At 42.6% G+C, this 64,237-nt stretch overlaps 3 protein-coding genes, 1 long non-coding RNA gene and 1 other non-coding gene across 8 annotated transcripts; 2 read left to right on the top strand and 3 right to left on the bottom strand.

The window, feature by feature from the left end:
- The first annotated feature begins 6,107 nt into the window (after positions 1 to 6,107).
- Positions 6,108 to 8,462, top strand: LOC120110682. Its single transcript, XM_039126272.1, has 3 exons — positions 6,108 to 6,446; positions 6,564 to 7,702; positions 8,018 to 8,462. Exons 1-3 carry the CDS (start codon positions 6,108 to 6,110, stop codon positions 8,460 to 8,462), a joined length of 1,923 nt encoding a protein of 640 aa, XP_038982200.1.
- Positions 8,463 to 17,938: 9,476 nt separating this feature from the next.
- On the bottom strand, positions 17,939 to 19,255 carry LOC120110681 (vasodilator-stimulated phosphoprotein-like). The gene is made up of 3 exons (XM_039126271.1): positions 19,072 to 19,255; positions 18,444 to 18,985; positions 17,939 to 18,298 (listed from the first exon to the last, which is right to left on the bottom strand). Exons 1-3 carry the CDS (start codon positions 19,253 to 19,255, stop codon positions 17,939 to 17,941), a joined length of 1,086 nt encoding a protein of 361 aa, XP_038982199.1.
- A 13,552-nt stretch (positions 19,256 to 32,807) lies between these two features.
- On the top strand, positions 32,808 to 38,199 carry LOC103711354 (type IV inositol polyphosphate 5-phosphatase 7-like). 4 transcript variants are annotated; one of them, XM_008797466.4, is made up of 14 exons: positions 32,808 to 33,550; positions 33,663 to 33,747; positions 34,146 to 34,214; positions 34,376 to 34,463; positions 34,578 to 34,682; positions 34,768 to 35,268; positions 35,499 to 35,634; positions 35,818 to 36,011; positions 36,087 to 36,195; positions 36,471 to 36,619; positions 36,712 to 36,967; positions 37,226 to 37,299; positions 37,534 to 37,572; positions 37,670 to 38,199. In XM_008797466.4, the coding sequence occupies exons 1-11, from the start codon at positions 33,521 to 33,523 to the stop codon at positions 36,935 to 36,937; spliced, it is 1,692 nt and encodes a 563-aa protein (XP_008795688.1). In that variant the 5' UTR covers positions 32,808 to 33,520; the 3' UTR covers positions 36,938 to 36,967; positions 37,226 to 37,299; positions 37,534 to 37,572; positions 37,670 to 38,199. The 4 variants fall into 4 exon arrangements, with proteins under 4 accessions (XP_008795688.1, XP_038981980.1, XP_008795687.1 ...); XM_039126052.1 differs by having other exon boundaries at positions 37,531 to 37,572; XM_008797465.4 differs by having other exon boundaries at positions 36,712 to 37,067.
- Positions 38,200 to 44,315: 6,116 nt separating this feature from the next.
- On the bottom strand, positions 44,316 to 44,388 carry TRNAF-GAA. The gene has a single exon. It is a non-coding gene; the product is annotated as a tRNA-Phe (tRNA).
- A 4,745-nt stretch (positions 44,389 to 49,133) lies between these two features.
- Positions 49,134 to 60,469, bottom strand: LOC103711355. Its single transcript, XR_604753.4, has 2 exons — positions 60,234 to 60,469; positions 49,134 to 49,557 (listed from the first exon to the last, which is right to left on the bottom strand). It is a non-coding gene; the product is annotated as an uncharacterized LOC103711355 (long non-coding RNA).
- Between the last annotated feature and the right edge of the window lie 3,768 nt (positions 60,470 to 64,237).

The raw sequence follows: 64,237 nt of genomic DNA, 5'->3' as shown, positions 1-64,237 counted from the left end.
AAAGTAAGATGTGTTCATGGTTTTATTGAAACAACTAATCAATTATTTCACAAAGTTATTGCCAAGCATTGATGTCCCTGCAAGCATTCATGCTAGCGATCTACAAACCTTGCCTCAATTGCTCATGCATACTTTTGTCTTGTTTAATGAATGTTATTAGCTGGTTGATATATAATATCTATTACTGGTTTTCATTTTCCATCTTTTCATCACAAAAAAATAAAAAACAAAACAAACTACAACCAGCTAGAACCATTGCTCAAACAAGCCCAGTTGGAATATATTATTTGGGTTTCTAGGTCATATATAAGCATTCAAAATCTATATAGTATATGGTCGATATGAGACTAGATATATATTATTAAGTCATAGGTTGTCTACTCTGATATAATTTATGACCATTCAGTAAAAAATATTATTTAGATTTTTTGATTTTATATAAGTATCTAAAATTTATTTAGTGCATAAAATGGCACAAACAAACTATATCTTTTGGCATACAAAAATTGGAACCTCAAAGGCTGGCCTAGCAATATCATTTATGTTGGATTTGGTATCTCCCTTTCTATATTCAGGAAAATAAAATACAAACATTAAATGGAACGCTCTTGCTTCATGTTATTTAGGAATTAGGAGCACTAGCCTGAGGCCAAGAGAGGGAGTGCGTCCGTTCGTGGGATATGATGCAATATGTTACAACTTTAGTTTCCATTCTCTTGCATGATCCATGTCCATGTTGAAGTACGCAAATTTGAAAGGCTTAAACCTGTTGTTTTTTCTATTTATTTTTTTTTTTGAATATATTAGCTGCTCACACTAATCATATGCGAGTACAACTAGCCGTGTCAGAGAAAAGAAGAAAACTCGGTGGAGGCGGGACAATAATACTTTGAGTCTAAAAAAATTCACCGAAATGGTGTGCAGTATAGAAAACGACATAGTTAGTAGTTTTATTCGCCTCGTGGTAAATATGCATAGTTTGAAAGGCATCATGTTCTTCCATCGGTCACCATATATTGACACCTGTTTCAATCGGAGGTCTTGGACCACACTAGGCTCAACTTTTAACCAGAAAAGCTAGTCCTCACCAAGCCATATATTGGAGCAAGGCCGTGAGGAGACAAGACCTTACGTGATAGGTGCCAAACCCACTATGGCAAGAACCTCACGGTCCCAACGCTCCAGTTTTGCCACTGCAGCCATCAGAATGGAAAAAAAAAACTCTCTTGTTGTTCACTAGGAACTACCAAAACACTGTCCAGGTCATTTTTCACATAATTATTTCAGCTAAACTTCTCTGAGGCATATCCTAATTTATGGACAAATTTCTTAGACAACTTCTTGAAGTTTCAGCAACCACTAAAGACTTATTTGGTTCATGAAAAAAACTTTTTTTTACCAAAATATTTTTTTAATGTCCGAGAAAATAGTTTTTGTATATTTGGCCGACCATGAACAAGTGACAATTTAGAGTGGCTTATATTTGGTTGAGTATGTACTTTTCTAATAAAGTTGTATAAAATATATGTATATTTTTAATTAAAAAAAATCTTAACCTATTCTATTTAAAAGTTTTAAGGGCGCTTTGGGCAAAAAAAATATTACAATTTTTGGCCATTAAAAATTGGACTTTTTTTATATTCCACATAAATTTTTGTTTCTAATAAAATATAAAATTTTATTAAAAAAGCTACTTTCCCATCTTCCTCCTTTAAAAATTCCAACTAAATATGACTTAATTTTTAATTTTCTATTGATGATACTTTTCTCTTCCTACCAACCAAATGAATCTAAAAAATAATGGGTTAGTTTTTCTCTACCTGAAGTGACCGCGTGAACCCTGGCTATTCACATGATACATGACTTGTTCCTGAGTTTTGGGCTCGAACAGTCCAGCTCTCTACGTTGATGAGAAGTCGCAAGACATCATCACCCCATGGGGGAATCAAAGTTGTATAGAGCGCATCCTTCGATTGCAGAAAAATCCAAATGAGCAAACTATGGGTGTTGGGAAAAAATCCAAATCATCCGGAAGATGCTGTTTCAAGGGGCGCCCGATGCAAGGCAGCCACCTCGGCCAAGCGCCCGAACAGAGGGTGCCAACCAAGCAATACCCGGGCCATAGGCGCTGTAGGCGCCCGACTTAAGGCAGCCAGCTCGGCCAGGCGCCCGACCAGAAGGCGCCGACCAGGCAACGTCCGGGCCGCTAGCGCCCGACTTGGGGCAGCCAGCCCCGCTCAGTGCCCGGCAGGATGCCAGGTTCCGAAGCATCCCACCCTAGTACTCGGCCTCGGCCTGACACCTTTCGGGAGTCTAACTCCAGACACTCAAATCTCGCCATATCAGGCTACCGCCAGACCATTAATGCGCATGGCCTCTGTAGGCCTCTAGTGCACTCAACCATTAATGAGCACGACTTAAGATGATCTCCGGATCACTCGACCATCAAAGCATATGACCTTCCCCGATCACCGGTTCGCTCAACAATCAATGCACTCGTTATCTACGGACCCCAGGCCCTCCACAGCGGGCAGTTGAACCACTCCACCAGGTCCGATCAACCACGACAGTTCACTGAATCCGGTCTGATCCGGTCTCATCTCCCACGACACCATTAATGCACATGATCGTGCTCAATTATCACAAAGAGGACAACCTGCCCCGTCACCTCCCAGGTAATATAATATCCCTCTATAAAGGGGAACCCCTCCATCGGGGGAGGGTTGGACACAAAAACCCAAAAAAGAAACATCCTCCTCCTTTTCTCCCTCTTACTTTTCCCCCTCTGACTTAAGCATCGGAGGGCCGGCGCCGGGAACCCCGGCCACCGGCTTCTTGCAGGTCCTCCGGAGGACGCCACCCGCCGACGTACTGCTGCCCGCCATTCCAACAGCGGAGCTCCTCCTCCCTCAGCCGACGGTCGTCCTCGGGTCCAATTTCCAGCAACAGTTGGCGCTAGAGGAAGGGCCCGAGTCGCGGTCATGAAGTTGAGGAGTAAAGGAGCCTCCAATGCCTCCCGGCGTCCCCCATAAAGTCTCGGACACTCTGTCCAGAATTTACCACCTCCGGCTGATCCAATTTTCCAAGTTCAGCCGGAACAGTTCAATGTCCTGGTACAGCAAGTCCAGGCATTAGCTGCTGCCGTCCAAGGCCTGCGGCGCGAGGAAGCCCTACCTACGCTCGCCCCGCAGGCCTAGGTCCCGCCGGTGCTTCCTCCAAACGGCCCGATTCTCCAAGGCCAGAACCTTCACGGCTCTTCCAAGGCCAACAACGAGGAGCGAGTGTCTTCCCGGAGAGAACTGCTTGGGGGATCTTTAGACAGAAGGCCCCAGCTCTCCGAAGCAGAGTCGGCACCGGACCACCGCGAGCCGGAGCAAACTACGGCGACAATTCCCCGGGCTGGGGAGCTCGACAGGAAAGTCGAGAACCTGGAGCGCCAGATCGAAGCACTCCGCAGCAGAAAGGCAAGGCATGAGGGGGACTTTGAATTCACCACCAAGTCCTCCTTTTTCCGCCAGATTGAGGACGAGCCGATCCTCTCGAGGTTCAAGATGCCTCAAGTGGAGCCTTACAGCGAAACCACCGACCCCCTCGACCAACTGGAAAGCTACCGGGCTCTCATGGCACTACAAGGTTCCTCGGAGGCTGTGCTCTGCAAAGCCTTCCCAGCGACCCTCCGAGGGACAGCTCAACTCTAGTTTTCCGGGCTGAAGCCAAGTACGATATCCTCTTTCGAGCAGCTCGGCAGATAGTTCGCCACCAACTTTGCTGCCAGCCGATGCCAGCGGCGGACATCGGATTCTCTCCTAGATATCAAGCAGAAGGAGGGGGAATCTCTCAAAGAGTACCTCGACCGCTTCACCGTCGCGACCTGGGAAGTTCGCGAGCTCGACCAGTCGATAGCCATGTCGACGTTAAAGACTGGAGCTCGCTCCTATAGATTCCTCTTCTCCATCGAGAAGAGCTTCCCAGCTGACTTCACCGAAATGCTGGCCCGGGCCCGAAAATATGCGAAGGCCGAGGAGACTATCGCCTCCAGGCGGGGCGCGACCGAACAGGCTTCGAAGAAGCAGAAGAAACGCCGCGAGGAGCGCGGCCGCCGGCGAAGCCCATCTCCCCGTCGAAATAAAATTTTGCCATGACTAAGGAGTCCACCTCGGCAACAGAGGCGGCGCAGAACAAGGTCCCCGCCCCGACTGAGGTCTCCAACACGGCCGCGGGTTCAGCCGGGGAAGTACGAGAATTATACTCCCCTCAACGCTCCTCGGACGGAGATTCTGATGGAGATCGAGGGCCGAGATTATTTTCGGCCTCCACCACCGATCAGGGGTCCTGGAGCCCACCGCAACCCTAGAAAGTATTGCCGCTTCCACCGAGATCACGGTCACACCACAGAGGACTGCTTTCAGCTCCGGGACGAGATCGAGGCACTTATCCGTCGCGGAGTATTGAACCGGTTTGTACAAAACCGGCTCGAGGAACGAAGGCCAGCAGAAAAATGCCGAGCAGCCCGGAGTCTCAAATGTCAATAGGCCCATCGCAGGCACTATTGACACCATCGGAAGAACCTTGGTCGGAGGGCCGGCCGAGGAAAGGGACCCCCCAAAGCGCCTGCGCACCTCCGAAGCCATCTCATTCTCAGACGAGGACTTGAAAGGGGTTGAAGTTCCCCACGATGACGCGGTGGTGATCTCAATGATTGTAAATAAGTTTGATGTAAAACGTGTCCTTGTTGATAATGGAAGCTCGGCAAACATTTTGTATTATGCTGCTTATCAAAAGATGGGGATGGCAGAAGACCAACTTCAGAGAATGAATGCTCTGCTGGTTGGATTTACCGGGGATTCGGTCTCGGTTGAGGGCGAAGTCGGCCTCCTGGTCACGGTCGGGCTTGCCCCTCGAGAAAGCACCGTAGAGATAGATTTTCTTGTGGTCTGCCTGCCCTCAGCCTATAATGCCATTCTTGGACGACCAGGGCTGAACGCCCTCCGAGCCGTGATCTCGACCTATCACTTGCTCATGTGATTCCCTACTGACCAAGGAGTCGGCGAAGTTCGCGGGGACCAATTGATAGCCAGACGATGTTATATGGCGGCTTACAAAGTAAAACGGCCAAGCAAAGTATCTGGCCAGCAGGAGTTATCGGCTAAGGTGTCCACTCAAGCAATGGACCGCACGTTGCCCATCGAAACCTTGGAGGTGCGGGACCACCCTTGGGAAAAGCGGGTGGAACCTGGTGAGCTTCTTACTCAAGTTCCCATACAAGAAGATTGTCCGAGCTAACCGTGGAAGTCGGCTCCGGCCTGAGTTCCCTGAAGAAGGAACAGCTGATCGGATTCCTCCAGGCCAACAAGGACATCTTCGCCTGGACACCCACCGATATGCCGAGAGTCGACCCCGAGGTCATGGTTCACCGGCTCCAGGTGAGACCAACTTGCAGACCCGTAAAGCAAAAGAAGCGGAGATCCGCCTCGGAACGACAACAAGCTGCGGCCGAGGAAGTGGACAGACTCCTCGAGGCCGGCTTCATCCGGGAGGTCTCCTATCCGGATTGGCTCGCCAACGTGGTCCTTGTGAAGAAAACCAATGGGAAATGGCGTATGTGCGTGGACTACACCGACCTGAACAAGGCCTGCCCAAAGGATAGCTTCCCCCTTCCGAGTATTGACCAGCTCGTGGATTCCACTTCGGGGCACCAACTCTTGACCTTCATGGACGCCTTTTCGGGATACAACCAAATCCGAATGGCGCCAGAAGACGAGGAGAAGACAGCTTTCATCACCGACACGGGCACTTATTGCTACAAAGTGATGCCGTTCGGGCTAAAGAATGCAGGAGCTACATACCAGAGGTTGGTCAACCAAATCTTCAAGGACCAAATAGGCCGAAACATGGAGGTCTGTGTGGACGACATGCTGGTAAAAAGCTGGACAGCCGAGTACCATGTGGCCGACCTCGATGAAATATTCTCCAAGCTCAGGAAGTACCAAATGAAGCTTAACCCGGCCAAGTGTGCGTTCGGAGTCACCTCGGGCAAATTTCTGGGTTTTATAGTAACCCAACGCGGAGTCGAAGCTAACCCCGAGAAGATTCGGGCGCTGCAGGAGATGGTACCACCAAAGACGGTTAAGGAGGTACAGCGACTCACCGGGCAGATCGCGGCCCTGGGAAGATTTGTCTCCAGGTCGGCTGAGCGGTGCCTCCCATTTTTCAGAATTCTCAAGCGACCAAAGGACTTCTTGTGGTCGGAAGAGTGCCAACAAGCTTTCGAAGAACTTAGATGCCTTCTCGCCTCTCCACCGCTGCTTACCAAGCCTCAACAGGGCGAGCTTCTCTACCTGTACTTAGCTGTCTTTCCGGTCGTAGTGAGCTCGGTCCTAGTCCGGGAAGAGGACAAGCTTCAAAAGCCTGTCTACTACACCAGCCGGGTCCTCAGAGATGCTGAGGCCTGATATTCTAAGCTGGAAAAGACAATCTTCGCCCTAATCATCTCAGCCCGAAGACTCCGACCCTACTTCCAAGCTCACACAGTAGCTATACTGACCGACCAGCCAATAAAGCAGATCTTACAACGATCGGACCGGGCCGGGAGAATTGCCAAATGGGCAGTCGAGCTCGAGAAGTTTGATCTCGAATACCGCCCAAGACCGACAATTAAAGCTCAGGCGCTCGCTGATTTTATCGTAGAATGCACCCTGCCAGACGACCCCGAGCACCTACACATACCAACGGAGGAAACCCCAAGGCCACCCTGGGTCCTGTACGTGGACGGCTCCTCGAGCTCGGGGGGTAGCGGAGCAGGACTCATCCTCACCAGCCCGAATGGGGTAGTTGCAGAGCAAGCCTTACGCCTCGAATTTCCTGCCTCGAACAATGAGGCGGAATATGAGGCACTCATCGCTGGGCTCAAATTGGCAAGAGAGCTGAAGGTCGAAGACCTAAAAGTCTATAGCAACTCCCAGCTGGTCGTAAGCCAAGTTCTAGGAGATTTTGAAGCAAAAGAGCCCTCAATGCAGAAATATCTTCATAAAGTACGGGAACTCATCTCCGCCCTGGGCGCCTTCAATATTCAGCATATTCCTAGAACGGAGAACCTCAGGGCCGACCTGTTGTCAAAGTTGGCGACCTCTCGCATGAGCGAGCTCCCCAAGGCGATGGCGCTCGAATATCTTCAAACACCCAGCACAGAAGAGCCTGACCCGGCCATGTGCATAGACACCGAGCTGAGCTGGATAGATGAGCTCGTCGACTATCTACAAAGTGAGGTCCTCCCCGAGGATGAGCTCGAATCTCGCCGGATCAGGCGCCAAGCTTCCCGATTCATATTATATGAAGGCAAGCTCTACCGGAAGTCGTTTACCTCTCCTCTCCTCAGATGCCTCCGCCCGTCGAAAGCAGACTATGCTATGCGAGAGGTCCATGAAGGGATAGGCGGGAACCATTTGGGAGGCCGAGCACTGGCTCATAAAATCTTGCGCCAAGGATATTTTTGGCCTACACTCCAGAAGGACACACTAGACTTTGTCTGGAAGTGCGACCAATGCCAGCAAAATGTCAATGTCCAGCGCCGGCCTTCGGTCCCGCTGACTTCAATTGGTGTACCTTGGCCGTTCGCCCAGTGGGGCATCGACATCCTGGGGCCATTCCCCCTGGCAACCGGGCAGAGAAAATTTCTAGTCGTCTCCATCGACTACTTCACCAAGTGGGTCGAAGCCGAGCCGGTGGCCCGGATCACCGAGCAGAAAATAAGGGACTTCGTCTGGAAGTCAATCATTTGTAGGTTTGGGCTCCCCCGCATCCTTATATCTGATAACGGTCGTCAGTTTGACAACATCTGTTTCAGAGAATTCTGCTCCGAGCTCGGCATCGACCACCGCTTCACCTCGGTAGCTCACCCCCAAACAAATGGAGAAACTGAAGTGACGAATCGCACCATACTCCAAGGACTCAAAGCCAGGCTGGACCGATCCAAGGGGCAATGGGCTGAAGACCTCTACAACATCCTGTGGGCCTACAGAACAATATTTCGGCTCCCCACTGGCAAGACCCCCTTTAACTTGGCATACAGAATGGAAGCCGTCATTCCTCTGGAAATCGGGCTCCCCTCCCTAAGGGTCGAGCACTACAACGCGGCCTCCAACTCCTCCCAACTCAGAGAGAACCTGGACCTCATCGAGGAGACCAGGGAGGCAGCCCGAGTTCGTATGGCAAGGTACCAACGGAAAACAGCACAATACTTCAACTTCAGAGTAAAAGCCAAGCTCTTCAAGGTAGGAGATCTCGTCCTTAGGAGGGCCGAGGCTTCTCAGCCCGCCGAGCAGGGGAAGCTAGCCCCGAACTGGGAAGGACCATACCGAGTCACGCGAGTTCAGCGACCCGGAGCTTACAAGTTGGAAACCCTCGAGGGGGCTCCTATCCCTCAAAGCTGGAACTCCGAGAACCTTCGGATGTACTACCAATGAGCCCTTTAGGAGTCATCAACAAACAGGAATGCAATTCTCTCTCCATTTGTGATAATTTGTTTATGGTTCTTCATTAATTACCTCATACTCCTGACGCTGGGACACATAAATCCCAGAAAATCCCGACAAAGCTCGGATGCCCGAAAGTTCGAATGCTCGACGGAGCTCGAGCGCCCATCTGCTCGACGAAGTTCGAGATGCCCCGTAGGTCGACCGTAAAGTCTCAAACTCTCTCGACCTCGGAAAGTGTCGCAGGTCGACAGTGCGTTCCCAGACCCCTCGACCTTGCGCACGATACCTCGACAAAGTTTGGGATGCCTCGTAGGTCGACCGTAGAGTCTCAAACTCCCTCGACCTCGGAAAGCGTCGCAGGTCGACAGTGCGTTCCCAGACCCCTCGACCCTACGCACAATACCTCGACAAAGTTTGGGATGCCCCGTAGGTCGACCGTAGAGTCTCAAACTTCCTCGACCTTAGAAAGCGTCTCAGGTCGACAGTGCGTTCCCAGATCCCTCGACCTTGCGCACGATACCTCGACAAAGTTTGGGATGCCCCGTAGGTCGACCGCAGAGTCTCAAACTCCCTCAACCTCGGAAAGTGTCGCAGGTCGACAGTGCATTCCCAGACCCCTCGATCCTGCGCACGATACCTCGACAAAGTTCGGGATGCTCCGTAGGTCGACCGTAGAGTCTCAAACTCTCTCGACCTCGGAAAGCGTCGCAGGTCGACAGTGCGTTCCCAGACCCCTCGACCTTGCGCATGATACCTCGACAAAGTTCGGGATGCCCCGTAGGTCGATCGTAGAGTCTCAAACTTCCTCGACCTTGGGAAGCATCGCAGGTTGACGGTGCGTTCCCAAATCCCTCGACCTTACGCACGACATCTCGATAGAGTTCGGGATGCCCCGTGAGTCGACCGTAGAGTCTCAAACTCCCTCGACCTCGGGATGTGCCACCGGATCAACTGCAAGCCCGAGTTCCAGGTGTTGAGCTCAATTCTCCAACTGAAGTCGGAATGCCCCAAGAACCGGTTCCAAACTCCCTCGACCTTGGGTAGTATCGTGGGTCGACTGCAAGCCCGAGCATCTTCGGCCTTGCATCTATCGGCAAAAACCAGGATTTTTCGTGATGACTTTCCCCGACCGCGAAAAGATTGGCAAAAACGGGGACCTTTACAGACCCCCCGATCTGCAGAAGACCACCTTTAAAGAATGCCCCTTGGAGACGATCGCAGAGCGGACTCGGCCGTCAACCTGAAATGCTCGGCCCCGATGGTGCAAAAGGTATTACTTACCTAGCACCTACATTTATCGCATTTACTTTATGCACCAGGATGGTCGACGAAGTCTCGGTCAAGCTCAAGATCTCAAGGGTGAGATGCCTAGCCGAGCCAAATACAAGCCAAAGAACGAGGGAACAGGCTACGCCTTGGCGCAGGGCTTTGACCAAACCGCCGCCTCGTTCTCCTGCGGACGACACTGCATACGGATACGTGTCCCCGAAGCCAAAGAACGCTTCAAAGAGCTGACCGCAGAGTAGACCCGACAGTGAGAAAGGTATTCCTCACTCAACACTTATGCTATCGCGTTCGTTTGCTTACGCTATAATATTCAACAGTCCCGACTAAGCTCGAAAGCTCCCCCGACCAGGGTTGAGATCCGTCTAATGTCTGTCCGAACCTTGGTTCATAACCCCATCGGGGATAGGCTTTAGAACCTCTACGAGTTTATACCCGTAAAGCCGAGTCTAAAGACCCGGCCAAAGCCTCTTGGAAGGTTAACCCCGCCAAGGCCAAAGAATCGAGCTCGATGCTCCGAAAATTCGGATCCAAGAATCCGGCAGAATTCGGTTCCGAGCTCAAGGGCTCGGCAAGTCCGAGCTCCGACCAGAGTGCGAAATCGATTAAAGTTCGAAACGAGTTCCTATCAGATCTAAGTTCGGAGCATTTCCTAATGGGCCTATGCTTATCGAGCCCGAAACTTGTTAAAAGGAACTAGATCTAACCGGTTGAGAAGAAAAAGGCAAAATAGGAGTAAATTTAGAATGAACTTAGAAAAGAGATCTTCATTAATAAAAGCCCGAAGGCTAAGTACAAGACTCGGGCTCGGCCATACACTTTTAGGGGCCGACCTTACTTACAAAAAAAAAAAAAACAAAGGTAAATCCCGAAGAGGCGGGCGCTGCTCGTTAGTTATCCGCAGTCATCGCCTCGGCCCGAGCCACGTCAGCAGCTTGAGGGGCAGCATCAGAAGCTCCTTCGACCGTCGAAATTTCACCCTCCTCGGTCGTCGGGGGTTCGGCCCTATCCGAGTCTTCGGACGCGTTGAGCCTCTCGACCCCTGCTCCGGGTCGGAGTAGATCAAGGTCGAACTCGGGGCAGAGCCACCTCAGTTGATTTCGGAAGTCATTGAAGCCGCGAACGAAACCATCCACGGCCTCCTCCTCCATCAGTTCCTGAAACTCTTCCGATTCCCAGAAGAGTTGGATCGCCCTCTTCGCCTCCTCTTCGACCTTGAGGTGAACCTCCTTCACCTCCTGCTCGCGGATAACGAGCACCGAAGTGGCCTCGGCCAGACGCGCCTCTGAAGCATGCAGCTCTGACCTGGCCAGGGCGTGTGCGCCCTTCTCCTCCTCGAGCTCGGTGTTCAGAGCCCGAATCTCGTCCTCGGCCGCCTCCACCTTCGCTTAGCGCTTTTTGCTCGGCCTCGGGTGCGAGGCGCCTCTCCTCGGCTTCCTCCTGCCCCCGCTGATACTTTTGGGGCTCGTTCCCGATAGTCTGCGACTATATGCATTAGCGTCTTGATCTCGTGGAGGTGCTATAAAAGAAAGAGATAAGAAACAAAGTCCGAGCTAATTCGAAACGAACTTACACAAATGCAAAGGCAAACTTATCCGGATGGCAGAACAGATGGTCGTATCCATGAAGGCGCCATAACTCATGGACCGGACCTTGGCTTGGTCGGCCGGGAGCAGCGCGACCCAAAGAACTTCGCGCGCCGTTTGGGGATTATCCAGGACCGAATCGCCCTTGAAGACTGCCCAACCAGGAGCATAAGGTACTCTCTCCTGGTGGCCTTGATCCCCCGACGGGCCCGGAGAACTGGGCCTTGCTGGGCTCGGTGGATGCGGCTCCGCAGCCCCCTGATTGCTACTCGGCTCGGGACCGGGGAGTTGGGGTTGGGCAGGTGCCCAACCCAACCGCTGTGAGATGGGGGCGGGACACGCAAGCGTAAAAGCCCCCGTAGAGCCCCTACCCTCTTGACCGTGGTTCGGAGCCTCCATCTGAACAGGTCTAGCCGCCCTCGCCCCGTCCGAACAGGTCTAGCCGGCCGAGAAAAGGGACCCCCCAAAGCGCCTGCGCACCTCCGAAGCCATCTCATTCTCAGATGAGGACTTGAAAGGGGTTGAAGTTCCCCACGATGATGCGGTGGTGATCTCAATGATTGTAAATAAGTTTGATGTAAAACGTGTCCTTATTGATAATGGAAGCTCGGCAAACATTTTGTATTATGCTGGTTATCAAAAGATGGGGATGGCAGAAGACTAACTTCGGAGAATGAATGCTCTGCTAGTTGGATTTATCGAGGATTCGGTCTCGGTTGAGGGCGAAGTCGGCCTCCTGGTCATGGTCGGGCTTGTCCCTCGAGAAAGCACCGTAGAGACAGATTTCCTTGTGGTCTGCCTGCCCTCAGCCTATAATGCCATTCTTGGACGACCAGGGCTGAACGCCCTCCGAGCCGTGATCTCGACCTATCACTTGCTCATGTGATTCCCTACTGACCAAGGAGTCGGCGAAGTTCGCGGGGACCAATTGATAGCCAGACGATGTTATATGGCGGCTTACAAAGTAAAACGGCCAAGCAAAGTATCTGGCCAGCAGGAGTTATCGGCTAAGGTGTCCACTCAAGCAATGGACCGCACGTTGCCCATCGAAACCTTGGAGGTGCGGGACCACCCTTGGGAAAAGCGGGTGGAACCTGGTGAGCTTCTTACTCAAGTTCCCATACAAGAAGATTGTCCGAGCTAACCGTGGAAGTCGGCTCCGGCCTGAGTTCCCTGGAGAAGGAACAGCTGATCGGATTCCTTCGGGCCAACAAGGACATCTTCGCCTGGATGCCCGCCGATATGCCGAGAGTCGACCCCGAGGTCATGGTTCACCGGCTCCAGGTGAGACCAACTTGCAGACCCGTAAAGCAAAAGAAGCGGAGATCCGCCCCGGAACGACAACAAGCTGCGGCCGAGGAAGTGGACAGACTCCTCGAGGCCAGCTTCATCCGGGAGGTCTCCTATCCGGATTGGCTCGCCAACGTGGTCCTTGTGAAGAAAACCAATGGAAAATGGCGTATGTGCGTGGACTACACCGACCTGAACAAGGCCTGCCCAAAGGATAACTTCCCCCTTCCGAGCATTGACCAGCTCGTGGATTCCACTTCGGGGCACCAACTCTTGACCTTCATGAACGCCTTTTCGGGATACAACCAAATCTGAATGGCGCCAGAAGACGAGGAGAAGACAGCTTTCATCACCGACACGGGCACTTATTGCTACAAAGTGATGCCGTTCGGGCTAAAGAATGCAGGAGCTACATACCAGAGGTTGGTCAACCAAATCTTCAAGGACCAAATAGGCCGAAACATGGAGTTCTATGTGGACGAGATGCTGGTAAAAAGCCGGACAGCCGAGTACCATGTGGCCGACCTCGATGAAACATTCTCCAAGCTCAGGAAGTACCAAATGAAGCTTAACCCGGCCAAGTGTGCGTTCGGAGTCACCTCGGACAAATTTTTGGGTTTTATAGTAACCCAACGCGGAGTCGAAGCCAACCTCGAGAAGATTCGGGCGCTGCAGGAGATGGTACCACCAAAGACGGTTAAGGAGGTACAGCGACTCACCGGGCGGATCGCGGCCCTGGGAAGATTTGTCTCCAGGTCGGCCGAGCGGTGCCTCCCATTTTCCAGAATTCTCAAGCGACCAAAGGACTTTTTGTGGTCGGAAGAGTGCCAACAAGCTTTCGAAGAACTTAGATGCCTTCTCGTCTCTCCGCCGCTGCTCACCAAGCCTCAACAGGGCGAGCTTCTCTACCTGTACTTAGCTGTCTCCCCGGTCGCAATGAGCTCAGTCCTAGTCCGGAAAGAGGACAAGCTTCAAAAGCCTATCTACTACACTAGCCGGGTCCTTAGAGATGCTGAGACCCGATATTCTAAGCTGGAAAAGACAATCTTCGCCCTAATCATCTCAGCCCGAAGACTCCGACCCTACTTCCAAGCTCACACAGTAGCCATACTGACCGACTAGCCAATAAAGCAGATCTTACAACGATCGGACCGGGCCGGGAGAATTGCCAAATGGGCAGTCGAGCTCGAAAGTTTGATCTCGAATACCGTCCAAGATCGGCAATTAAAGCTCAGGCGCTCGCTGATTTTATCGTAGAATGCACCCTGCCAGACGACCCCGAGCACCTACACATACCAACGGAGGAAACCCTGAGGCCGCCCTAGGTCCTGTACGTGGACGGCTCCTCGAGCTCGGGGGGTAGCGGAGCAGGACTCATCCTCACCAGCCCGAATGGGGTAGTTGCAGAGCAAGCCTTACGCCTCAAATTTCCTGCCTCGAACAATGAGGCGGAATATGAGGCACTCATCGCTGGGCTCAAATTGGCAAGAGAGCTGAAGGTCGAAGACCTAAAAGTCTATAGCAACTCCCAGCTGGTCGTAAGCCAAGTTCTAGGAAATTTTGAAGCAAAAGAGCCCTCAATGCAGAAATATCTTCATAAAGTATGGAAACTCATCTCCGCCCTGGGCGCCTTCAATATTCAGCATATTCCCAGAACAGAGAACCTCAGGGCCGACCTGTTGTCAAAGTTGGCGACCTCTCGCATGAGCGAGCTCCCCAAGGCGACCACGCTCGAATATCTCCAAACACCCAGCACAGAAGAGCCTGAACCGGCCATGTGCATAGACACCGAGCCGAGCTGGATAGATGAGCTCGTCGACTATCTACAAAGTGAGGTCCTCCCCGAGGATGAGCTCGAATCTCGCCGGATCAGGCGCCAAGCTTCTCGATTCATATTATATGAAGGCAAGCTCTACCGAAAGTCGTTTACCTCTCCTCTCCTCAGATGCCTCCGCCCGTCGGAAGCAGGCTATGCTATGCGAGAGGTCCATGAAGGGATATGCGGGAACCATTTGGGAGGCCGAGCACTGGCTCATAAAATCTTGCGCCAAGGATATTTTTAGCCTACACTCCAGAAGGACACACTAGACTTTGTCTGGAAGTGCGACCGATGCCAGCAAAATGCCAATGTCCAGCGCCGGCCTTCGGTCCCACTGACTTCAATCGGTGCACCTTGGCCGTTCGCCAAGTGGGGCATCGACATCCTGGGGCCATTCCTCCTAGCGACCGGGCAGAGAAAATTTCTAGTCATCTCCATCGACTACTTCACCAAGTGGGTCGAAGCCGAGCCGGTGGCCCGGATCACCGAGCAGAAAATGAGGAACTTCATCTGGAAGTCAATCATTTGTAGGTTTGGGCTCCCCCGCATCCTTATATCTGATAATGGCCGTCAGTTTGACAACATCCGTTTCAGAGAATTCTGCTCCGAGCTCGGCATCGACCACCGCTTCACCTCGGTAGCTCACCCCCAAACAAATGAAGAAACTGAAGTGACGAATCACACCATACTCCAAGGACTCAAAGCCAGGCTGGACCGATCCAAGGGGCAATGGGCTGAAGAACTCTACAACGTCCTGTGGGCCTACAGAATAATATTTCGGCTCCCCACTGGCGAGACCCCCTTTAACTTGGCATACGGAATGGAAGCCGTCATTCCTCTGGAAATCGGGCTCCCCTCCCTAAGGGTCGAGCACTACAACGCGGCCTCCAACTCCTCCCAACTTAGAGAGAACCTGGACCTCATCGAGGAGACCAGGGAGGCAGCCCGAGTTCGTATGGCAAGGTACCAACGGAAAACAGCACAATACTTCAACTTCAGAGTAAAAGCCAAGCTCTTCAAGGTAGGAGATCTCGTCCTTAGGAGGGCCGAGGCTTCTCAGCCCGCCGAGCAGGGGAAGCTAGCTCCGAACTGGGAAGGACCATACCGAGTCACGCGAGTTCAGCGACCCGGAGCTTACAAGTTGGAAACTTTCGAGGGGGCTCCTATCCCTCAAAGCTGGAACTCCGAGAACCTTCGGATGTACTACCAATGAGCCCTTTAGGAGTCATCAACAAACAGGAATGTAATTCTCTCCCCATTTGTGATAATTTATTTACGGTTCTTCATTAATTACCTCATACTCCTGACGCTGGGACACATAAATCCCAGGAAATCCCGACAAAGCTCAGATGCTCGAAAGTTTGAATGCTCGACGGAGCTCGGGCGCCCATCTGCTCGACGAAGTTCAGGATGCCCCGTAGGTCGACCGTAGAGTCTCAAACTCCCTCGACCTCGGAAAGCGTCGCAGGTCGACAGTGCGTTCCCAGACCCCTCGACCCTGCGCACGACACCTCGACAAAGTTCGAGATGCCCCGTAGGTCGACCGTAGAGTCTCAAAACTCCCTCGACCTCGGAAAGTGTCGCAGGTCGACAGTGCGTTCCCAGACCCCTCGACCTTGCGCATGATACCTTGACAAAGTTCGAGATGCCCCGTAGGTCGACCACAGAGTCTCAAACTCCCTCGACCTCGGGAAGCGTCGCAGGTCGACAGTGCGTTCCCAGACCCCTCGACCCTGCGCACGATACCTCGATAAAGTTCGGAATGCCCCGTAGGTCGACCGTAGAGTCTCAAACTCCCTCGACCTCGAAAAGCGTCGCAGGTCGACAGTGCGTTCCCAGACCCCTCGACCTTGCGCACGATACCTCGACAAAGTTCGGGATGCCCCGTAAGTCGACCGTAAAGTCTCAAACTCCCTCAACCTCGGGAAGCGTCGCAGGTTGACGGTGCGTTCCCAAACCCCTCGACCTTGCGCACGACACCTCGACAGAGTTCGGGATGCTCCATGAGTCGACCGTAGAGTCTCAAACTCCCTCGACCTCGGGATGTGCCACCGGATCAACTGCAAGCCCGAGTTCCAAGTGTTGAGCTCGATTCTCCAACTGAAGTCGGAATGCCCCGAGAACCGGTTCCAAACTCCCTCGACCTCGGGTAGTATCGTGGGTCGACTGCAGGCCCGAGCATCTTCGGCCTTGCATCCATCGGCAAAAACCAGGATTTTCCGTGATGACTTTCCCCGACCGCGAAAAGATTGGCAAAAACGGGGACCTTTACAGACCCCCCAATCTGCAGAAGACCACCTTTAAAGAATGCCCCTTGGAGACGATCGCGGAGTGGACTCGGCCGTCAACCTGAAGTGCTCGGCCCCAATGGTGCAAAAGGTATTACTTACCTAGCACCTACATTTATCGCATTTATTTTATGCACCAGGATGGTCGACGAAGTCTCGGTCGAGCTCAAGATCTCAAGGGTGAGATGCCTAGCCGAGCCAAATACAAGCCAAAGAACGAGGGAGCAGGCTACGCCTTGGCGCAGGGCTTTGACCAAACCGCCGCCTCGTTCTCCTGCGGACGACACTGCATACGGATACGTGTCCCCGAAGCCAAAGAACGCTTCAAAGAGCTGACCGCAGAGTAGACCCGACAGTGAGAAAGGTATTCCTCACTCAACACTTATGCTATCGCGTTCGTTTGCTTACGCTATAATATTCAACAGTCCCGACTAAGCTCGGAAGCTCCCCCAACTAGGGTTGAGATCCGTCTAATGTCTGTCCGAACCTTGGTTCATAACCCCGTCGGGGATAGGCTTTAGAACCTCTACGAGTTTATACCCGTAAAGCCGAGTCTAAAGACCCGGCCAAAGCCTCTTGGAAGGTTAACCCCGCCAAGGCCAAAGAATCGAGCTCGATGCTCCAGAAATTCGGATCCAAGAACCCGGCAGAATTCGGTTCCGAGCTCAAGGGCTCGGCAAGTCCGAGCTCCGACCAGAGCGCGAAATCGATTAAAGTTCGAAACGAGTTCCTATCAGATCTAAGTTCGGAGCATTTCCTAATGGGCCTATGCTTATCGAGCCCGAAAACTTGTTAAAAGCAACTAGATCTAACCGGTTGAGAAGGAAAAGGCAAAACAGGAGTAAATTTAGAATGAACTTAGAAAAGAGATCTTCATTAATAAAAGCCCGAAGGCTAAGTACAAGACTCGGGCTCGGCCATACACTTTTAGGGGCCGACCTTACCTACAAAAAAAAAAAACAACAAAGGTAAATCCTGAAGAGGCGGGCGCTGCTCGTTAGTTATCCGCAGTCATCGCCTCGGCCCGGGCCACGTCAGCAGCTTGAGGGGCAGCATCAGAAGCTCCTTCGACCGTCGAAATTTCACTCTCCTCGGCCGTCGGGGGTTCGGCCCTATCCGAGTCTTCGGACGTGTTGAGCCCCTCGACCCCTGCTTCGGGTCGGAGTAGATCAAGGTCGAACTCGGGGTAGAGCCGCCTCAGTTGATTTCGGAAGTCATTGAACCGCGAACGAGCCCATCCACGGCCTCCTCCTCCATCAGTTCCTGAAACTCTTCCGATTTCCGGAAGAGTTGGATCGCCCTCTTCGCCTCCTCTTCGACCTTGAGGTGAACCTCCTTCACCTCCTGCTCGCGGATAGCGAGCACCGAAGTGGCCTCGGCCAGACGCGCCTCTGAAGCACGCAGCTCTGACCTGGCCAGGGCATGTGCGCCCTTCTCCTCCTCGAGCTCGGCGTTCAGAGCCCGAATCTCGTCCTCGGCCGCCTCCACCTTCGCTTGGAGCGCTTTTTGCTCGGCCTCGGACGCGAGGCGCCTCGCCTCGGCTTCCTCCTGCCCCCGCTGATACTTTCGGGCTCATTTCCGATAGTCTGCGACTATATGCATCAGCGTCTCGATCTCGTGGAGGTGCTGTAAAAGAAAGAGATAAGAAACAAAGTCCGAGCCAATTCGAAACGAACTTACACAAATGCAAAGGCAAACTTACCCGGATGGCAGAACAGATGGTCGTATCCATGAAGGCGCCATAACTCATGGACCGAACCTTGGCCTGGTCGGCCGGGAGCAGCGCGACCCGAAGAACTTCGCGCGCCGTTTGAGGTTTATACAGGGCCGAATCGCCCTCGAAGACTTCCCAACCAGGAGCATAAGGTACTCTCTCCTGGTGGCCTTGATCCCCCGACGGGCCCGGAGAACTGGGCCTTGCTGGGCTCGGTGGATGCGGCTCCGCAGCCCCCCGACTGCTACTCGGCTCGGGACCGGGGAGTTGGGGTTGGGCAGGTGCCCAACCCGACCGCTGTGAGATGGGGGCGGGACACGCAAGCGTAAAAGCCCCCGTAGGGCCCCTACCCTCTTGACCGTGGTTCGGAGCCTCCATCCGAACAGGTCTAGCCGCCCTCGCCCCGGCAACTGCGCCAGATGAAGACCTGGCTTTCTTCCTAGGCTCGAGAGGGGCCCCACCAGCTTCGGCCGCCCTCTTCTGGAACCGAGCATACAAGGCCGAATCCTTCGTTACCATTTTTGGAATGTCTGAGAGCAAAGAAATAAAGAAAAAGGGTAAATATCAGGAAATAAGAGCAAGCAAAAAACAAAACACGAATAGAAACTATCCTTACCCTGAGGGTGCGCCGAGCTCAGGCCGACGTTAACTAGAGCGTCCTCGCTCACAAGGTCGTTTAGCAGAATGTCCTCCTCGAGGCCGCTAAGGGCATCGAGGATCTTCTGCTCGCCCTTGACAGGATGGGGAGCTTGTTGACGGCCTTGAGCCGGGCCTGCTCCCACCGAGGATTGAACCCCCATGTTCGCTCGGAAGACAAAAAGAAAAATTTCTTTTTCCATCCATGGATGGATGGAGCCCCCCAGAAAAGCGGCCGACCACCCCGAAGGGCAAGATAAAGCCACTCTCCGTCACCCGGGTTGGACTTCAATAAGAAGTACCACCGAAAAACGTTGACGGATGTTGGCATCCCATGCAAAAGGCATAAGGATAAAAAACCGACTATAGTTCTCCACGCGTTCGGAACGAGTTGCGCCGGGACGATCTGATATGTCGCCAGCAACTCGTTCACAAACCCGTGAAGAGGGAACCGCAGGCCGGCCCAGAGTGATTCTGTGTACACTCCGATCCGGTCCGGAGGGGGCCTGGTCACCCGATCCCTCGACCCCTCGGGTTCCAAGCGGAACCCGTACTGAGGGAAGAACCACTCCTCGACCATTTCCATCTCCTTGATACTAATGGCGGACCCAACCTCATCGGGACCACGACCGATCCTAACAAAAAAAAGGGGGAAGGGGGAAAGAAACGAACGAGAACAAGGGCCTCCCGAGCAGACGAAAGAGAGCACCTATCAAGATCACCGCCAGAAATGAAGAGAAACTGGAGTGAAGGTCCCGGGAGGCCGCCGGAGGAACGGGGAAGGGGATAGTTGGAGGATAAGCAGCAAAGGTCGCCAAATAGAAACCCTCAGGGCTAAGTTGAGGGCTTGTATAAACCTTTTCAATAGCCCAGATCGGCGAAACAGGATCCCACGTCCCGTTTAGATCGTGCCACGTGCCGATCCCGGGAGCCATACGGGCATATCCAGTTCGAATCGACGCCTTGAATGTCGAATCAAGGCGGCGTCACATCGGATCGCGGAGCCACATCATGAGCCCACGACACGAGGCCGTTTCGAAGGGCGAAAAGGCGTCGCCCCATATCCCCTTATTAATATCACCTTGAAACGTGCAAAATGTCACCAAAATTCGAAAACTCAGTCCCTACCAACGCAGCATTAAATGAACTACTTCCCGCGTCCGAGCCCGCAAGCGGCTCGAACTAGGAAGTCGGAGGGTAGTGTTGGGGAAAAACCCAAATCATCCGGAAGATGCTATTTCAAGGGGCGCCCAATGCAAGGCAGCCACCTCGGCCAGGCGCCCGACCAGAGGGTGCCGACCAAGCAATACCCGGGCCAAAGGCGCCGTAGGCGCCCGACTTAAGGCAGCCAGCTCGACCAAGCGCCCGATTAGAAGGCGTCGACCAGGCAACGCCCGGGCCGCAAGCGCCCGACTTGGGGCAGCCAGCCCCGCTCAGCGCCCGGCCGGATGCCAGGTTCCGAAGCATCCCACCCTAGTACTCGGCCTCGGCCCAACACCTTTCGGGAGCCTAACTCCAAACACTCAAATCTCGCCATATCAGGCTACCGCCAGACCATTAATGTGCATGGCCTCTGTAGGCCTCCAGTGCACTCAACCATTAATGAGCACGACTCAAGATGATCTCCGGATCACTCGACCATCAAAGCATATGACCTTCCCCGATCACCGGTTCGCTCAACAATCAATGCACTCGTTATCTACGGGCCCCAGGCCCTCCACAGCGGGCGGTTGAACCACTCCACCAGGTCCGATCAACCACGACAGTTCACTGACTCCGGTCTGATCCGGTCTCATCCCCCACGACGCCATTAATGCACATGATCGTGCTCAATTATCACAAAGAGGACAACCTGCCCCGTCACCTCCCAGGTAATACAATATCCCTCTATAAAGGAGAACCCCTCCATCGGGGGAGGGTTGGACACAAAAACCCAAAAAAGAAACATCCTCCTCCTTTTCTCCCTCTTACTTTTTCCCCTCTGACTTAAGCATCGGAGGGCCGGCGCCGGAAACCCCGGCCACCGGCTTCTTGCAGGTCCTCCGGAGGACGCCACCCGCCGACGTACCGCCACCCGCCATTCCAACAGCGGAGCTCCTCCCCCCTCAGCCGACGGTCGCCCCGGGTCCAATTTCCAGCAACAATGGGAAAATTGTGCTTGGTGAATCAACCACCCGAGCATAGAGGAGATGAGAGCTGTGTAGGTTGGCCTCAGCTGTGCCTGCTATCTTTTGAAAGCCAAGGTCATTCAGTTTGAAGGAGTGTGCGAAGGAGGCCCGAATCCATCCCCTGCTTCGGAGTAAGGAGGTTGTGTTTCATTTGGGATCAAACACATCTGCAGAGAGGTGAATGTTACTACTGACTGAAAAATATTCTTTATGGCTGATCACACAAGTGAGGTACTCTAGACAAGTGAGGCTCGACTGCTAAGAGTCTTGCGGGATATTTTATTTTCTGATTTTTTTGAATGTATCCATACTAAAGTGATGTGAGTCTCAAATAACAACAACAACAACAACAAAAAAGAAAAAAAAACCGACCACCTACCGTACAAGAAAAAGAAAAATCCACGGTGATGAGTATTACTTAAAGGATCATTGTGGTTTCCATAGGGGAACCTTCCAAGTTGCATGCCGTCATCATTTTTCTTCAAAAATTAAATTCTATACACCCAACAAGGACCAGGATTTGTTCTTGAATCCATCATTGTCATATATAGCGCTTGGTTTTAGACCGACTTTCCTTTCCACAGCCTTTCGGCCAGGGTTGCATAACATGAACGTAAGAATCCCTTTTTTGAATATATATATATATATTCGGGTGTCTGACTCAAAAAAAAAAATAGGGACACAAACATACATAAAAATAATTTTTATTTTTTAATTAAATTGTATATTTAGTCTTAAATATTTTATAAAATAAAGTATTATAATATATATTATTTGTCTAGGTCTTCTAGTTTTGTTGCGCAAATCACAGGATCCAATGATGCAGAACAATGCGAAGAATTGAGAGAAAAAGAGAAAGAAAATCAACACATAAATTTTATGTGGTTTGACAATATGCTTATATTCACGGAAGCGAAACGGCTGTAATTTTTCTATCTCTCAAAATAACAAGGGTTACAAAATATTTATAGTTAAACCCTGCCCCAGAGTCCCAAACCCTATCAATGTCACTAATAAAATAAAACACTAGATAAGTGCCCCAAGGATAAGCAGATGCAGTTGTTTCACTCCATTCCATTAGAATGCCAGTGTACCACTCAAATAAGAATACCTTAATATGGTCACTTACTCTAACAAGTTTTATGTTTTTTCAATTTTCTAATTTATTGAGAGATACAAGAAGAATATGTTGCAAAAGATATCTCAATATCTACTTCATTGACCAATGTATGATAAAGAAAAAAAAAAATTGGAGTCACTTCCAACACTATTATGATAGGTTAAAGTCATTATTATTAGTTGAGCCAAGCTATCCATCTACGTATAAAGCTGGAAAAAAGAAGCTAGGTATTGAGGTATATGACATGTTTGTAATTTAGATACGTATCCGATATGTTTTCTTGAAGGAGATTACTATTGTTTACTTCACACAGCTTATTAATTCTGCACTAAATCTGCTTGTAAAAATAAGATGTGGGGAAAAAAAATCTTCAAAAAAGAAGCACCATCTACTGGCTATGAAAACAAGTCATTTGCACTAAAAAAAAAAAGTGCGCAGAATAAACAATGAAACAAAAGGATGTAGTCTAAGGATAGACCGTGATGTAACTTAAATATGGATTGCTTATAAAGAAAAAAGAAACATGGCTAAGCAGATTCAACACATATAAAGTTCAATCTACATGCATGGGCTGTTACAATACTAAAACCTATTTGTCCACCCAAATTCTTCATGATGCTCAAATTAAGACAATCAATAAACTACAAAGTAGCGAATGCATTGTAAAGAAGAGAGACATTAATTTTCATTGAGATCGTAATAGTTTTCAGAAAAGAACAGCAAACTTGGCCTTTGTGGTTCGTCTTGAGTCTGTTACCACTACTACCATGAGACTGCAACATGCGTAACGTGTCTACACCAATCTAGCATGTCGAATTTGGATCCATTAAACGGGGTCATTTTATAGTCAAATTAAGGATTGGACACACAGAGAATTGCTTGAGTCTAAACCCTCTATCCTGCTTGCTTGCATCAGAAAGCTATTCAAGTGGGGCAACATGAGTTCAATAGCCTGGCCTCTATCCTCCTTGTCTGGACAAGTCTGAATTGTAGACTCCAGACCTTTGTAAATGGCCTGGGCTAGGGTTGGATCAGTTTCAGGCTTTTCTTGACTCAAACTTGGACTTGGGCCTGAACTGAGACACAAGGTTTAGATGCCAAGTTGGGTTTCTTGCTGACTCTGGTCCCTGGTGAAACCTGAAGTGAGAAATCACATTTGCAGTTTGAAGACACTAAATAAGAAGAAAAATTAAGCTTTATGTTGATTTTACTCTTCATTTTTAGTATTAATAAAGCATGACAGATTAAGTGTTTAGTATCTGCAAATTCTAGGCTTACCTAATAATTTTACCTGCCTTCTTTCTCTCCAGGATATTTTTAAGTTGTTCAGCATAAGGTTACTAAGCACATTGATAAAGAAGAGGGAGAGGCTTCTGGCTTGGAAGAAAGGAGTGGAAGTTGTAATAATTAATAGACACATTACTTTAATGTGAAATTTACTTTAGAACTATTAATCTTTTTGATCATAACGGGCCTTCCACCCGGGGGATGTTCTGAGTCAAAAATTTTGGAATGTAGATCCATCATGAAAGAACAATTCTTACAAAAATATTTGATTCTTGAGTGCTTAAATGCAGTAGGTTTCTTTGGAAGGAAAACTTCGACACGAACAAATATCTTACTCTTCCAAGGGAATCTTAGTAGAAAATTGGTTCTTTTGAAACATGTTCTGCTGATTTCTTTTCAGCATAGAAGTCTTCATTCTGTTATTCATATGTCTGTTAATTATTGTTTCTGGAGGTAATGCTATATGCTATTTCATCATTGCAGGAGGCTTGCTGCATGACGACTGAAGCAAGATGTCTTGGTGTTCTGGCACCAGCATTATATGCCATTGACTCACTGCTTCATACTCTTAACTTACAAGTATGTGGATGACTTGGAGGTGAAAGTACTCTTAGAAATTGAATCACATGGTATTGTTGAGGAGCTGATTGGTGATATAACCTACAAATAAGCAATGCAGTAGGAGAACTACATGATAGAGGCCTTGTTCATGGTGACTTGCTAACATTAAATATGATAGTAAGGAAAGAGAGTAATCGACATGGAGGATCTTAGCATTATTCTAACTCTCCATCATGTTTTACTAAAAAGGAGGAGCAGGGTCGGCTCAACTCCTAGGTGACTGAGACACTTAAGGCCTCGGTCTAAAGACTCTTAGCTATAAATGCATTGAGGCCCCTAAGAGACTCTTAGCTATAAATGCAGCATTGAGGCCCCAAGCCTAAAGACTCTTAGCTATTATTATTAGTGAGTTCGCCTTAGGCCCCAAAATGCATGGAGCCGCTCATGAGGAGAAGGAGAAAAAACAGAAAGAAACTTCAAGAAAAAGCCACATGTGCATCACCTTGAAATGCCTTATAGTTTTGGTTTTTAGTTCTTCCATGCACGGATGTCTAGGGTAATTCTACATTACACTTGAATCATTTCTTTTCATGTATCTATTTTTACCTCCACTCCACATTGACTACGAGCTGAGCTTCACATCAACTCTTCCTAATGATAAATTTCCGGAGCGTATGTGCTAGAGAAAATTTTGTAATCAATGCATGCAATATATGTTGGAATGTGATAAAGCCAGAAATAGCCTGGTTTGCACACAGCTTGCTAAATTTCTCATGGAATATTAATTTATAAATTTGCAGGCGAATACTTTGAAGAAGAAATATTGGCATACCTAGGTGACTGCAAAAACAGTGTAATATTTAGATGGTTTTGATGTTTTGACATCCAACAAATTCTCTGTGTCATTATGCTTATCTTACTGCAGATTGCAGCCAAGAATTGGGAAGAAAACATGACTCACAATTTGTAATTCTAACCTCATTGATCTATATCTTTCTGAAGAGTAAGAAAAGAACTAGGGAGATTGGATGCTGAATTAGATGTAAGGAGGTAGAAAAGTAGAACCAGATAAAACACTCTTCTGACACAAGAAATCCACCAAGAGAATAGAAGCAAAAAGATAGCAAGGAGAACTCCTCCTCCAAAACCAAACATTAAATTCTCATTCAATATATCAAATTCTTTTTTTTTCTATTTTCGTGGCTAATATATCAAATTCTTCCCTAATGGTTTATTCACTACAAACTATGTATATAGACATAAGATGACCTTACATATTTTAATATATTAATGCTTACAACTTTCTAAAAGATGAAGAGAATAAATATTTCAATCAACTCTAGAAGAGAGTATGCATAGACTATATTTATTAAAGTTGGAAACTTTAAAAGACATCTATATTTATAAACGCACAATTAAAACTTATAATCATCGATAATTAATACTAATAAATATTTTTTGACTAGAAATTAATTTCTTGACTACATGGTAGGCCAGTCCAAAATAGCTGATGTAAATTGAATTGAACCAATAGTGTCAGTCCATCGCTCCTGCATCACTAACCCCCCAAAATTTGTTTCCTTCTGGAGACAATTTCGAATGGAATCACCTTTAAGTCGCTTATGGCTTTCCGAAAGATTTCCCTAGAGGCCTTTCTTTCACGACACTTAATCTTCTGCTCACCTGAAGTACTTTTGGAATGTAAAACATGAGGTGTGGACCAATCAGTATCAAGTCACGATAGACAAGGCTTCAGGGTGCTTCTTTTGTGAGAAAAAGAATGAACTACATGACCTCAAATGGTTGTAAGAGTTGAGAAGACTGAAATCCTCCATTTATGAATCTGATTCCTTTGAACTAGGACTCCGCATGCCTTTTCTCCTCCCATGGCTTCCATGCCTAAATACTTGACACTGCTTCTAGCTGTCTATTTAAGATCTGATCAAGTTACCCTTAGGAGTAAAAGTGGATCGAATAATATCTATCCGGATATAGATAGAAATTTGAAGATCTAATTAATATCCGTATCTGCATCCATATCTGTTAAGAAAAAATAGATATCAATTTGGATAGACAACTGTCCGATCTGTATTCAAATATCCGATTCCATTTGTAATTTTATTTAATTTTATATGACACTCATGAACTTTAAGAAAAATAATAAATGACTGCATTAACTTTTTAAGAACTTGATTTATCATCCACTTAGTAATATTTTTAATTCTGTGGTCATAAAGTTAAATTTTCCAATTTATATCTATATTTATATATCATATTTTTGGTATCCAATTTATATATGTATCCATTTAAAATAAATGTGGATATAATTTTTTGCAGCTGACTAATATATTTGTATCCGTATCTGTATTCGTCAAATAAAATAAATATGAATGTGGATATGCTAGTATCCGATCCATATCTGATCAGATTTTAGCCCTAGTTATCCTTCAGCTAAACGTTTGGAAGCATAATTACAGGCATTTGCTCATCAGAATATCATTTCTACATAAGATTTGCAGTCATTTAATTTCCAAGTGAGAACAGATACCATTGTTATGTTGCTCGCTAATCCCATAATCTGATACTCATTTTGAACTTCGAAGTTGCAGTTAAATAGTCAGGTCCAGTTTGGTCTCGCCCAGAAAACCGGGAATTGCAAGCTTCTGTCTTAATATCAGACTGTTGAAGTCTTCTAAAAGCATATTAATTTGCATCAACTCGTCGGTTCCCCGCCATTCCGGACATAAACAATGCTATTTGTAGCGTTTGCGAACTCATAGTTTGTCCTCCAATAAAGAAATCCCTCTGAATCACTGTTTGTTTCTCTCAATTATTTCGTTCTTTACTCATTTTTTTTAAGGCACCGATGTTAACGTTTCAAAAAATTTAGCCCATAAATTAAGGGCCGTTATTTTATTTGATATGTCTCTTGACTCTTTGAAGGCATGATTCAATGATTAAGATGGGGATCTTCTCTTGGGCAATAATGGGAAGAAAACAACATATAAAATATCAATTTTATGAAGATTCCTTGATTCTGATCAAAAAAAAAAACTCATTGACCTTGGCAGTAACTAAATTTCACATCACCCAAGGAAGCTGGCTGATCTCAGTAAATTGGAGGCTAGCCTGTGCAGCCACAGTGTATGGTGAAACCAGGCCATTGCCTGTAGCTTTAATACTACTAACAGACAACTCTGAAATAACTGTCTGCTGACCCAACTGTGATGCTCAAATTCACTGGGTGTCCTTTGGAGTGTTCTGAACTGTCCCCATGGCCTGCAGTGCATATGCTTTTTAAAATAAGTTTCTTTTATCCATTCTGTATTGGCAGTGCTTTCATTTCAAGAACACGTTCCTTGAATTAATAGCTTATTCTGAAAAAAAACCAAACAACTTGCTATAAATTATATGCTATGTATGCTATTAAATTAACTGGGAAAAAATTGCATGATGCTAAGGGATAAACAGACATGAGGGAAGTGCATCTAATAAGAATAGATGGACTATCAATTGCTTGCTATATGTGCTACTAAATTAACTGGGTCAGTCTTTTCTCAGGAAAAAGAAAAAAAAGAAAAAGAAAAATTGGATTGGTCTGCACAAAATAGGATCATGATTGGCCTGTGTGTAATTCAATAAAGATAAGAATATAAGAAAAATATGACTTTGTAAAACGCAAGGGTTTCCCAAGTTCTTTTTTTTCTTTTTCTTTTTTTGTGAATAGCTAGTAAGGGAGGCAAAAGCTAGCCGCGCAAAACTTTATCGGAGGAATTGGTATTTGCAGAGAGTGCGAGTTAAAGGAAGGAAGTATAGAGTGCATAAAAGCAGAACTATAAGTATTAGCTTTAATCAACCAAACCTAAAAGAAGATTAGAAGATATCAATCCGTTAGTGTGTAGGAGTCAAAACAGAAGCAAAATGCAGAGGACTGTGTCATAGTTTGAAGAGCTACGTAGGACCATAGGCATGGGTTTCACAGGATATAGCAGAGGTTCAACCAATGGCATGAAGGGTACCAAACCAATGCCCATGGTCCCCTCTTCTTCTTTTGTGGGCGGGGATAGTCTAGTTTTGATTCAGCTGGTAGGTAGAAAGATTTCTGCTGGATTTAATCACCATGAAGCTTGAGCATGGCATGCATGCATGCTAGAAGGATACGTACATTTAGAGCCACGTACGAGATGCACAACACTTTCCTCAAAGCCAACTGCATCCTATTGCTTAACTACAACAATAGATTGCGTGAAGGTAAGTATTGATGGACTGAAAAAAAAAGCTGAGCTTAGACTTGACAGTCCAAAATGATGCAATAAATGCTGGATATATCACCAGGATATATCAAGGTGGTCTACATCAAAGATACCAACCTGACTAATAACCGGACATTCTTTCAAGCACCAGATCCAATAACTCCGACATCTACGTAACAACCATCTCATAGTACAAGGTAGCTTCTCTCACAATTCTATCTTGCTCGTAGCCCTCTGATCAAGAAATTGATCGACAAAATAGGGCCCATCTTTTCTTTATCTCTGTGGTCCAATGAGTGCATCAGCCACCTTTCTTGCTGTGAATAAAAGAGAGCGAGGGGAAGAGAGAAGAAAAGGAACAAAGAGTCATCATCTTCCCGTTACTTATAAATAACATGACAGTATCTGTAGACATGGTTACTTGGAGGCACCAGAAGTGCTTGGTTTGGAGCTCATATATCATCATATAATTCTTTCTATGCGAGGAGCTTGCAATTCTTATTAACAAAAATTAAAATTAAAAAGAAAAAAATGAGCTACCAAAAACGACATGGGGAAAAAGCCAAGCTGGAGAAACACAAGGCCCAAGTTTGGTGAAAACCGTTGAAGAGTAAAGCTAAATAAGATCGCTATGAAGGCCTTAAAGCTGAAAAAGAAAAAGGAAAAAGTGAGAGAATGCTTTGCCCAAAGAGTACGGATCCATAGATCTTTGACTGCCCTCCTCTGTGTCCCATCCATCGCCATGCTCTTTGGTTCTGCGTTCTTAAGGCATCTGGGGCCAGGGGAAGGTTGGAGACAATGGGGACAATTTGGGGCGAGAATAAATTGGATTGCATGTCAAGAAACCAACCTATACTAACGAATGTGTTTTTCTTTTCTTTTCAGAGATTTTTTCATGATAGCATTTGGAGTGAGCGTGAGATGGAATCCATGTCTTTTATATCAATGCAGGAGGGGGGGCCAGCTGACACGATTCAATCTATAGTATTGTTATTTTCACAGAGTTCGCAGCTTTCTGGTGAGGTTTAGGTCCAGCCAATGTAGCAGTATCATGGTACAATGTTTGTGAATCTCCAAAGTTACTCGTAGCGACAGATCATGTAAAGGGCATCTACATTATTTTAGCTGCTTCGGTACAAATTCTATGAAATGACTCATCTTCTACAAGCTTTATTCTCCTTAGTATGCCCTTCCCAAAATGCATAAACAATGGCCATTCTTGACACACCATCTACCAAGTTTTTTTTCTTTTTTCTTTTTTATGCGTAAAATGAACAGCTAGGGTTCTTTGCAGTACTCAAGCCGCACTGCAGAGTGTTGTGCATCGCTGAATGGCGACAATATATGCTTGTGGATCGTGTTGTTCGATGGTCATCCATCTCTTGATTGCGGAGTGCAGTACTGTACCCTTTGAGGGCATTTTAGGCATGGCCATATATATGAGACTAAGTTGCCATTTTTGGGCATGCCTTTTTGCACATACGTAAGTATCATCATGGATGAGGACAATAGTTACATGCTGCAACTTGATTGCTGATAGGGTAAGGTTCCAAAGTAGTGACTCGTTTTTAATAGATTGGCCAGTGACGCATGTGACATTGTGGGTAGAACCATGGTTCGGATTATTATATTGTGCAAACAGCTAAATTTAGGCTTCTTTAATACTCCTAGGCCTTGAGGCCTTGACCCCTTGACCCTAGACCCTTATTTGTACTATAAGCCTTCCCAGATGATTCTAAAGGATTATTTAACACTAGGTTGTAACATTGGATGGCTCTGATGTATTTCCTCTGATCGATCGAACGGTCGAGAATGCGATGAGCTGCTTGGGGTCCAGAAAGAGATAAGAAGGAGGTCATGCTCCTTAGGTGCTGGAGTAATGCAATCATCATGTCTTTATTGAACCCAGGCCTAAGCTGTCCCCTTCGGCCCATTGGTGGGGGGCATCATCCAATGGACCTCAGAGGGGAAAAAGGCGTTGGTAGAAGAGTCGCTCTCAGCCCCATCCCACAAGTGCATTTGGAGTTCGGCCCAACATCCCCCTCCTTGTGATTATAACCTGTCCGTGCACTTTTTTCAACTAGCGTGCCCTTCCGCTTTATCTTCAATTGCCTTCAAAGATTCCAAAGACTCACACGGACGCCACGTCGATGGCTAACGATGTTTGCCTACTTATTCTACAATCTACATTCATGCAAAAAGAACCACCATTATGAACATCATCTAGGATCTTCTAGGCGGTGCGGCCATGCACCCCGTAAAGTTTGGGTGGCAATTTAGCATCCGACCCATCAATCCGACTTGCAAACGATTCATTTTAAGCAAATTTGAATTTGACATAAACGAATTTAGATCGTAAATGAGTTCAGATTGGGTTTACATTTAAACTTTTGTTCCGTTTAACCCATGTAATAATTGGGTTGAGTTATGACCCGACCCCGTTTAATATATTTAAAATCTGTTTTACCTGTTTAAAACCTACTTAACCTATTTTTGACCTATTTCACCCAACTCGCTTAACCTGTTTAACCTATTTAAATCAATGCAACCTGTTTAACCTGTTAAATGAATTGGTTAGGTGGGTCGGATCGGGTTAAGTGTTTATAAATAGATCAGATTTAGATTTAAAATTTTGACATGTTTAATAAACAGATCGGATTTGGGTTGATAAATTTTTAACCCGATCCGTATCTAATCCAACCCGATTGCCACCCCTACATCGAGTGTTGTATATCTCTAAATGGCCGCCATTAGAAGATGGACAGCCATAAAACAACGCATTATTATTTGTCGTTCTTTCTATTTGTTTTCCACAATTTTTATCGGTACTACGATATTTAACCTCTGCTCTCCTCACCTCAATCCTAGTAGGAGAAAGTGGACATTATGTATAGCATATGCACCCGTGAACTATATTGTTTGTTGGCTGTTCATCTCTTGATGGTGGCCATTCATGGCTGCATAGCACTCTACGATGCCACGTGCACCACAATAAACATTTGGTTACGGTGGTGTTCTAGTCTTCCTAACCGAATACTAGATAGATCCAACGTGAAAGACAGAGACAATGGCTTCGTCCGCTTAATTTGCAGCCACGTCGTTAAGTGGTTGCGTAACCACAGACACCTTGGGTTTACATCTTTGGGGCCCCAAAATGGTCCCTCGTGTTAAGTGGAACGTTCACTAGGGTGGTGAGGTTGTTGATGGGGACTCCCCCATTTAGTGATGGAAAGCATGGGCTCCATGAGCCTCTTCTTGAAGCATTTCGCCGTTACCTCCATATATTTTATTCTCTAATGAAATCTATCATTGCTCTAACTTGATTGCAAATACCTGGATTTGTGTTATCTTATGACCATGCAACGAGGACGCGACACAGTCTTCGACACTGGATGCGGTCCATCGGAGGTGGTCAAGTGAAGGCTCATAATTCCCCATGGAGGCGTGGGGGTCAAAGGTTGCAAACAAGATCCGAAACTTAGTGCAGTGCATGCGTTTAGATGTGGTTGAGAAGAACTAAAGCAAAACCACATTGCCTCCTCAAAGCTACAAGAATGGCCAGTTGTTTTGTGCACCTCAGGCAAAGTTCTAGATCCAAGCAATGCAAACGCCATGTTGTCTCAAAAACCCAATACCACAATCCAATCATCACCCAACATTCACAAGGGGTATGTTCTTGGTGAGCACCAAGTTATATCAAAGCCCTATAGGAGACTTGAGAGACATAGCCCGTTGATTCAGCCAAGGCCAACCCCAAGGAGCCCAAAATTCTAGGTTTACATGATCACATCAACAACCACTAGGGTTGCAGGGTCACTCCAAGCTAAAAGACCTGAAAACCCTAGAAAGCTCCCCTTCCCCATGCAAATTGGAAAATTCTATAGACATTCCCCTTGCCCTAGAACATAAATATAATACTGTTTTCAAAGCAAAAAAAAAAAAAAAACAATTGAGATTTCTCTCTGATATGCTCATGCAAATACACATATCAACGCAACACAGTAAAAAAAAAATAAGGAGAAGAAAAGGATGGGATTTCCCTCTGCGTCTCTCTCTCTCACACTCATCTTTAACTTTTTTTTTTCACTCCTTTAACTGCTTTTTCTTCCCGTGGCCCGATGGGGAGGCCAAATGGGGAAGGGTACAGCGAACTGACCGCGGGCAGCACGGTGGGAGGCAGGTACTGAAGAGTGACCTGAGCCGGGCAGCTGCCGGGCAACTCTATTTTTTTTCTCTTTTTTAATTTGAATTATAATCGCAGAAATATTTTTATATTGCCTTGCCCTGTTCCGGGCTGGCCTTGGATTTGGGGCAAAAGGAAGGGAAGAGGGAGGAGAGAGAGGGAGGGAGGAGGGGAGTGGGATAAAAGAGGGAGGAGGGCTCAATCCTTTCGCTTTATTCGCGTCAATTGGATACTTTGCTGTACTACTGAGAACGAGGTTACGAAGGAGAGAGAGAGAGTGTGTCCGTTCTCGCTTCCCTCCTCCATCCTCACTCGCTTTCTGTTGTTTAGTGTCTGCATTTCGCTATTTGTCTCCGAAATCCCCATTTTTATCACTCCAGGGCATTCGTCTTCGACCCCATACCACTCCCATCCAAGTTTTTTTTTCAGAAAAAAGCTTTTTTGGCTTCAATATTTGAGATTTTATAAAGAATCCTTGAGGGGAAGGTGCAAAAGCCCCTCGTTTTCTGGTTTTACGGTAGCTGGTAGCCTGGTTGAGTTCTTTGCTAGTTCTATAGAAATCCTGGAAAATATTAGATTGCTTGGGGAAGCAAACAGCCCATATCTTTGTTTTTCGCTTGGAAGCTCTGCCTTCTGATCTGTTTTGGCGGAAAAGATTGGGGAGTATCGTGTTAGAGGAAAGAAGTAGGACTCTTTTTCCTTGGATTTCTTCTGTTTTTTAGCAGTATGTACGTAAAGATCTCTTGTTTTTCTGTTTCCGCTTCATTTCATTGGCAATAGAGGCCAAATTTTTGAAGAAAGTGGAGGAGGGGAGGAGGCACCATTTCTTTGAAGCTGTATGAAGGAGTTCTGAAACAATGAGAGATGAAAATTCGAAGAAAAGCAAGGTTTTTTTTTTTCTCAGAAGAGATTTTTTTTCCTCTTTATTTTGCAATAGTTGATGTATTTTGTCTTTTGGATGCTGATTTATCTTTTTTCTTCCTCATTTTGTGGGAGAAGCTATCATGGTCCAAGACAGTTAGAAAGTGGTTCAACATCAAAGGCAAAGCTCAGGACTTTCATGCAGATGTTGTTGTTGGCAAAGGTAAGTCCAGTGTTTCTCTTCTGGGATTTCCCCTCAGCTCTCTTCTTCTTGCAGAGATTTCTTTCTTTCTGGCGTTTTTAGTGTAGAACTCTCCGGCTTTTGGATTTGGGCTCAGTTCTATACCTTTTTGTACCACAAGATCTCTTCTTTCCCTTGATCCTTATTTTTGCTAATTGATATGTTTAATTTTCACCAAATAGTTGATGTTTTCCTTCAACATCCTTTGACAAATTCTGCAATCCTTTCTTCTCTTAAAAGAATAAAAGAAGCATCTTTTATTCAATGTATAAGTTCATTTCTTTGATGCACACAACAGTGTTCTAACACTTAAACCACAGCTTTTCTTTTTTTCATCTTTTTCTCTTTTTTGGGGGGGTTAAACGGTGTGTTCTTATCAGGAGGTGATGGAGAATGGAGGACCAGCTTCCCAGAAAGGGAGACATCCACAGTCAAGAAAAGCAGAACAGGTTAGAGTGTCAGGCCCCTCCCTGCCTAATAGCTGCGGACCACATCTAAGCTGCTGTTTGCTTTTCTTTCTTCTGTTCTTCTTTTTCAAATTATTCCTTGAATTGGCTGCCCGTTAAATACTGTCCGCTCGTTCTCGCTAATTTCCCACATGGTACCTCAGAGAGACTGCCCAAGAAGAGCATGGATCGAGTTTGGCGAGGAAGGAACGATCTTGATTCAGCTCAAGTTACAGATATTCAGGAGTACAAGTAATTCAAATTAACTCCCCAAACTTTATTTAACTCTCATACTCGTTAGTGCAATGTGTCTTCCAATATGGGATACCAACCACCTGTATTCTTCTGCTCCACTTGATGGTGTAGGATGTTTGTTGCAACATGGAATGTAGGTGGGAAGTCCCCACAAAGTAACTTGAATCTCGAGGACTGGCTCCATGCTTGTCCTCCTGCTGATTTATATGTCTTGGGGTATGTCTCAGCACACTCAAGCTCATGGCAACTTCTTGATGGTTGACAAAAATCTCAAATTACTTCAATTCTTGCCGCTTCTCAGGTTTCAGGAAATTGTTCCTTTGAACGCGGGGAATGTTCTAGGTGCTGAAGACAATGGCCCGGCAAGGAAATGGGTGTCTCTCATTAGAAAGACACTGAACAATCTTCCTGGCACTTGTGGCAGTGGCAGCTACCACACACCCTCTCCCGTTCCCAACCCAATTGCTGAGCTTAATGCCGACTTCGAGGGTTCATCGGTGAGGCAGAAGAACTCATCATTCTTTCCTCGGCGGTCATTCCAGTCCTCCCTGAGCCGTAGTTTAAGAATCGATGGAGATATCATGGTACCACCGCCAAGGCTGGATCGCCGGTTCAGCGTCTGTGAACGTGTCAGCTTTGGGAGCAGACCAAGTGATTTTGATCCCAATTTTAGATGGGGTGGGTCATCTGATGAAGAGAATGTTGGCATGGAGTCACCTAGTGCTGTCTTTTTTTCACCAATGTCATATGGCTATGGTGCTCCACCAATAGAAGAGAGGGATAGACCGTCAGGAAGATCTAGGTAATCCTTTGCAAGGCTTGCTTCTTTATTTTCATAATTCTTTTGACCATTGTGCTCTATGTCTTGCAACATAACTATTAATTTAATTTAGATTTTTAAAATGTTTTAAGTTCTATCTAAAGCTTTGCCTTTCTTCTTCCTATCATGATTTTACTTTGAAAACTTATCTTTAGGTTCAAGCCTCTGCCCTTGTTGAATCAGTCTTAAATTTAAACTTGGGATGATGCCAGGTACTGTTTGGTTGCAAGCAAGCAGATGGTTGGGATATTTCTCACAATATGGGTGAGGAGTGAAATCAGAGATGATGTAAAGAACTTGAAGGTATCTTGTGTTGGCAGGGGATTAATGGGTTATCTTGGCAACAAGGTAATTGTCATGTTTTCAAATTGGCTTTTCCAACCTATGCTTAACCAAATTTCTATGTGATAGTACTTCACTTTCAACATTAAGTAAGACCATTTTTCAGGACAGTGATTCTTTACGAGTGTCCTTTTATCTATTTGTTCTCTTTCAACGTCATTTAAGAAGGGAATCTTGTCCATCTTCCAGGGTTCAATTTCCATTAGCATGTCTTTGCACCAAACAAGTTTCTGCTTCATCTGCAGTCACTTGACCTCAGGACAGAAGGAGGGAGATGAGCTACGAAGGAACTCTGATGTCATGGAGATTCTGAAGAAAACTAGATTTCCACGGGTGCATGGGGTTGCTGATGAAGAGTCACCTGAAACTATTTTTGAGCATGAGTAAGCCCATTCTTTATATATGACTGAACGAGAGTAATTTAAATTTATCTTAATCTTGTGTCTTTCTTGTTTCAGTCGGATAATATGGCTTGGGGATTTGAATTACCGCATTGCTCTTTCATATCGCTCAGCAAAGGCTCTAGTTGAAATGCGAAACTGGAAAGCATTGTTGGAAAGAGATCAGGTAGTTTTGCCCATTCCAGGTGCTATACAACTATTATTTATATTAGCAGTGCTTCTCAGTATGGTTTTCAATGTCTTGAATATCTTCTATGAATGTGGAGATATCACTTGAAGTATTAAAAATACATCATGCTTTTCTTTACTTTTTCCATATTAGAGGAGGAATGAAGGAAGATCTCTCGTTGTTCAGAGAAAAGCAATGATTTTTCTATTCTTTTTTTAAAAAAATATTGTGAAAGTGCGGGACCAAATCTTTGGTGTCTTTTTTCTAAGCAGCTTCGGATAGAGCAAAGATGTGGCCGTGTTTTCGAGGGATGGAAAGAAGGAAGAATATATTTTCCTCCAACATATAAATTTTCAACTAACTCAGATCGGTACGCAGGGGATGACATGCATCCAAAAGCGAAGCGACGGACACCAGCATGGTAAAAGCTTAAAATATAATGTCTTGCAGGACGCAAAATCCTGTTTTTACTTGAATATGTGAAGCTAATTTGGGCTATTTGTATGTGTAAAGGTGTGACCGAATTTTGTGGTATGGAAGAGGCCTCTATCAATTGTCTTATCTTCGTGGTGAGTCCAGATTCTCAGACCATAGACCTGTGTACGGATTTTTCTCAGCAGAAGTTGAAATAATCAATCGTAGCCGAATCAGGAAGAACATGGGCTGTTCTAGCTCTAGAGTAGAGGTTGAAGAACTTTTGCCATTCTCGCATGGATACACAGATCTCAACTTCTATTGATGGGGCCAACCATATTGGTCCTACGTTAAGGTGCATTCTTCTTTTGATCGAAGAAAATATATATACTTGATCTTGCTACATGCAGAGAGACCTGAGAAAGGACAGGGACTACTGGTGTTTTTTTCATACGGTAAAAGATGATGAAGGATGCCACATTTTTTCAATTGCATAGAGTAACTTGGATAATATAATTGTTTATATATTTTTTTGAGAAATCACTGTAGAATCTTCTTGCATATATTTTCCATCTCTAGTTTAGGTACTGATATGTGCTTTATGATAATGTAGGTTATTCTGCATATCTTGAATCAACTTTGGCCTCTTTTTTGGATTCAGTTGGCAATAATCCAATTAAACCGAAGGTAGTCGTCTTTTAGTATAACTAATCTTACTGATTCTTCATTTTTTTTAATCTTTTGCAACATTATAGTTGGTTTATGTTAAGATCTTTGCATTTCTTCATGCATGCATCAAATGTCGATTTATCTTTATCAGTTTGTAAGACTTGCTTCTGAAAGCAAGTTGAATGCTATCATGGGAAATAATTATTTCATTGAACTTAACTGAGACCGATTTCATCTATGGCCTTCTAGCAGATACCGAAGAAGAAGCATTCCCAGAACACTAACTCAAAAGTAATTCTTTTTCCAATCCATTTTGGCTTGTTTCTGCCATTATTGCATCTATTAGAGGATTAACCCTTATTGCTGTTTCTCTCCTTGGTTCTAACAGGAAAAGGCTGTTCAAATTTTGCACTAACCAAGTCAACAGAACAAACACGTTTAGAGAAAATGTTATATTCCACAATAAATCAGTTTCTAACTATATGACTCCCCCAGCTTGTTTGGCATTTCTTAAGACCCTCCAAGTGTTCTGTCAAGAAATCAGTCAGATAGCGGAGATCAGCAATTTGATCAAGGAAGGTGGCTAAATTCAAGTTTCTTATTGCCGACTGATAAGCTAAGGCCACGACTCCATGATAGAAATCTTGGGGAGCTGTCGACGACGATGTGAAAAGGAGGTGGTTTGCCATATAATCCAAATTATGACACACGACATGATCCTCCTGAACAAGTTGGAGGGAATTTTTTGTAGTTTGAGAAGTAGGAGAATGATTTTGGACAAATAATCATGTGTATAGTTCTTTTCCGTTATGTAAGTTGGAAAGCGAGGATGACTTCTGCATTCATACTCATTGCCACGGTGATAAAAGAATCTTGATATTATTTGTTTTTCAGAGGGCATGGTTTGTTGTTTTAGCTGAAAAAGGTTGTACCATTGATTGTCTCTGGTGGTTACTTTGTTTTCTATTGATTCTTTTCTGTTGTAGATATCATCAAAAGCAGGAAAATGACAGATCTTGCAGGCAGTCTTGGGGACATGCGTTTTAGGGACTAAAAAAAAGGATCAGAGGGATCAAAAAATCTATGTTTATGTGCAGTGAAAGGAAAGACTTCTTTGACTCCCCTCTGGATGTTTGAAAGTTTTATGGGGACCATTGTGTCCTTAAGCTATGGGTTTAAATTTATGATATGCAGGCTTTGCATTAACAACCCCAGCCGAAGAACTTCAAATTTGAGGTAGTTTCCTAGCCATCAGGATTTGGAGCACTTTCGAGGACCCTCGAAATGCTATTGTTCTAAGAAACCAAACGCAGTCTTGGTAATGATGAAGTCGAGAAATGATTACCGTGCTAACCCCATAGAATGTAATCATCGGTGTAAATGTGAGAAACCAAATCCTAGTTTTGTAGTATTGGATTCGCATGTAACAAAACATGTTTCTGTTGGATTCCAAGCTGTGTCATCTGGAGATCCTGGATAAATTTAGAAGGCCATGCATGGATCTAAATAGGTACATAAATCCCGTAGGGGATTTAATGCTCTTATCGGTTTCAGCATTCAAGCTTCTGTCTCCACGAGGCGTTTGCATGCTTGGATTCATGTGGAATTTATACTCAAATCCATCCTGTTGCCTGCTTACCATTGTTAAAACTTATAAGACACAAATAGGATCCAAGAAATGTTGTAAAACGAGGAAGCAACCACTAAAGTGGTAGTGCTAAAACCAGACTTAGAATGGCCTTAACTAATCCGATAACTTCTGAAGTAAATAACATTTTCGTAGAAAAGAAAATTACATGAATATTAGTAAATGTTTCCAGAGGAATTTGAGCATTGGATGTAGGATGGCAAAATTGACACGACCTGAAATACCTCACAATCCCATCCTTACTTAGATTAGGTTTGGGTTAAGAGGGCTTTTTTTTTTTCAATTAGGGTTAGGTATAGGTCAGATTTTCTGATCCGGTGACCAGACTCGAATCATGAGAGTAAAATTCAATTTAGGTTGAAATAATTTAGGTTGGATTGGGTTGTGATCTTAGATTAATTATGTGATTAGACTTTTTCTAAAAATTAGTTGTTTGAATTATTTTGTAAAGAATTGTAAATATTGGATTGAGTTTTACGAAATAGATTAAGTTAGGGTCAAATAAATAACCTAAAATGACCTTGGATGGGTATCGATCGAAAGGTCTTGACCCGAACCCGGCTCAACCTAGTCCATTGCCACCATTACTTTGACATGTTGTGAACCACATGGGAGAAGAGAAATACTAATGGGAGGCACGTCGTGAAGTGTCGGTGGGAAATGCATATGGACGGACACGTCTCATGCACAGACATATAAGGAGAGCTGGCATTATACATTAGAATGGAGTGATATATCACCAAGCTAAGAATTATTAAAGTTGTCATGATCCTAAAACGATCTAAATCATATTATTTCAACAATGGTGAATTAAGCTCAAATAAAATAAATCGAATGGAATATATATTATTTAAACCAATAGGAACAAATATCAACTTCTTCCACTTATTTTTAGTACAAGAATACTTGTTGGAAAATATTTCTGATTTGAATCAGCCAAAAAAGTCTACTTGGAGTTTGCCTAATTAGATATGATTCACGTCAAAAAATCATTATTTATTGCTTGAACCCAACAATAGCACATGCTTGCATGAATTCTATCAAAAACACCGTAACATCCTCGGAATCAATCTCAGAAGGCCTATTGTAATGTTCTAAAGCTAGATCGATCTGGTACCATTTGTGATGATCGGTACTTCAAACATACTTAAGTACAAAAAACCTTTCCAATGCACACCTAATATGACTCGATAGAAGCCTGATGCATATCTAACCTAATAACGCCTATTTGCAGCTCTAATAAATAATATCATGATAATATATTAAAAAAGTTTGATGCTTACGACAGAATCAAAATGAGATATGAGAAAGTGTAATTCCAATTTTAGTTTCCATTTGTTTCTCAACTTAAACTGAACCATGGCAACCCCAATCTTTTACAAATCACAACAATCTCCTGAACTGCACCAACAAGATGGTTGAAACACGACAGATGTCACGGCACTGCTAAATAATTCCACGAAGTATATACTTTACAAAAATAAGCATCATTCAATGGGATGGAGACTTTTAGGACTTGTTTGATTTATAGAGAGCAAAGAAAAAATGTGTAATCAACAGAAAAATAGAGAAAAATCTCATATTTGTATGAGAATAAAATTTTCATATTTTATGAAAAAGAAAAATCTATAAGAGATATAAAAAAGACCAATTCCTACCGTCAGAAAATTGACATAATTTTTTTCCAAATATATCCGATAAAACAGGATAAAATATTTTTTTAATTAAAATATAACATATATTTTATACAATTTTTTTTAAAAAAAAGATATTCGACCAAATATAAGCCACTTCTGAATATGTCTGTGATCAATCAAATATGAAAAAAATATTTTTTTAGATATTATATATCTAGGCTTCAATTTTATAGTAAACTTATTCTTTCAAAGAATAATTTTTTTTGTAATTCAAATGAGTTCTTGTATTGTAAGTCTTTATTTGTTTTTTGGAATTAAGAGAGGTTTTTTTTTCGAATCTTTTATTAATTATACCTTTTGCATTAGAGAAAGGGCAAAAAAACGTACTATCAAATTGATGTCACTTCTTGTCGATGGACCCTTGCATGCACGTCAATTGGTTCATTTGTTCTTAGCCCCGTAGGCCATGCAAATTTCGAGCCTTCAAAGCTTCTGTGCAATTTTTTAACAGTCTTTACTGCAACCAGACTCACTATGCCCGGATAAGTGCAATAAAAAGGAGTAAATTAGACCATTGGAAACAACGGTACAGCCTAAGGCCGGTCCTGTCCCCGTCCAATCGCTCGCCGTTTTCGAAGTCCATCGCAGCAGCCTAAAGAGGAGCCGCCCTCCTGTCCCTCACTTTTCCTTTTAGAAAAAATATTGTTCAGGGATCTTTTTATATTTTAATTAGATTTTAATCTATATTATTTTATTTTTCAGAAATCAATCAAATGAGTAATCTTCAAATGATAGAGGTTTTATTCAGCCAGACATCAAGAAAAAAAAATTTATTTAGCTTTGGTGTAACGACTTTGTAGGAGCTATATGAGAAATTTCATTTCTCTTAGTATTCTTTTCGCATTTATTTCTGCCTATCCACCCAAACAATATTTGGATGTATTTTAACTTTTAGGAGATAAAATTTTATATTTATTTTTGAAAACATGATAGAATTTAAAGTTTTATTTGGTGCCGGTTACCGCTCAATGCAGGTTGTCCATATATTTCGGAAGGTAAAAAAAGTTGCAGAATGGACCATCTTATTTACTACTCACCATTCGGAAGAGATTATATGGACGGAGATTGATTCTGCCTTCTTACTTTTATGGCATCTTATTTTTTTTGATGCTAAAAGTAGTGCTTATACTAGACTGACGTGAGTTACCGTTGTACTAAAAAAAAATATTTAGCTAAAAACATTGAATTAACTCTTTTTAACTGTTATACTTTTTATCACAGACCAGACTGGATCCTCTTTTTTTTTTTTTTCGTGTGTACTTCTTATGAGCCAAGAAAAATATTTCAGGTCAATTTCTCCAATTAATCATTAGTAAAGAACATATGTAATTGTGTCCATGTGCGCAATTTTTTTTTTTTTTTTTCCAGCATCCAGATGCAGTTCTCAGCGCAAAGTTTTTTGATTTATGTGCACCGACCACAAGCAAGATATGGTGGTACATGTCGGTATGAAGAAAGTTTTCTTTTTTTTAAGATTCAGATTTCTACTATAAACAAACATACCGAAAGTCTCGGGCAGTAACTAAAGAAGTCAGTTTCTTAGGGCTAATTGATTGGTAAACTTATAGAGATTTGCAAGAATATATTTCTATGTTTGTGTGCTTGGTATTAATCAAGATGCATGCATGATGAAGATTAAAAAATTTCTTTTTTGTGCAAAGCAACATTCAGATTCCTTGAAATGATATTATTTAAAAAAACATTTTAAAGGACACTCAGATATGTATGAGCCATAATTTCCAATGTTTAAGAGAACTAAACCAATCTAACTTGTCCACATTGGAACAGATAAAGGCTATAGCCTTTTAGCATCTAAACCAAATAGATAACCCATAATTGATTCAAACATAAAGTAAACTCCGTTGGTCACTTCTTTTAGTATTACCTAACTATTTTTTGGAAGCTCAAGACTAGCAAATGATCATATATCAGGATTTAATGGTTTGAGGAGTCTTTTATAAAAAAAACATTTTCCTTCTCAAGAAAGAAAACGACCAAGTTTTGCCTTGTGACCTCAAAAAAAGAAAAGAGGTGCTGAAGCAGTATATATTATACAATATGACTATCAATTAACAATCTATTTTTTTTTTTTGGTACATCAGTAGTCCATGAGCATAAGCGCTATCCTCAGCATTAAGAGAAAGAAAACGACATAAAGGTAATGAGATAACTGCAATCTCAGTTCATAACATCTCTCCGAAATGATGAGCAGCAAAGGAGGCAACCTAATTTGTAGCCCTATTCGCCTTATGCATAGTCCAATAGCTTAAGTATTTCCAAGCACATTGGAGACTTCTCTATTACCCTTTCTCAAGCAAGTAGCCTCAACCTGTACTATGCCTCTTATTATAAATTCAAATCTATTTTCAATGCCTAAGTACATGCAAAGTTCAAAATGCCACAATGTACCAAGGGTAACTACAACATGCATCATATCGAGACTGATAAAGGATATCAATAAGTATGCATTGATATATCCCAAATATTCTTGATAGTGCCTACTTTGGCCTCCAAATTGTGACTTGAGATTTTTTTTTCATCATGTTTTTTTGTTTGAATGTATGTTTTCTAAAAACAAATGCAGAAGCATCGAGTTATTTGCTTTAGTCGATGTTTTTTTATGCGTTGAAGTCCTAAATATGCATAAATATACAACACACAACTTGCAACCTAAAATATATTTTAAAAATATGTGTTGAAATTAGATTCGAAGTTTATTAATTTTGATCTTAGATTTATGCTCTGGGGCATGAATCTAATATCATATAAAATTTAATCTCGATTTAATGAATTTTTTTTGTAATTTCATCAATTAATCATAAATTTGTGATCAAATTATTGAAGATTGAAGGTAATAACCTAGCTAAAACGATTTTCTAGACTAAAAATGGTTTTAAATTGGTCAATCCAATGACAAAAATCCTTATAGCAAATTATCCCCCTTTCCTTTTATTTTTACTTTTAAAGTGTTGAAAACAAAAGCAAACTACTCTTTAACCCCCTTCTTGAGTGGCACCCAAGTGTATCGCTTGGTTCAAAAGCAAAGTAAGAACTTTTTGGAACAAAATAGCCTCAACCTCTGGCTTGATCCGCTCTTAGCTGAAACCGATTAGGGGTGATTTAGATAGTTTTTGCTTGAACAAGTCTTCATTTACTGAAATCCTTCTAGTATCGAGAAGGTTATGGTATGGTACTTGTCGATTTTGTATGTACCAAACCATTTGATATTTTGCTTAAAGTCGTGTTTACATTATCATAGAGATATTTTTACGATGCAATATGACAATGGAACAAGGTGCAATTATGCTATGAGGATTTATAATCTATTGCCATTACGTAAACCACATGAGAGAGACAAAAGCAACAAAAAATATGGGCTCATATTTATCTGTAAGAAGAACTTAAATTTAGTTATACACTACCTCCCAATTAATTATTATTCACCATCTAGAGCAAGTAAGTCTTTATGCATTGAAACAACAATCAACTTATCGAAAAATATTCTTTCCCAATATAAAAACTATTGAAGGATAAATTCTTGGTAACTAAATTTGCTAGAAACAGTAATTTTATGTCAATTACCAAATTGCACATTTATTCATCACATTTAAAATAAAATATTAAAATATTGGATTAATTTTATATTATTCTTGATTCTCCAAAATTTTTGTTTATATTTGAAAAATTAATGCGGTGAGCGTGGATCGAACACGCGACCTTCAGATCTTCAGTCTGACGCTCTCCCAACTGAGCTATCCCCGCTAAGGTATCCCTTTATTATCTCCACTGGATTTAAAGAGGTACTATACTCAGATATTCAAGTTTAATTAACTTCCGCCTGTTATAATAGTTTTGGTTCCCATTATCTACATTAAAGATGTACAACACGATATCTGAACCATTTTTGTCGATGCAGTTCAGTGATTTAGTCATTTTAATATAGATATAAGGCCATACTTATATAGGCTCTTTGATCTTTCGATTATCAAAAAGGTTATAGCCATGAAAATTGCTAATGTCTCTAAATATAAATGTCGTACATGAACATGTAGGCTATTCCACTTGTGTGCATCCTAAATTACATGCAATTGTTGATCAAGTATGCCAACAAAGAAAAAAATCTAACCAACAAAGATTGGTGTGACAAATGGTGAGGTTGTGGCATAAACCACCAATCTCCTTTTGATGCATGAGCATAAAATTTTTGTTTTTTATTTTTTAAATATGGATGTTGAGTTTTTACTCCCTTGAATTTTGTTTTGATATTACCATCTTTTGGACCCATAATTATGTAGAGAGATCTCTGCATAAATAGTGTTGCCAAACAAACCGAGCAACTCAAACTCGGCTCAAGAAAGCTTAAATCGAGCTTCGTTTGAAGTTAAACAAATCATGGTTGAATGAACGAAACATGTTCGAAACTCATTTCAAGCCAACCCAAATTGACCATGTTGGCTAGGGCTTGAATATATTTATTTTTTTATTATATACTATATAAATATTGCATTATTAGACCAAGGTTTCGATGAGCAATTTTTTATTGTTTTGAATTAGTCAAATATCAAAACAAGTTTGACCTAAACTCGAACAAAGCTTGATTAAGCTTGAATTGATTCCAACATAATTTAGAATGACCGACCTAACCGATTAGGCATGTTTTCAACTTGATTTAAAATTAGAATCGAATTAAGCTCAGAATAATGATAAACAAATCAAACTTGACCCCAAAGTTTAGGCTTGAAATTAATATTAAACTAAATAAGATTAGGCCCCAACTCAATCAAGCTCGACTTCATTGCCCTTACCTACCCAAGTAGGGCATCGAGTTTGTTTAGCATGACACAATCAAGAGCGTGCAACGTCTATTCTAATATGCATGAATTATCTTAGAAGCGATTTCTAACCATTTTCACAAAATCAACTTCTTGTATCTTGCACGTTAACCATATCACAAAAACATCCACCTGCATGCATCGTGGATCACGTAATCCTCTGAATGCTACAAGAATCATGCAATATCCATTGGATTTGAGCCCTTAAAGTTGGAACTCCTGCTGGGGTTCAAGTACTAGGTTCAGCATCACTCTAGTTCTAGTCAAAGTGATAAGAAACTCGGACACATAGAAGCCATGTTTGTTCACCCACCGGCCCACTGCCTTCTGAGCTCTGATTGCAAAATTATGGCGTGCCCCAGAAATCTTTGACGTAGGAGACCATATGAGTTGTGACAGAGATCAGATGGCAAGAGTCCATTCTCTTTACCCTTTTCGAGATAAAAACTCCGTCGAACAAGCATGGCGAGGGGATCTTTTGGCGAGCTTAATGGCTCAGCTCGTGAACTGTTTCCACGAAACCTCGGAAGACGTGACCAGCCGTCACCTTCGCACGACGTTTCACGCGTGGAAGTAACGGAACGGCTGCGCCCTGACACCAGATTCAACGGTGCCGTTGACGTTGTTCACGGTCGTGGCTTGTGAAAAAGCCTGCCGTGACGCCGATAACGCGTCACCAATGTCTGGCGTCCGGGCACGAGCGTTCTCCATGATTGACACGTGACGTGACGCATGGCCTGGCTCGGCGATTCCATGCATGCATGTCGGAGCCTTTATACTGCACCAAGATTACGTTAAGCTTAGGAACCAACTCCTCCAGCAATATATACCAGTTATTCTAAGTTTGAAGGGCATCTCTATCAATGCTACACGTACGTAAATAATAAGAAAGTTATCATATAACTCTAGATTCTACCCTACTGTTTTCACAAAGCAGACAATACTTGGTGTATGATAAGAAAGGGAATGGTTGATAGTTTAACTCAAAAGTGATAGATTTGAGAAAACAAGATTTGACCATGGATCATTCACCCTTCTTTCTCATGGACTGCACCAAGATTACGTTAAACTTAGGAACCAACTCCTCCAGCAATATATACCAGCTCTTCTAAGTTTGAAGGGCATCTCTATCAATGCCACATGTACATAAATAATAAGAAAGTTATCATATAACTCTAGATTCTACCCTACTGTTTTCATAAAGCAGACAATACTTGGTGTATGATAAGAAGTGGAATGGTTGATAGTTTAACTCAAAAGTGATAGATTTGAGCAAACAAAGAGGAGAAAAAATTGTTTTATGAATATAAACATACATATTTAGTTTTAGCAACTTCTTTCCAAATGCATATAAAAAAAAAATATTTTTCTCATACACTTTAATTCTAATATGTTATCTCTAAGCAGACCAACAAAGATAGCAAGTTGTTAACCTCGGACAATAATTTCATTGTACAACTTTTCACCATAATGACTACAAAAATATTTCAATCTTATTATACTAATGATGATTTTCTTTCAAATTTGTGAATCCACAATAGAAAATTAGGAATTCACTTTGTCTCTTAATTGGTCAAAACCTTGACCCCTCTGAAAACCCATGCTGGGACCGGAGTGCCTTAAAGTTGCCCACGGAAATAAATGTCCGTAGTAACGGAACAATTAACTTGAGCCGTTGACAGCACTCGATGGTGACGACGACGTCAGTTAATACCCGCGGTGAAGGGCCAATTACTTGGCGGTTGGATCGAAACATTGAAACGAAACTTTTGGCGTGTGAAGCAAGTTGTCAGGCGGGTGGCAGCGGACGAGGTGGTGGGTTTTTTTTTTAATTCTTTTTGAGGTTTGGGCTGGCTTGTTTGCTTGCCGCTGTCGGTATGATTTGATGCTCGGACCCGAGCCAGTACTCGCCATCGGTTTCCCCTTCGGGTTGGAGGATGACTCGGCTGTGACGCCAGGGAAGGACGAGGGTCAAACGCGGATCCCAACGACGAGGTTTGATTTGCCCTTCGGTCTCCGAGTGTTGAATCCTGCCGCTGCGACCGCAGGGCCGGTGAGATTTGTTTTCCCGAACTGGAAAGAAAGAGAAGAACTGGGAAGAGAAAGTAGCTCTGTGATGAGGACACCCGTGTGTGTGTGAGAGCCCAGACTTACTTTTTATTTTCTAATTTATTGAGAGAAAAATATATATATCATGATTTTTCTCTTGATTGAGAATTTGAAATATTGGTGTGTATCAGCATTGGCCATGCAGTTACTGATTTGATGTTATACTGAATTTCAGCTTTTATTATCCCGAGTTTTAACTGATCCAAATTGGTATAACTTAAGATAATATGATTACATTGGAAAAGATTTTGTTAATCAGCTTGTTCTATCTTTCTTCTTTTTCTTTTTTTTTTTTTGACAAAATCAGATGTATCATACTGCACAAATATGGATACAACCAAAAAAGTCAATAAGTTTTGGTGCGCTTTTCGCCAATCCAAAAAGTTCTTATTCTGTCATTGTGAAGATCCAGTTTTCAGAAAGGAGTGGGATACTCTAGTTTTATTAACAAAGGTATTTAACTCTAACCCAATATTCAATATTCAAGCATTTTTAGAAGTGTACAGGTTCTTTAAAACTACCTCATCCCAGTCTCTCACTTCAATATGCAATCAGTCCCTGCAGCTCTTAATCACGAGACGCTCTAGTTTTTTTTTTTTTTTTTGGTGAAAACGCTCTAGTTTTTAGAAAGGAGTGGGATGCTCTAGTTTTATGAACAAAGGTATGCAACTCTAACCCAATATTCAATATTCAAGCATTTTTAGAAGTCTACAAGTTCTTTAAAACTACCTCATCCCAGTCTCTCACTTCAATATGCAATCAGTCCCTGCAGCTCTTAATCACGAGACGCTCTAGTTTTTAGAAAGGAGTGGGATGCTCTAGTTTTATGAACAAAGGTATGCAACTCTAACCCAATATTCAATATTCAAGCATTTTTAGAAGTCTACAAGTTCTTTAAAACTACCTCATCCCAGTCTCTGACTTCAATGTGCAATCAGTCACTGCAGCTCTTAATTCACGAGACACTCTTAACTGAATTGCAGCTGCAATACTGGGATATCTCATCATTCCATCTCCTATGTACTCCGGTTGAACACCATTTTGAAATACTTCTTTGAGGGAAACCATTTCAAATCATTTGGCTAACAGAGACAAATAATTGAAGGTTCAAGTAACTATCCTAATGCAGTCAAACTACACCAAGAGCACTGATACTATATAGAAGTTGCCAACATCAAAGGATGGTAATAGAATTTCTCAGAAATTGGATAACCTGCTGCATGTGTCGTGCATTCAAGGAAGAAAGAATAAAACTGCATGCTTGTTGGGCAACTACGAAGAAGCTTGAGGGGTGAGCTAGTACCAATAGCTTTTCCTATATCCCAGGACTGAAAGGATTACAGAATTCATCATAAAAACATTTTAATCTCATGACGGCATCTCAATTTTAAACAACATATTTAAAATTTCTGACTGCCAGAATATGATGAGTCTCCAATTTTTCCCCTATTCTTGTTATCTTTTCCTCTCCTTATCTCGCTGATTAATTACATATTCTTCATATCATAAACTTTTTTCCAGTAGGTACAAAGCCTGGACATGGTGTTATGGGTGCAAGAACACGACTTGTCAACAGATTTTTATATATAAGCAAAATGAAGAAGTGCTAACCTTCCATTAACTTAATGTCAGACTCTAAGGCTCATACAATAATTTTCTCATGACTGCACAAAGCCTGGACAGAATGTACTTGGTTTATTGCTGAAAGAACATATAACTTATATAAGCATTATGAAGAAATGCCAACCCTCCATTACCTTAATTTTAGTTAGACTTTCATTCTTAAATGTGTTCAAAAGCAACCAGTTCTGCATGTGTGCCTAGGCAAAAAGATCTCTGCAAAACCAATGCTTTAGGGCCCCATCAACGTAGCCGAAAAAGGTGATCTCCTCTCACCAAATAAGAAGGAATCCAGCTGGAAGGTCATACCATTCTTCTCAGCTATGAATGTGCAAACATCCAAAGTAGGGTCTCTGAGGCATGACCATATCTGCAATACAACATCTGGATCAATTAGAGATTGCTTTGTTGGCTAAAGCACTTTAAACTAATGTCCAAGTCTAAATATATACATTATACACATAAACCAAAATAAAAGGGGATTTGAAATCAACATTGTGAAACCACATAAATGGTATATACATGGGGCCTTGCATGTTAGCAATGTGCACGAGAAAGAAACTGGGGAAGAGAAAGCAAGAAATAGATGGATTTTGTCAAAATATGCCCATCAGTTCACCAAGAATCCCTTATAAGTTACAAGTTGTGAACAAAACAAATAAACTAAACGATAGCAGAGTCAAAGAAGCAGCGTTTCATGGCAGACAGCTGCTAAAGTTCTATACCAGACTAAGAAGATAAAAAGCATTATTAAAGTCCTTGATGCAGTATTAGACCCACAGCATTAAGGACTTTTTAAGTTTATCGAAATGCTACCAAGCTTACTGGTAGCATTGCAATAAAATGTTCCAAAAGCTATAATTCCAGTCAAGGAGGGTTTTTTCTCCGGCAGATATTAAGTACCATGTTGAGATACATAATGACAATTTCTGTGGATCGTAGTTTGAGGAGCAAATCCAGGAAAGCTGCAAAATGTTCAAGAACCTCCTATGAAGGGAAGGACCCAATTTAACAACCAACAAGTTCGTACTCCCCCCCCTCCCCCCCCCCCCCACAAGAGACTTGAAGAAGGAGTCTTCTAACCTATGGCTTTGTAAAAAACCATAAACCGATGGATATCATAGGCTTAAAATAGGCTAGGCTAGGGACTCTTATTAGATAACCAAAACCACATCAGTTTCCTTCCATCAAGGAAACTACCTTAGGTATAACTATATTTAGTGGGTAGTTACCAACCACCCAGAATCATCCAACAACTAAAACAAATAGACCATATAGAAACATGCCTAACATTCTCCCACATGGCCCCCATGACATAGTTAGACAATCCTCATAAGTAATAGTTAATACAATAGTATGGCCATAATCACTTTATTGTCACTCAACTCATACGCTAGTTTTGCAATTGTTAGCCAAATAGAAATTTTTTGTACACAAATCATGACGGTGATGCTCTCTAGGCGAGCACTTCCTTCCATGTATAAAAATGTATGATACTTTCTAATTGAGTATCTCATGATACTTCATGAATGATCTTCTTATAAATCATTCAAGGTCCAATTTATTGATCTAAATGGATCAAGATCTTGTAAATGACAAATTACTTAATGTGCATAATGGACATCATGTCATTAATTAATCAAATATGTTTATAAACATACATAATAGTCAGAGAATTAAAAGCAATAACTCAAAATAAGCCAACAAGTCCCATATGTCATACATGATTCCTGAACTACTTTGCCAACAAACCTTTAGTCATAGAATCAGTGATTATTAACACAATATTTATGTGCTTAATAACCACTTCTTGCTTTTTAACATATTCTTTGACAACCAAATACTTTATGTCAATGTTCTTACTTCTGCTTCCACTTTTATTATTTTTAGAAAAAAAAACTGTAACCAAATTATCATAAAAAAATCTTCAATGGCCTAGCAATAGAATCGACAACCTTTAGGCTAGATATAAAATTCTTCAACCATAGTGCCTGTGATGTAGCTTCATAGCATGCGATGAATTCTGCCTCTATAGTGGATGATGCAACAATAGTTTGCTTTATGCTTCTCCAAGATACAACACCTCCAACAAGAAGAAAGATGTATCCTAAAGTAGACTTTTTTGTATCTATACATCCAGCAAAATCCGAATATGAATATCTAACAGCTTCCAAATGGTCAGAATGTCTGTATGTAAGCTTGAAGTCTTTAGTTCTTTGAAAGTACCTTATAACACTTTTGACAGCTTTCTAGTACTCTATACCTGGGTTACTTTGGTATCCGCCTAACATTCTTACTACATATCCAATATCAAGCCTAGTGCAAACCTGTGCATAAGCATAAAGAATGTTTTTCATCTGTTCTCGTTCCAATATGTTCTAAGGACATTGATTCAAACTAAATTTGTCCCCTTTGATAATAGATGCTACAATAGGTTAACAATCCTTCATCCTAAATCTTTCCAGAACCTTTTTAATACAAGCCTTTTGAGATAGTCCTAAAGTTTTTTCGGCTCTATCTCTGTGAATCTCTATGCCAATGACATAAGAGGCTTCATCCATATCCTTCATTTCAAAGTTCTGGATAAGAAATTGTTTGGTCTCATGCAATAAGCCCAAGTCACTACTTGTAAGTAAAATATCGTCTACATATAGGACTAAGAAAATGTAATTGCTCCCACTGATCTTAAGGTATATACATTGATCAACGATGTTCTCTAAAAAACCACATGAAGAAACAACGTTGTGGAACTTTATGCACCATTGACGGAAAGCTTGTTTTAGTTCATATATATATATATATATATATATATATATATATATATATATATATATATATATTTAGCTTGCAAACTAAGTGACTGCCCTTCTCACTATGAAAACCATTAGGTTGAAGCATGTATACCTCTTCTTCAAGATCCCCATTTAAAAATGTTGTTTTTACGTCCATTTGATGTAGCTCTAAATCAAAATGCCATGATTATTGTAAATGAATCCTTTTTTAAAACTGGAGAGGATGTTTCATAATAATCAATGCCTTCTTTTTGAGCAAAACCCTTAGCTATAAGTCTAGCCTTATATTGTTTGATATTACCAGATGAGTTCCTTTTGGTCTTATAAACCCATTTACATCCAATGACTGAGTCTCCTTCTGGTAATTCAACGAGATCACAGCCTTTGTTTTTAGCCATGGATTCCATCTCTTCCTTCATAGCATCATACTAAAGTGTGGAATTTTCTCCACTTATGGCTCGTGAAAATCAATTCGGATCATCTTTAGGTCCAACATCATAGTCAGACTCTTGAAGGTATACAATATAATTACTAGAAATTGCTGGCCTTCTAATTCTTGAGGATCTTCTTACTTCCAATGTTTCATGTGTATCCTGAATAGTGGTTTCTGTATTATCAATTCTTTCACGAGGTGGCTCCTCATGGTGTGGTTGTTGAATTGGTTGATGTTCAATAAAATCCAAAGGATTACTTTGAAAAGGCACCAACTCTTGCATATTTAAGGGTACCACAAGTGATTCCCTTATTTTCTTAAATTCCACCTTATGAGGAAATTCACTCCCACTAAATTCATGATCCTCAAAAAATTTTGCATTTCTAACCTCAACAATTCTTGGAGTATGTGAAGGACAATAAAACCTATATCCTTTGGAATTAACTACATAGACAATAGAAAAACCACTTATTGTTCTTGCATTCGGTTTCTTTAGGTGTGGATTATAATCCCTCACCTCAACTGGACAACCCCATACGTCTAAATGTCTTAAACTTGATTTTCATCCATTCCATATTTCAAAAGGTGTTGTAAGAACAACCTTAGATGGAAGCCTATTTAAGATGTACATAGTAGATTTTAATGCTTCACTCCACAAGGATAAAGGTAAACTTGAATTGCTTATTATGTTCCTAACCATGTCTATAAGTGTGTGGTTCTTTTTTTCAGCCACACCACTTTATTGTGGTGTATCTTGCATTGAGTATTAGGCAATAATGCCCGCTTCTCCAACGAACTTTCAAATGGACCCGGTACTTATCCTTTTTCTGTGTACCTTCTATAATATTCTCCACCTTTGTCTCATCTTACAATTTTTATTTTCTTTTCCTTTTGTATCTCTACCTCTACCTTGAAAATCTTAAATGCATCAAGTGCTTCTGCTTTATCAAATAAGAGATAGAGATGCATATATCTAGAATGGTATCAATAAATGAAATAAAATATTTCAGACCATTTAGACATGGGGTAGAAAATGGTCTACATATATATGTGTGCATGATCTCTGAAAGCTCAGTACTCCTTTTGGCACCTTTAGTGGTCCTATCGGTCTGCTTTCCCTTTATGCAGTTTACACAAGCACCAAAATCCGTAAAGTCAAGAGCCTTTAGGACTCCATTGCTGCTAATTTTTTTTAATTCTCTTTATGGAGATATGTCCCTATCTCCAATGCCAAAGTTTAGAGGAGTATTCATTAATAATACCTCATTTAACACCAACTTTATTGTCATGCAGGGTTAGAAGACTAAACTCATAAGTGGGGTCAAATTCAAATTTAAAGAAATTATCAACTAAAATTCCAGAACCAACAATTTTCTTGTCTTTCAAAAGATCCACAACTGAACCATGAAAATTAAATTCAAAACCAATACAAATCAGTCTTGAAATAGAAACCAAACTTCTAGAAAATGATGGAACATAAAAGGTGTTTACAAGGTCTAACTGAAAACCAGATTTTAAAATTAATCTATAAGTCTCCACTGCTTCTACACATGAACGCATCTGGTTTCCTGACTATATACCTTGTTCACTTTTCACTAGTTTTCTCAAGTTTAGAAAACTTCTCACATTATTAGCAATGTGAATTGTAGCAGCTGAATCAATCCACCAGGCAGTATTATCAGGAGCTTCAATAAAACAAGATTCATAACACACAATGCGAGATTACCTTTCTTTTCGAGTCATTCCTTATACTTGGCATAGTCTTTCTTAAAATGTCCCTTTTTCTTGCAGAAGTAGCATTTATCCTCACTGCCATCCTGCTTTATTTGCACACAGTTTCTTTTCCCAAGAAACGCCTTTCTTAGCATTTCCTTTAGCATGATTTACATAATGAACACTCTCAGGTATCTCATGCTTCACCCTCTTCTCTTCTTGCACACACATGGTCAATAGTTCATTAGTTGACCATTTTTCCTTATGTGTGATAAAATATTTTAAATGGTCCATATTCTGCAGGGAGATAGTTGAGAATGAAATGTACTAAAAATGACTCAGGAATCTCAACCTTTAGGGACCTTAATTGGGCAGCAATGTCTCTTGTTTGCATAATGTGCTCTCACACACTCCTGCTTTTGTCATGTGTCATGCCCAAAAGCTTCTTCATTAGCGTGATAGCTAATGCCTTGTCAGAGCTTACAAATTGTTCCTCCATAGCTTTCATGTAATCTTCGACCTTATTGCATTCTGAGATTGAACTGCTAATACTCTTACTCACATGGGACTTAACGAGCATAAGACTTGTAGGGTTTTATCATGTCATATAGGGGCAGCGGAAGCTAGAAATTTTAAAATTTCTTAATAAAATTCCATTATTTCAAACCCTATTAAGCCAAGATCACCTTAATGGTAACAATCAAATAATATAATATTAAATGCAGAAATAGAAGAATACTTCCAACGCTAATCCAATATGCAGAATTTTCACTAGGTGCCCAAATGTTCACCCTCCAACGTTGATCCATACGGAAACTGGGTTCAAGGCTTTAGCTCCAAAGACTTTGATCCTTGATGCTGAATCCTTCCAAAAGATTTAATTGGTTTGCTTTCTTTCCTTTCTATTTTTCTTCCACCTTCTAAAATCACTTCTAATCCTTTTGTCCTAAAGAAGACCACCTTGTCTTGGCTTAGGACACACTAAAAGAGTTGTTAGAAGGAGAGAAACTCTTGTAAGAAAGAAGGGATAAGAGAGAGAGTTGGAATTTTAGAGTTCCGATGATTAGAATTCACCGGGAGCGCATTCCCTTTTATAGATGTGGAGGGATGCATCCTTGCCATCCATTCATGCATCAAGGGGGGCGTGGGATCCAAGAGGAGCGCCTCCTAATGAGAAGTCTTATCCAGATAGGGCATGATGAGGAGAGATAAGGAGATATGATAAGTGGATAAGGAGTTAGTTATGTTTCATCCTTATCCATCCATAGAAGCGCCTCTTCATGATACGCCATATCACTTTTAACGCTTTTCCTTCCACATATTTTTCTGAAATTCAATCATCATGCTTCCCTTTGAATCCTCATCACACCATCCAATGGTATCCATGATGTGCCATCATATGATCATGATCTAATGGCTAGGAATGCATGCGCCATCAAGCTTGATCCATGTCATCATCCAATGATGATCCAAGGGCTCCAATCCAAGGCGCCTCATCATGATCCCATTATATCTTCATCTAATGGCTGATGAAGATCAAATGATCATGATTGAAGGCCCTATCTAACCCAATCTAATTGGGTTCAAACCAACTCACCATTATATCTTCATCCAACGGTAGATGAAGATCTAACGGTCAAAAAATGAATGATTTATCAAATCTATTCCAATTAGACTCAAACGAAGCCAATTAGGTGCCAACTCTTGGCTAACCCATATTAGGATATGATCTAATCAAATTAGATCAATCAAGAATCAGATTCGAATCCAATTCGAGGCAGATTCGAATCCAATTCGAATCAGGAGCTAGGGTTTGCAACACGTGCTAGCATGTTCATCTTGCAAACATGATCTAATCTAATTAGACCCTTGATCAGTTTTTTTGTATGTGATCCATTGGGTTCCATACTTAGCCAGCAGTAGGTATGGGTGCGAGTTAACCTAACTTGATTAGAACTCTTCTAATCGATTTAGGTCCAAACTGCGCGAACCCAAACTTAACAATTAGAGTCCTTTCTAATTGGTGATCGAATTAAACTCTTTAATTTGATCAAACCTACAAGACAAAATTGACATCTAGCAACGTGTCATGTCTACCCAGAAGATATGAAATTTGGTAGAAATACCAAAAATACCCTTCAGTGGCAAGTTACCGTGCAATTCAATCCTTCAATCAAACTGCATCCTGAATATGTATATGAGTATGGATGTATGTCAATCTCAATTATATATTCATATTTCTCTCAATTTTTTAATGATAATTTGAATAATGAAACATTAGAAACTCTTTTTAATTTTCATTCTACTTTGATCAAAGATTTTCTGAATTATCATATGATTAGAATAAATAGGATGCGGTCTTCTCTTACTCGAAGTGATTGATTCCTTGTCGACCTACTCATAACCTTCGTACACAATTCACCATATCCGGAAGACCCCGTGCACGACATATTGTCATGAATAAGAGTAAACCAAAAACATGGATTCATATGCACAAGACACCATGGTGATCTCAGGTCAAAGGATCAGTTGCACAACTTCTACTAAGAGAATCATCTTTAGACATGTAAGTAAGACTTCATAAGATATTCTCTTAACAGGTCATTTCAGTGAACTCATTCCTCTAATGAGCACCCACATCTTCGCATTAGTGTCTCCACACAAGTAATTGTGAGATCAATCATCCTCTGTATCGAGTATACATAAGATGTGCCAGTCTTGCCGGTAGCATTGATCCCCGACTCAATGTACCAACGACTGGAAATACTTAAGATTAGGGTTTTAAGATTTTAGGTCTCACTAGTATGATCTCATCATAGCTCTAAAACCATTGCCCTAATCTAAGGGATTCATCACAAATATAAGAAACAACATATGATGAAATACAATGTCTTTATTTATAATCAAATGTTACATACATGATTTGGAAAATCAAAAGAAAATCCTTCACAATACAAATTGCGATTGGCTTGTAAGGCATCTATTCTGGAATTGAACCGCTATTACTTTTACTCACATGGGACTTAATGAGCATAAGACTTGACTTTGAAAATGGCTTGAGAGAGACGGATAGAGGGTTCTAAACCTCTTCTCTTCCTGTGCCTGAGTGATGGCTTTCCGTGACTTCATTTTCCCTTTCGGGTAGCGCGAGTGAAAATGCCAGCTTCAGAACAAGGGTCTCTGCCTTTCTTTACTATGTTCCCATCTATGGATCTCGTGTACAAAAAGAAGAAAAATGGGCTGGTTTAAGGACGGAAGCTCCCGGTCTGAACCCCGTCGCTCGTCTTATGGAGGCGTGTGTGTGCCAGGGGAATGGAGGGAAGTGGGGAGATAAGCGTAAACGGAAGGTCTCCTCTTTCTCCCTTCATGAATTCACTCGACCACTGTGCCTTTGTTCCCTCGGAACAATTCTGTCCATTTCACCGATACGCGGGCCATACCATCGAAGAGTGTCATACTTTGCGTGATGTCATCTATGACTTAAGTGATTAGATAGTGCTCACCGCTCATAACTAGCCCTCTCATTTGGCGTACTTGATTCTATGGGAATGGGTGGTTCATCCACACAGAAAGCCAAAGCCAAATCCAAATCCATACACCCCAGAGTCAAGAGTATTTTATCATTCCAATCAGAATAATTATCACCCAATAACATTGGAATACAAGAAGAATCATTAAAAAAAGTAGTAGTAGAAATAACCACAATAACCAAAGACAAATATACATCAATGCTATGAAAATAAACTTAATTTGAATTGACCAATTGTTAAATTCAACGGTAAATTCTAAACCTTCCTGTGAATAGAGGTTGCAAACATGCATAGAATTTACTTAATTCTTCATTAATAAGATTAGCAAACACAAATACCAAAACGAAATATTCCATACTTGTGGGCCTAGAAAAATTTCTATTTTGATATTTGGTTTACTATCTTATTCCAATTAATGCACCAAAATGGCCACCTCCCTATAGGACCAGGTAACCATGCCATTAAATAATCACTTATCCATATGTGACTAAAATTCGTTATACATCATTACATTATCACGACTTAAGATGCTGTGGCTACTCCTAAGCCTATGATGACTCAAAATGTTACATTATAAATAAATTATAAACTTATCCAAATGTTGATAAAACAAAATAAACAAATTAATCATGTAATGTGCAAAACAAACATGCTGTTACATGTAGGTCCCTGCTGTCCTTAACTGTAAATTAAAATTTATAAACAGATCCCCAGAATTATTCACAGGTCCTGGTCTTCTTTATTCTGTTACAGATTGCTTATTTATGGTTCAGATGAACTGAAGCCAGATTGGTTCACACGAACCAATCTCAGTTTAATCAGATATAATTAATAAAGTATTATGCAAAAAGATACAAATTAAACCATAATACAGTCCTAACTTAGACTAATTAAGTCTGATTTAACCAACCACGTGAACCACACATTCTTCAAAAGTTTCCAAAATATGTGGATAGCTTCTATAATTGGCCTAATCACCCAAGTTTCGTAAGGAGGTGTCCCACTCAAGCCCATACAATGACCATCTGGACTGGATCATTGTTACCCATTGCAAAAGGAGTACTGAGACCTCTATGGGCAGGACACTTCCTTTTAAGTTCTATGGGCTAGGACACAAAAAAGGACTTCTCCTCGTCGATATTCATGGAGTGATCCCTTTCAAAGGTAATAAATGACATAAAAATCCAAAATTATTTACGGAACCCCAAAATTATAGATATTCTGTGCTCGAGTAGTATCAACAATGGCAAAACAACTATTTTTTTTTATTTCAAACAATTAATGTATACGACACAACTAGCCATGAATCTCCAATCGATAAATCGAAGAATGGACAGATAATGTCAAATCCATGGGTGGTGGCTTCGCTATCATCCATTATTTCCACAATATTATTCGTAAAATCTCTACTATGCTAGTATAAACATACAAGTATGGCATATAAAACTAACCATGTACTATCAAGATCACATGTGATTTAGATCTAAAATAATGTTGTGGAAATAATGGATGATAGCGAAGCCACCACCAAAATAATTTTGTGTAGCGATAGTATTAGTGAGATGTACCTCCGGCCATAATTGTTCAACTATATGATTAGAGTTTATCCACTGGAGACTTGAAGGAGTCTTCTAATCCATAAGAGACTTGAAGAAGAATGAGTCTCTAACCTATGCCTCCGTAAAAAACATAAAACCAATGGATATCACAGGCATAAAATAGGCTCGGCTAGTTACCCTTATCAGATAACCAAAACCACGTCAGTTTTCTTCCATCAAGGAAACTACCTTAGATATAGCTACATTTAGTGGGTAGTTATCAACCACCCAAAGTCATCCAACAACTAAACCATGTGGGCCACATAGAAACATGCCTAACAAGATGTACTCTGCCAAATCTTCAGGGACCTGCATACAGTACCATAATTAAAAGAATGGAATTACTGTAAAGTTATTGATACATCATAAGGTTTGAGAACTAGCCAGATTTAGATACAAGAATACTAAATGAAATATTAATGAACACCAGAAAAGACTGAATATATAGAAAAAAATAATCTATGGTGTATTATGTTCGTAAAGAAGCAACTTTTTAGTTTTAATCAAATAAGTTTCAATCGAATGAACAGTAGTCACTGATGTCCTAACAACAGCATGAATAGAAACAGGAAAAGAGGAGGGGGGGCGGAAATCAAAATACCAGAAGAATAAAATTCCTACATACAATTGCTAACACAAAACCAAATAAGAAATTGCGCGTATTGGGTTTAAGATTTCAGGCAAAAAACAGCCGTATGACCAGGGATCGAGAGAAAAAACAGCAGAAATTCATACATACAAAGTAAAGTTTCAAACTTTTTTATATAAAATCCAACAGAAACACTGTCCCCAACTCAATAGTGGCAAAAGTCAGAAAACCTCTACACCATTACAAACACCCAGCCCAAATCACATAAAAGAAATTAGTAGTAGAATACAAAATCAGACCAAGCAAACACCTTAGAATTCCAGAATCATAACCAATTTGGATCCAAAGAAAGCGATCTGAGAGAGAAAGAGAAGTGATGCGGCGTAGTTACGTTTTCATGGCGATATCACCGTGATCGAGAGGGGTCGAGGGTTCTTCTCCCCCATCTCCTCGTTGAGCTCCAGAGCCGTGGAGGCAGCCGACGGCGACGTCGACAGCCCTCCGGGCTCCGGGTTTCGCGAGAGCGGGTCTATCCATGGAATCGAAATGGAGACGACCATAGGAGATTGAGAACCACCAACCATAAAAAGCACAAAGTTGGATTCGACTTATCTTCGCAGGCACGACACAATTCTACGATCACTATATTAAAAACTGCTTGTACCATGCCATGTCACAAAACAGAACTACTTCCAAGTCCCTATTTGGATATTCCATCCATATAAGGCCCATCTATAACAAAGTCTACTATTAATTTAAAGAATTTTATACATAAATATCCTTCTAAATATCAAATTTATAAAAATATCCTTCTAAAAATTAATATTTACATATATATACTCTCATAAATATTTATTTTGCTATTTTACCCCATTATTTTATACATATTTTTGCAAATCTACCCACATCATCTAACGCAGTTAAAAAATTAATAGTTTCAAATTAAAATAACTCAAATATCTTTAATGGATAAATGTGCAAAAAGAAATATTTATAAGACGATCGCAATGGAGGATAAAAAAGTAATTTTAAAATTTTATTTTATTTTTAATTAAAATAAATATAGTTTTTATTAAAAGAATGGTTATATTAGAAGTATTTGTGAAATTTTATATGAGGGTACAAAAATAAACATAAATTTCAAGAGGATATTTATGAAAATTTAAATTTTTCAGAAGAATATCAAAAGCTGAACAATTTGAAGTTGCTCATGGAGATCAAAAGCTATGAAATCAAAATTACTTACAAGGCCCTATTTGGATATTTCGTTGTTTAGGATTTCTTAACATATTCGCGGTAGTGCATGGATTTTGAACTTTTTATTGTTCATTACTTTTTAGCCCTTGACAAATACAAGTAAATACATGAGAGGCAAGTAGCAAAACTCTAATCACTACAGATTTAGATTCCTTGTTTAGTTTGTCTAGAGTAATTCGATACGTATCTCCTAAAAAACCTATTATGGAATGGCTTTTAGAGAGTACGTGATCCATTAATGTATATTATATGGAAGAAATCAAAAACAACAACGCTGTAAGGTCTCCCAATTCAAAACACTCTATAAATGAGTGCCACGTGTTGTCGCCGTCCCTTTCTCTATCATTCATAGCAATTGAGGATTAGTGCAGTAAACAAAGAGCAAGTTAATATCTATAACATTATCTTTTTTCTATTTATTTATTTGCATATACTAGCTTTACACGTATGACTTCTTTGAGAATTGTATCGCTAAGAGAAAAGGCATTAGTGATGACGGGAAAATTAAAAAGAACCAGAACTTACTGATTGTACAATCCCAAAAATTAAGATTATTGGATTTCGATTGAGAAGTGTTTTTCTTATATCCAACTTTGTTTGAGACTTTATGAATGAAAATTTTTAGTGTTGTATTTTTTTTATATCCAACTTTATGGATGAAAAATTGTATAACCATAAACATTTTTCTTTTTGTGTTACATCTAGCCACAACCTATTCCACAACTGCTACCATTAGTGGTATGTGTGGTGGATAAATAATCTAGATAGCCAAAAAAGAACTCTCACTGCCACATTATAGATAGGTAACTACACAAAATCATTTTCAAAAATGAGTGGATTTTATTTTGAATCTTATTATTTAGCATTCCAGTATTTATCCAAGGATACAATGAATGATCAAGGGATTTGTATTGAAGAAAAAAAAAATAAGAGAATGGGACCTGTTGTGGTTCAAATCTGGCCCAAGGGTGACCACGCCGGTGGAGCCGAGGGAGCCGCCGGTGTGGATAGGGGAAGACGGAAACCATCTCCTGCGCGACGGCCGCAGACCTGCACAAAGCCTCATCGGTTTTCCCGGTGAGGGCCCTCCGACGATCAAGTTAGAGTAGGCAAATTTTGTCCAGACAAAAGTCCCTTAGGAATTACCTGACCGAGCTATTTATAGCCTCGGTGGAGTGGCCCAGGTGATAGAGATATTGTCACTCCCCATCATGAGAGGGTATGGCTCTGAGCCGGATGACGTGCAGCTCAGGTAGGCTGGTGACGTGCGGCACAGCCTGTTCTTAAGAACGGTAGGGCATTGACAGTTACAGCAGGATATGGCCGGAGTAGTTAAGGTGCCGTCTGACTGCTGTTGGCCGGTTATGGAGACATGACACAGCAGTGTGGTAGAGTACGGCCACGTAGGCCCGCATGTGGATGTGGTTGTTGGCAAGACCGAGCTCGTTAAGTAGTCGCGTCATGCGTTTAGTGAGACCGGCTTGGTGTAGACTGGGAGTGGCTCGGTTTCTCGTGTTCCGAGGTGTACTTGAGGGAGCGCTCCGAGCTCGAGGATCGGGGCGTATGCTGTGTATTGCTGGGGTTGGCATCTCGAACTTGGTCGAGACGGGTCGGTGTTTGTCTGGAGGCACCCCGAACTTGGTCGGGGAGTCGGCGAATGTCCGGAGTTAGTGGGGCTTTAGGCGGAGTTCCGAGGACGAGCTGGCTCTAGGCCAAAGTGCAGATTTAGTCATTCATCGTTGGTGTTTATTAGTTCAAAACTGGGCAGCTTTTTAGTTGTGGGTTGGACGATCCATTTTTCCCTCTATCATTTGTCCCTACTTCCAAGGTCGAGTTGCCTCGCTGCTCGGACGATGGAAGTAGTCGGACTCCTGATCGCCCAGTACTTTAATTTCATAAACAAAAAGAGGCGCGCACTAGACTGGGTAGGCTTCGGCGCACTTCTTGGTCGAGAGCTCGGTGCCAGATTCGGAATGTCTGAGCTGTTAGATTTTTCGGGAATAGAATTTGCCGTGGAAGTTTTTCGGGGTTTCACGTGGGTGTCTCTTTCTGGAAAGTGGTTGAATTAGAACGAGAAGGGTTTCAACCATTAATTCCCTGTCCATTAATGCTCCTTTCTCCGATGCTTCTCATCCAGCGGAAGGCGGGAGGTCAATCATCAATATTTTGAGCTCCGGAGCGCCCTTCATAATGATCCGCATTTAGTGAGGCATTTCGGAGAGATTTGTTGAGGCCGTCTTAAGGCTCGTGATGCGGTTGGATCCACTAGACCGCCTCGGACTAAATCATTTGGTTATTTTTGTTTTTGAGTCCTTGATGTTAATTTTATTTTAGCATAGCCTTGCTCGGGCTAGCCGACTTGGCCTTTATTAGAGTCGCTTTGGGTTTAGTTGTTTCTTGAAATTCAATTAGATCAAGTCAAGTTAAGGGATCAGGTAGCCACCTATAAATAGATGTGGTGAGCATCTATTTCAGCATTGAAGAATTAATTGAAAGGCTTTTGCCCTAGCTCTCTTCCATTCTCTCCTCTCTTCTCGCGATGCCTTCCTCCTCTCCCTAGGCTGTCGTCCAAGGCCGCCGCCTCCTCCTCCTTCGTCCGGCTGCACCACCTATGTCCCGAGAGGCCAGCCACCTTCTCTCTCTTCTTCCTCTCCTCCTTGATCCCTACCAACCTCTACAAACAACTCCATCCCGTCGGATTATCAGCCTGTCCTTCCCTGTGCAGTCATCCGTCGGAGGCTGATATCTTGAGAACACAACATCCCCTCTAGACCGACGACCTACGGTCGGAAGCTGAAGCGGAGACCTACAACATATCCAAAATTGAGATCGATCTGACGGCGGATCTTCGGGAATCGCGCCCGCAAGCAAGTCAAAACCACCCTCCCAGAAATTAAGAAGAGTCAAGAATCTTGATATACGGATCAAATTCTATCGGATCGCATCATTTTGGTATCACAGCAGTTCAATCCTTAGCCTTGGAAGATGGTGAACACCCGCTGTACAACCTCGAAGCAGCAAGAAGCGGCATCTTCAAAGGGCGTCGACCCACATCAAGAAGGCTCGTGATCACCCGCGGCCTCGGCGGACCTGAGACCCGATCTTGATTCCACCAACCGTCTCTTAGAGTTCTTGCGT

The sequence above is a fragment of the Phoenix dactylifera genome, chromosome 4 (assembly GCF_009389715.1).
Source record: "Phoenix dactylifera cultivar Barhee BC4 chromosome 4, palm_55x_up_171113_PBpolish2nd_filt_p, whole genome shotgun sequence".
Lineage (NCBI taxonomy): Eukaryota > Viridiplantae > Streptophyta > Magnoliopsida > Arecales > Arecaceae > Phoenix > Phoenix dactylifera.
This window is presented reverse-complemented; position numbering and strand designations above follow the sequence as displayed.

Bases quoted from the DNA above. Each gene is read 5' to 3' on its own strand.
- LOC120110681 (XM_039126271.1), bottom strand. From the start codon at position 19,255: ATGGGGGTTCAATCCTCGGTGGGAGCAGGCCCGGCTCAAGGCCGTCAA. The intron at 18,986-19,071 runs GTAAGGATAGTT...CTTTGCTCTCAG, and splicing joins GAGCTCGGCGCACCCTCAGG to ACATTCCAAAAATGGTAACG. The intron at 18,299-18,443 runs GTAAGTTTGCCT...CGAAAGTATCAG, and splicing joins CCATCTGTTCTGCCATCCGG to CGGGGGCAGGAGGAAGCCGA.
- LOC103711354 (XM_008797466.4), top strand. From the start codon at position 33,521: ATGAGAGATGAAAATTCGAAGAAAAGCAAG. The intron at 33,551-33,662 runs GTTTTTTTTTTT...TTGTGGGAGAAG, and splicing joins AAAATTCGAAGAAAAGCAAG to CTATCATGGTCCAAGACAGT. The intron at 35,635-35,817 runs GTAATTGTCATG...TCCATCTTCCAG, and splicing joins TGGGTTATCTTGGCAACAAG to GGTTCAATTTCCATTAGCAT.
- LOC120110682 (XM_039126272.1), top strand. From the start codon at position 6,108: ATGGTACCACCAAAGACGGTTAAGGAGGTACAGCGACTCACCGGGCAG. The intron at 6,447-6,563 runs GCCTGATATTCT...CCAATAAAGCAG, and splicing joins GGGTCCTCAGAGATGCTGAG to ATCTTACAACGATCGGACCG. The intron at 7,703-8,017 runs GTGGGTCGAAGC...GTGGGCCTACAG, and splicing joins TCCATCGACTACTTCACCAA to AACAATATTTCGGCTCCCCA.